Genomic DNA, 71,602 nt, shown 5'->3' on the forward strand with positions numbered 1-71,602 from the left:
AAAAAAACAACCCTGCCAACACTTTGGTCTCCGACTTCTGGCCTCCAAACTGTGAGACAATACATCTGTATTGTTAAGCTGCCCGTTTGTGGTACTTTGTTATGGCAGCCTTGGCAAACAAAGCCAGCTATCATAGTAACTCTTGTTCACGTCCAAAAAAAAAAAAATCCAGTTACATCGTTAATTTATGGTGAATGAGAGTGCCTATTTGCTCATACTCTTGTCCCCACTGGAGATTCTCTTCTTCGGTCACAGGAGTTAAATTCTAATCAAAGAGCCATGCCTTCATTATTAAGCCATGCTGAGGACTGTGGATAAGAGATCACAGAGAACTGTGATTTAATCATTAAATTACGACAACTTCAAAACTGTTTTGTGTATGTGATAGTTCTAAAGGGATCATATAATTTCATGTCTTCTTTGAATGGCAATCAAATTTAGCTCCTTGGAAGGAGTCCACTGTCCTTGTGGAGGCCACTTCAAGCTTCTGGAAGTAGGACAGCACTTTCTAAGGGAGGGTAATGAAGACAGTGGAAGCAGCTGGTGGGGTAAGAGTGGAAAAAAAAAAAAAGGCGCTTTTATGCTATGATCCCCCAGCTGTTTCTGAGAAAATAGCATCCGTGACCTATTCTGTAATGTGACTGCACCTTTTCCTCTAAGTTGAATTTACATGCTGTGTAGCAGACGAGGCCGTTCCCCTAGCTTACCATGCAGGGATCCTGCCCGTGGACTTGCACTTCTGGACAGATCCTACTATTTAATTTGTATGATAGGGACTTCCCTGGTGGCACAGTGGTTAAGAATCCGCCTGCCAATGCAGGGGACACAGGTTCGAGCCCTGGTCCAGGAAGCTCCCACATGCCACAGAGCAACTAAGCCCGTGCACCACAACTACTGAGCCCGCACTCTAGAGCCCTCGAGCCACAACTAGTGAGCCCGCGAGCCACAACTACTGAACCCCAGGCGCCTAGAGCCCGTGCTCTGCAACAAGAGAAGCCACCACAATGAGAAGCCCGCGTACTGCAATGAAGAGTAGCCCCCGCTCGCCACAACTAGAGAAAGCCCGTGCACAACAACGAAGACCCAACGCAGCCATAAATAAATAAATAAATAAACAATAATAATTTGTATGATGGTTTGAAAACATCATGCTTGGGTAAAAATACACACACACACACACACACACACACACACGTTCTTTCTAAACCTGAGAACAACTGCTTGAATAAACTAGTATACATTTTAAAATGGTGATATGCAAGTAGAGATAGAGAGACATAGAGCTAAAACTGGGATAGACTGCCAATCAGTAAGCCATTATTTGCTGAGACCCACTGTGTTTTGTGCCACACATGGATAATGTAGGATTCCTCATGATCAGGGACCTCCAGTTTAGTTAGGGAGAGATTTTTCCAAAAATGTAGAGCCCAGCAGAGGTGTATATGCCACTGCACATGGTTCAGTTGGGTGCTCTCCCTCTCAACGTCTGCAGGAATTAACTCATTGTATAATTGATGGCTTATTAATATGTTTGCCTTCCTGCATTTAGAATGTAACTTTCACCAGGACAGGGCTGGTCTTGTCTTTCAACTTTTTAACTTTAGCACTGTAGATGTGAAATAAGAGCTCGGAGAATAAATGCATGAGGTACAAAAACTGGTGGATGTAGATCATAAGTGATCAAGAATTTGAAAGGCAAGGGGATTATGAGGAGGCTGGAGCAGACAGGAGAAGCATCATGAAAGAGATGAAGCTTGAGACTTGGTCACAGTGAATGGAGTGAGGAGGAAAAGAAAGAAAAGTCATAGATCAAAGAGTTGAGGATGGTGAAACGATGGGGAAAAGAAGCCATATTTTAAATAACACTTGTAATAAATGATTCAATTGCTAAAACAATGACTGGGAGTGTTGAGCATGTAAAGGAGTGTTGATGCTTTACCTAAAAGAGGTAAAGCCACTTGGCAAGACTCCAGCCAGCTGCCGAGGACTCCACGGCCAAGTGCAGGATGTCTTTGTGAGAGAGGTACACAGAGGTGGAATGCAATTAATTATAGGGCTTCAGTAAATAGGATGAACAGAGGCCTGGTTTTGAGTTCCCATGGGAGGGTCCCACCTTGGAAGGGCTGCTCACACCTAAACTAAGGGCAAGAAGAAAAGGATTGTGCTTTGTTGGGCCTCTTTTTTTTTTTTTTAACAGGTTTTTATTTTTTTTAATATTTTTAAAAGTTTTTAAAAAGTATTTATTAATTTATTTTTCAGCCACACCACTTGGCATGTGGATCTTAGTTCCCCGACCAGGGACCAGGGATCAAACCAGTGAAGCCCCTGTCGGGCATCTTAAAGACAAAGCAGTCAGGATCTCAGAGCTGGGGTTCCTATTCTGCTGCTCTGGCAAATCCTAGCACCTCTCTGTCTCTGTGATTCCTGTTACGATATTCCTGGACGTAATATTTCCTACATTCATTCTCTAGCATTCAACAAACATTGGTGAAGCACCTCTTAGCTTTAGGTGGAACTAAAATATTCTTTAAAAAATTACCTAGTTTAAAACAATCACCCAATTTGCAACATTTTAAAATATTAAAAATTATAACTTGCTGTGTCATAATGTCAGGGGCTAACCAACAATCAGAACATCCATCCGGAAGAGAAATCACTGTCAAAATAGACATTTTATTGTGGAATAGGAGACTTGGGCTCAGTACTTCCTTTTATAAAGTGACTCATAAACAGTACAGGGGCTGGCACGTCACTGATAATCAATAAAATATTTTTTGAATGAATAAACGCAGGCAGGGACATTATCTGATTTACAGCTGTCTACCCAGCTCTTAGACCAGTGCCTGGCACATAAAAATATTTAGGGCTTCCCCGGTGGCGCAGTGGTTGAGAATCTGTCTGCCAATGCAGGGGACACGGGTTCGCGCCCTGGTCTGGGAAGATCCCACATGCCGCGGAGCAACTGGGCCCGTGAGCCACAACTACTGCGCCTGCGCGTCTGGAGCCTGTGCTCCTCAACAAGAGAGGCCGCGACAGTGAGAGGCCCGCGCACCGCGATGAAGAGTGGCCCCCGCTTGCCGCAACTAGAGAAAGCCCTCGCACAGAAACTAAGACCCAACACAGCCATAAATTTAAAAAAAAAAAAAAATTTAAAGATTGGTGGAATAATAAATAACTAATTACATTTATTTATTTATTCTGCAATCACTTATATTGTGATTACATAAAAATTTGGTGTGTAGATTCAGTGTTAAAACCTCAACTGCTACTCAAGAGGCCAGGATTTGGTTCCAAGCCAATACAGCATAAGTGTAACTTTTCTACTAGAATGTAAGCTCCATGAAATGAACTGTCTGAGTTAGTTTTCCTTAATGTTTTTAATAAAAATACATTAAATGAATAAATGCTAACTTCCAACAGTCTATTCTAGAAAGAAAAACAACAAAAAGATAACAACAAAAAACCACTGTGCAAGAAAAACCCAAGTTCTTCCTTCTGCTGTAGTAAGAAGCATCTTTCAGGATGACATCTTGAGACATTTTAGCTCAAAATTCCCAGCCTGTGAGAAGATGGTACCATCCATACAACCGGGCCAGCACCTCTGATTAATTTTTAATCCAACTTTTATGAGTTTTCTCAGTGTTAACCACAATCCAATTGGGGGTGTATAAATTTAAAACCAAAAAAAAGAAAAAAAAGACTGTCTTTCAGGAATGAAAAATAAACGTAATCTGAAATCAATATTTATGAAATTGTGATTAATTGACTGATGACCAAATGATTACAAAACGTCTGCCTGAAACATCTACTCAAATTTATTAGCTTTGACCAAAAAAATTAAAAAACAATCTGAACTGGGTCAATGAAAGAATAATGCATTCCTAATCAATTTTTAATAGCACTTAAGATTTTATATTTTTTTAAACTTGCTTTTAAATAATTTATCATAAAAACGAATCTGATTTAAACAAGGAGTAAAAGGTGTTCCATGGCTATTTGATGGTTTTCTTAGCAAAGAAATTCAATTGTAACTGACTTTTTATTACTGAACTACTTTATTAATAATAATACATCTTGCACTTACATGAAGGCATTTAGCCAACAATCTCAAAGAGTCTAAGTGAGATCTAGGATTTAGCTACAATTCTACCATTATCTGGTGGTTTACCTTATCTAGGCCTCAATTTCCTCATTTGCGAAAGGAAAGGCCTGCATAAAACCCCCTAAGATCCTTCCTAGTTCTAAAAGTTTATAATTTTAAGGATTTAGGAGGCTTTAGCCCATCCCAGGTGCTGTATGTATCTGATCAAACTCCTCAGGTCACAGGACTCCTCATGGGGCTACGAAGAAGCTGAGAAAGAAATTAAGCAGAAAGTCAACAAGCCATGTAATCTTTGTTTTCCTATTAAAGTAATGGCAGCATTATTTAATGATTTGGGCCAAATAATGTCTGTTTAGAATATGATTTGTCAAGATGCCATATCTTATTAAAATTAAAGCAAATGTGAATTAAAGCATTGCTTTGGTTATCTATTGCTGTGGGACAATTCACCCCAAATCTTAGTGACTCAAAGCAACAATAAATATTAATTATCTCTGATAGTTTTTGTACGTAGGAATTCAAAAGTGACTAAGCTGGAAAAGTCTAGCTTGGGTTCTTTCAGAAGGTTGCAGTCAAGACGTTCACTGGGGCTGTAGTCATCTGAAGGTGTGAATGGGGCCAGAGGATCTATTTCCAAGGTGGCTTAGTCACATGACCGGCAAGTTTGTGTTGGCTGTTGGCAAAAGGCTTCAGATCCTCCCCAAGTAGGCACTTCCACAATGCTGTCTGAGTGCTATTTGAGGCACTTCCACAGGGCAAGCAATCCAAGAGAGCAAAGCAGAAGCTACAGTGACTTTTATGACCTAGCCTTGGCAGTCTTACATGTCACTTCTACCATACTCTATTGGTCATACAGGGACAGCTTCATGGGCATGTAGCTGTGTAGTCACACAGGGCCCTACATTCAGAAGAGTCCTGCACTTGGTTTAAAGCTTTGATGTTGCCATGGTGATATTCTTAATCATTTTATCTTTGGACTTTCGTAAGTGAAGTCAGTAGGAACCATGGAGTACACAGGTGAGCAGAGAAGATACTTGGAGTGTGTGTCTTCACTGCTATTCCTTGCCACCCCTTTGCATATAGTGTTAGCAATGCACAGAATTCTGGTGGGAATTCAGTGAAACTCAAAGCAAGGACAACGTCAGCGTATTTTGGAAGCCTCCAGCTTCCAGAGTGTTGGGAGAATGTGCATGTATTAAGAAGTGAAATAAAGAGTTAATTTTGTGCATCACCAAAAAAGAGAAATGCCCTTCATAGGGCAGAGGGAAGAGAGAGTTCCTGGCCTTAAAGCATTTGAATTATTTAAAGCAAAGCCTGGGAATTGGCCTGGAATCAATCTGGACCTAGAGAGAGTCCTAGTCAGCCTGTATTGCTAACAATATTACTCAGGGGTGTGTGTGTGTGTGTGTGTACTTATTCACAAAGCATTAGTGAGCAGAGCAGTATGTTATGGTATGATCCTATTTGTGCTTATGCACACAATAATATATGAATGGAAATGTTTGTAAGGATATGCTCCAGAATGTTGATAGCGATTACCAGTAAGGATCGAGAGGTGAGGCATAAGCCTAGAGGAACTTTTGCTTATTATTTTATATATTTATAAATGGCTTAATTTTCAAGATGACTCTTACTATTGATATTTTTATAATTAGCAAAAGGCAATACAGTCTTCCATTTTGAAATGAAAAACAAGTAAACACAATGTGTAAAGCAGCCTGGGTCTGTAATAAAGGTAGTTTGTGGCTAAAGAAAATATTACGGTCTGTGGACTAGTCACTCAGTACCAGATACTAGATAAATCAAATACAATCCTGGGCCTCAAGAAACAGTCTGTTGTAGGGGCAAACGCATAAACAATCAACTATAATAGAATGTTATCAGCCTAGTGCAGAAAGAGCTATATGGACAGAGCGCTAGAACAGCACTGAGAAGCTGTGACAATGATAGCAAACGAGGGATGTTCGAAATAGTCTAGATTTAAACATTCTACTTAAAATGTTGGTTATGATTTTTTAAATATATTTTTGTGACTGAGTATTAACACCAATCATCAGGATGATTAACAAGAAATGAACTTTCCCTAGTAGCTTTGGAAGTCTTTTTTAAAAAAAACTGTCTTCAACATGTCTTCTTATTGCACTGTCTCCAGGGATTGGTGTGAGAGGCAGAACAGTTTCAGTCCTACATCCCCCTCAGAGGGTGGGAGTGACAGGTCCTAAAATACCACATTAGGTATAAAAAAGGTGAGAACAAGGTGAGAACAGGGAAGAACACAGTAAGATGGGGAAAAGACAAACCTTGAACGACAGTGGGTAATGACTTGGAGCTTTCGCATTCTGAAGCCTGAGATCTACACCCAGGAAGATGAAAGATGCACTTAGCAAAACATGTGAAGCCGAGACCCCATTTAATATGACTCCAAACAGCCAGGAAATAGCCAAACCAGATGACTTTTAGGCCAGTCATTCAGAAAAAAAGTGGCCATTAAACAGACAATCAATATGACTATTTTGCCCAGATCTCCTATCCCAAGCACGTGATGGTCTCCAATTCCTAAGAAATTAAGTTACTGAGCTGTTTGGAAGAATTCTCACTATCACCTGTGAGCCGATTTTGAACTGGAATTGGGCTACTTCAAGCGAATTACTAGCTGTTCCAATCTCATAATTGTCTGTTCCTTTTGTAGACGTGATACTAAACATACACTGACCTCATTCAATACACACACACACACACACACACACTTTACCAATGAGGAAGCTAAGAAGCAGAGAGGTTAAACAAATAGTCTGAAGCCAGTAGAGCCAGGAATTTGTTCAGGCAGGGATTTCTACCCTGCAGCCCAGGTCCAGACCCCTTTCTTTTAACCATGAGGCTGCTTCTTGTAATTATAATGCTCTCTCCCACAAAAAGATTAGTAGAAGTAGTTGCATTGGTTTTGTTTCTAAATCTCCCTACTCACAGATTGTATTTGTTTGCATAAATTGATCACATTGGCTCTTCCTCACTTAAAGTAAATTGCAGTTAAATTCCAAATCCGTTATACTCAAAGATTCATTTAGGAACTTTCAGAGTTTATCTTTTTTATTGGTAGGAAGTGCTAACTTATAACATCACACATTCTTCTTCAGAGTTCAGCAGCACAGTGGTACATTTCATATCCAACCAGGCGCCTGAAATGAAGGCTTTAAACACCTGTGCGAGTGCTGTCGGGGAGTGTGGATGGTTCACGCGCTTTGCAGCTTTCTCACATGTGGGTGTAAATCAGAGTCAACGGCTCCGATCCTTAAGTCTCTTTCAAATAGAAATCACAGAAGGACCAACAGTGAAAGCGTGTCTTCACGGAAGGCTGCTATTAACGTACGCAAAACGTCTCTGAAACAAACAAGGAGACAATCACTGTCGTTTTTAAGTGACATTACATCATTTAAGAATGTAAAAAGACCTGAGCGCGGCAGAAAGTTGCTTGGAAAAGTTAAAATGTAGAGATAACGTCTTTCTTCTTCCCGTTTTGACTGCACCGTGTTTTCTGTGTCGGGTTTAATCTATAGGCGGAAAACTCTTCCCTCCTCCCCACCCTCCAGGAAAGATCCTGGGATTTTAAATCGCCCTTCTGCATCTTCCTCTCCTCTCTCCACCATTACTCTTTCATTTAAACTTTCAAGATCCTCGATGCCCGTAGTAAACCTCCTTCCTTCCCATTCTCAGGAATCCTGTAGCTCCCGAACCGGGGAGAGTTTTTTTCAAATTGAAAAGCAAGGAAAGAAGGAAGGGAACAGCTCCGGCGGCCGCGCGTTGGGAAAGCGCATTTTCGTTGCCTCGACCGGCGCGGCGTGGCCCTGCTGGGCCACCGTAGCCGGCCTCGCGCGGCCTCAGTCGCGGCGAGGAGCCGCGGTCGGCGGGACTTCCGTGTTGGCGGGATTCTGAACGCTGCCATGGCTCAGACCGTGCAGAACGTTACATTGTCGCTAACTCTGCCCATCACGTGCCACATCTGCTTGGGGAAGGTAAGGGGTGATTCCGGGCACGGCTACGAATCGGGGTCGGGTGTGCAGTGGCCCGCCAGAGCCGAGGCCGGTCTCTGTGTGTGGCGGGGACGCGGCGCGAGGCGCCGGGCTGGGTGAGGACGCCGACCCGCGTTCTCCTGAGCCTGGGGAGGCCACGTCCCGGGCGACGGAGGGAGCGCGCTGCGATTCGTGGGGTCATCTCTGTGCCTTTCGGAGGAAGATGACAGCGGTCTGGGGTGTGGAGGGAGGGCGGCCTCACCCGGGCGACTCCGGCGTCGAAGGAGGCCTGGTTAGAAACGAATCCCAGCAATTTACGCCCCTGTGCATCCCCATCAAAGCCTGAAAGCACGTTTCCTGGGAGCCTCGCTACGGTTCCTTCGTCCTCTGCACAAATTAGAGTGTTTTGTTCTTGGGCCTCCAGTGCTGGTTGGAGAGTCTTTTCCATTTCCAAGATCATTTCCTTTACTTAACCCGGCGTTGAGAGTGGCCTTTGCTCTGGGTTCAGACTTTGAAGAGTAAATAGTACGTGCCCCTGAATGACGTTTAGAATGAGAGATACGGTCTTTAATTCCAAGAACGGATCAGTCACGAGGTAGAATACCGTCTTTTTGTGATGCAAGAGGTGCCTAAGGTGTTTGTGAAACCAGGTGGAGAAAGTAGTTCAGAATCAGAAACGGAGTTTTGAAGCTTCTAATGCATTTGTCTCCTCTTTCATTTCCGTTTGTGCCTCCCGTTCGGTTTAAAAGAACATTTTGTTTTACTACGTAGGTTCAGAAGGGAGACTTTTTTTTCTCACGCTGAATTGTTTTTACGTTTGTGGTGTGTTTGTGCGTGTGTGTGTGTTTACCCCCCCCCCCCCCACTGAAACTGTAGCCACAGGCTTAGGATTGAGAAATGCAATTAAGAGCAAACATTTGAGTGCCAGCCAATATGATCATCTGATCATCTGCTTTAAGTCTATGTGAATTTCCTGAGTTCAAGAAGTAGTAGGAATCCTGTCAGGCTTGCAAGAAACTGATAACTCTTGATATCCATCAGAATGAAATGCCAAGGAAATAGCAGATGTGCTGTGAGAGGATATAGATGGCTTGATCCATTCTGACTGGCGAGATCAAGGATGGCCAGTGGAGGGTGGTTATTTGAGCTGGCACTTGCTACCTCTGTCTGCATACATAGCTGAGAGGAGGGGAAGGTGTTTCAATTTGCTACAGTCTACATTTGGCTCCTGACTTGAAGTTCCCACAAGTTAAGTTCTGAGTGAATTTACTCCCAACAGTAGCCTGGTAAAGGGCTGATAAAATATCCTTCGGAAATAATTTTCACTTGGTTGTAGTTGTACACATTATATCTAGTTTCCATTAGTTCTTAGAAACTAATGTTGAAAATGTGTTTTGCCTGGTTGATTTTGCCTACCTATGCTTCCTGTGTTTAACAAAACTGATAGCTAATAGAATATAGTGCTTTGCAGATTACAGAATGCTTTTGTATACATTTAATTATTTCATTTACCGCTCTCACCAGTGCTGTGAGATAGATAGGGCTGGTTTCCCCATTTTTCAAATAAGAAAACTAGGGCTTAGAGTCTCCAGCGTTTGAACCTCTGTTACCATTTGTGTCTTCAGTAAGTTACTTCCTAAAAACTCACTAGAACTCATGCATAACAGCAGACACTTTTGGTGTCTTTTTTCTGCCATATACTGGTTAACTGTATTCTAGAATTAAATGTGATTAATTAAAGGTTAATGATTTGTAAATAGGCATTTGTTTATGTCTACTACATAGAGGCAGAAAGGCGTAGTGGTTGAGGGCCCTGAGTACTGTGTTCAGACGAAGTTCTAAGCCAGGTCTTCCACTTACTAGTTATATACGACCTTATACACATTACTTAACCTCCCTCAGAGCAGTTTCCTTATCTGTACAATGGGAATGATAATAGTATTAACATTCATCCTTGCCTTTTGGGGAGGATTAAATGAAGTAATTCATATGCAGTGCTTAGCATGAAGTTTGGCACTTAATAAATGTTAACCTTTACTGTGGGCACTGAGGCAGACCCTCAAAATGAGGAAGCCAGCCTTTCCCAGTAAATGTTCTTCCCAGTTGCTTCATGAGACCAGTACACTCACTCGATGAAGATTTACATTCCCAACAGAGTGGGACCTGTTTGTCCAGGAAATTGCCACAGTACGTCCAGAGGTTTTAGCTGGTTCCCTATTCCTGTTGCCTTTTGTATAGTTAAAGCAAATCTGATCTGCTTGTGCTACTCACCCTCCCGCACACAGCTGTATTTGTGGGGTACTGGAGATGGCATGGCCTGGAGTAGCAGCGCGTTCCTAATGTTACTTCCATCTCCCCGACACATAGCATGTCCGGCCACCTCTGAGGTCTGCCTAAGGTCCTTCCCGACTAGCCCTCTTCTGTATAATCATCCTTTTGCTGCCCTCACCATTTGTACCATATAGAATTAGCAGTCTTCATTTTTGATTTTTCCACAGAATTAGGGGCCATTATTCCTGGAGGTTTACTGTAAAAAAAAAAAAAAATTTGCATATTACTTAAGATAGGGGTGGGAGAGACCTTAAATCTGAAGAGATAAGGTAGATGCTGATTGGAATGGGGGTGGAGGTGGGGAAGAATGCGGGGGGAGCAGTAGTGGAGATAGTCCAAGTATGTAAGTGGTTAATGCTCTGTCTTTTGAATACAAATGTGCTTACAATTGAAAAGTTTAAACATTTTGCATTTCCTACCTCTGACTCTACCTCAGCCTTAAAGGTGGATTCTCTCTGCCCAATAATGTTTAGCAACCTTGCCAATATTGTAAGTAAGAGCTCTATGTGGCCTGAAGAAGTTGGGTACATCCTGTGGGACAATTTATATATAACATTTTCTTGCCTATTCCTCTTTAATTTTTTCCCATGCCTTGGGCTAATAGGCCAGCAGGCCAAAGTACAGAGATGATCTAGCCCAGGATATCTGTTCAGTGACATTTGGTACTGCCAGAATGCTACAGACCAGTTTATCTCTAGATAATTCCAGGCTTTTATCTCTTCAGTTAGGATTCAAGCTATGAAACGAAACTGTTGCAGGTAATACTTTTATTGACCGAGTCAGCATCTTGCCATGAGTGACAGCCAAATGTGGCCCACAGTTAGTTTTATCAAAGGACAAAGGTGGTTCTCAAGAGAAGTGCCAAGCAGCTAGGCTTCTAATGCTGTTTAACATTAATATATCATATCCAATTATTCCTCACTTGAGTATGAATCCAGTTTGGGGCACCACGCTTTAAGATAAATATAAATAAACTAGAGTATTTGAAATCATTTGGAAAGGAATTGAAATTGAGGTTGGAATATAGATGGAATGGAATAGTGTTGAAGTGAATGAACATGATAATGAATCATTAAATAAAGTATTTTCATTTGGAAGGGAATCAAGCTTTGGGTAGCTCCACGATATTAAGATTTGTACTTAATATAATGCAAGCTTTCTGGCTGAAATAATCAGAAATGAAATTAGCTTTCTTAGGATGTGGAGTGTCCGTCTCTTGAAATGTCCAGTAATAGCATGGACTGTTTCCCACTAGGAACACTGTGGAAAAGAACCCTTCTTTCAGGGAGAACTTCTTGCTTTGCTTTCCACCCATATAGTTGCTTTAAAATGTTGCAAAGGTAGGGCTAGAGACAAAGCCTTAGCAACTTAGCATCCTAACTCTAGGTTGACTAAATTCATTAATCAGTGTTCTTTAGGGGCTGTTGATTGGCCAGCAAGCCATCCACCTCAGTACATTGAGCCCATGTTTGAGTTCTGATTGTCTCTGTTCCCAAGAGTGGATTTAAGAGCCAGCCTTGTACATAATTGTCACAAGTAATTTGCTTTGAAAAAAAAAGTCATATGGAGTATATAAGTTTTGCATTTTCTCTTTTCTAGATTAAAATAAGCTTGAAGAATGCAGACACTTTCAGAAAAGTATAACAATGTTGTGTCTTAACATGGAGTATAATAAAAATTAACTCAAAAAAGTGTTGATATATCCTAATAATTTTCAAGGTTGGTATATAATAGCTGACATATTTACTTCACAAATAAGATTCCAGTTTATCCTTAAGGCGTTCTAGGTAGGAATAAAGGTGGGAGAGGGGAAATGTATTATCTCTCTTTTTATGTAGATAGAAGTGGGGACCCAGACCAATAGGCATTAATTATAATAACTTAGTTCTTGGGATCACACAGTTTTAAAGTTCTAGGTCGTAAATTCTGGCCCAGAGCCGAAGATTTCTTGAAACATAGCAAGAGCAATCCAGGAATTTTATTTTTAAAAGTTTCCAAATTTCTAAGGTTGAGTAGGCGGGCCCCTACTACAATCATTTCTACCTCAGCTTTGTTTTTCAGTCTTTCTAGGTCTCCACTAGTGAAACCCATAAAATTTTGACATAGGTGCCAGAAGGATATTCTTCGGAGAAGAAGGGTTAGCTCTAGTCCCTTGTAAAGGCGACAAGAGCAGAGAAGTTGATTTTAAGTGAAATTGCCAGGCCAGTTGGTAAAGTTTATCTACTGCCTTTTCCCTCCAGCCACCTCCATCAGTTCAGTACCTCTTTTCTGCAGTCCCTACTGATCCTGGTGTCTTGATCCTTTCAGGCATGTGTCCTCTATTTCTTACTCCCAGATTATTATTTACTAAACCTGCTCTAAGGAAGAAAGAACTATTTCTTAGTTGAGAGATCATTCAATTTGCACGTGTAATGGTGGTTGAATGCTGACTCTGCGACTTAGAACCTGTATCATTATTTCCTTGAGTCTCAGTTTCTACAGCTGAAAATGAATTTGATACTATCAACCCCATTAGGTTGTTATGGAAATTCATGTGAGTATCCCAGCCCAGTGGTTCTCAATGGGATGGGAGTACATTTCGTTCCACAGGGACATTTAGCAATGTCTATTTCTGATTGTCTTCGGGGGGTGCTACTCACATCTAGTGGATAGAGGCCAGGATGCTGCTAGCTAAACATCCTACAACATACAGGACAGCCTCCCACAACGAAAACTTTTTGTTCCAAAATGTCAGTAGTGTCAAAGTTGACAGACCCTGCCCTAAACCAATGTATAACTCCTATTAGGTAAGTCTAGAATGGATATTAATGGACAACACCTTTAGGCATCACTCCTCCCAGGTACGTTTGCTTTTTGTGAAAGGGGTTTTGGTGGTAAAGTCTCTTAAAACTGAAACATCTTCAGATAAAAGAAACTACATAGTAGAATTATATATTATAGGGTTAATGTTTTTTGTACCTAGGACTGCTTCCTCAGGCCCATTCCAGTGAGAAGAGCCCACTTTTCCTACCTTGCTTTGTCTTCTCTTCCTCCTCCTCACCAGCCTCATGGGGCATTACCCTAGGATATCACTTCAACATGCTTACTCCAGATGAGTTTGGAATTGTACATGCCACTTAGCTTTGCCATTGTCTTCTTGCATTTTTATTTTGTAGGATGCTTATTGTGTTATTGCCACAGATCTCATTTGAGAGTAAATTGGATATAAAGTCTAATAACATAGGCAAATTATGACTGTTTCTGTATCTTAAGAAGATCTTATTAAAGAAAATTATTTGTGTATGTGTTTTGGTGTTGTACATAGCAGGATCTGGGCAGAGGAGATGGGTGGACAGGAATTGAAGGAGGGCTAGATTCTTTGTATTTTGCTTCTGTAGGTTATGGTCAAATAAATAACAAGTAATTTGTTTTAGTAGTTCTTTCTCCTTTATAGGTTTCTGTTCTCCTAAGTAAATTTAAACCATTGTCTAGAAATCATCATCTGATAAGTACGTGGTCCAAAGAAATGAATGTCAACCGTTTCAAAATCCAACACAATGACAGTGATAATGCCAGGTATTGAACAGTGAAAATGATTCTCCTTTGGGTGACATTGCCAATGGCTGTTAGCAGACAGAGCCAAGTAGTCTGCCTGTGGTTGTTCTGTATCATTTTGGCAGATTAAATGGAAAGGTTAAACTTTCACCTTTTCAGAATTTGGCAGTGGCCATTGACCTTTTGCTTCTTGAGATGCTTTTAGCAGCATTATCTCAGCCTTTCGTTTTAATACATCAAAATTCACTTCTATTAATCTTAGAGTATACATTGTATAAGTTGTTGTAGGTGGACATAAAGATGAACAGGACAGTGCCCCTGCCCCCAGGGAGCCTGAAATCTAATAGGGAAGGCAGGATGTAAACAATTTTCCAAGTCCAGTGAACATTAAATCAATGCATAAGAAGTGCCCTTATAAGAATCAGACAAAGATCCAGTTAATTCTAAAAAGGATTAGTGAAGGCCTTACAGAAGAGGTAACCTTTGATTTCCATCTTAAAACATGGGAAGGATTTTATTTTGATTGGGGAAGTTGGGAGGCCAGCAGAACATATTAAGCTAAAAAATGAGAGCCCAGTGAACAAGGAGACTCTATTCTTATTCTTTTTAATGAACATTGGGTATATCTGTGTGGTTGAAGTATAGGTTTTGTCAAGTATTGAAATAGCAGATCAAAGATATGGCTATTTAAGAACCAGATTACGTTGTTCTTTGGATGCTGCACTTAAAAGTATGAGCAGGGAAAAAAACGTTGTTTTGCAGGAGAGCAGTGAAAGCTGCTGCCCCATATTTTAGATGGCTAGCTCTGGCATCAGTGTGAAAGGTGGACGGTAGTGAACATGTGGAAGCAAGGAAGCTTGGCAGGAGGTCATTGCAACAGACTGGGTTAAGAGAATGAGAACCTGAACTCACTGAGGTGAAGATGGAAAAGAACATTTAGAGGTAGGTTTGCCACATTTTGACTATCTTGGGATATACTTTTTTTTCCACGTTATAACATCTCTGAAATCTGGTTCTATTTTACAAGCGGTAGCATCTTGCAGTTGTAATTGGCAGCATTTTTCATTCTTTCTTTTTTCTTAGTGGTACATAAAATATGGATATATCTTAAAATCTCTGGCTTCTTAGACTGATACATGATACCAGCATTTGATGATTGATTGGATGGTGAGGATAAGTAAAAAGGGTGAGTCAGAGGCAGCTCTGAGTATTCTAGCCTGAGTGGTGAGGTGGTGGTGCCAGTCACCTAGACAAGAAGTGCAGCAGAGGGAGTGAACGTGTGGAGGCCAGGTTTGGCTTTGAACATATTATGGTTGGGGCAGCTTTAAGATGCCTACATGGAGTTGGCTCCTGGGCACGTGGATATAGTCCTTTTCTCCTTTCCCCTCCCCTCCCCAGCGTTTGCTATGTGGAAGTCTCTGTGCTTACATCTTTATGTTATTAAATCTTAAGCAACATCTGAATGAAAAGTTTACTAGGTTAAACCATAGTTTTCAGAAGAGGAAACAGATGCCACTGTAACTAAAGGGTTAACCCAAGGTCAAACAGTTCAATAAGTAGCAGAGCTGAAGTCGGCCCCAGGTTTTGTCTCTAGAAGCCTAAGCTCTGCCACTTACTAAGGTCCAGTTACAGAGGAGTCTCAGGAACTGTTACCATAGAAAAGATGTTAACACTATGTGATACATGAGATTGAGAGAGAAGATAGAACTTTGTCAGGTAAGGTGTCCCAGGACAAAACATTAGGGAAAGCAGCTGTACCACTTTCTGTACTTTGACTGTGAGTATCTGCTCCTCTTCTCATCGTACCTACTCTTCCAATATTACTTCAGCCTTTTCAAGATCCATTGGTTGACTCTGTGACTCTATCAGTTGGTTGCCATTCACGTACTCAACAGTGTTTGGCAATCCAGCTCTGTACATAACCCTAGTAAATTTACTTTCTTACCTTTCAAAACAACTGCTTTATTCTCCTATTTTCTCAAGTCGATATTCCCCCCTTCTTCTCACTTGCAGCTGGTAACCTCACCTCATATTTAATCACAAAGAATAAGCAGTTGGAACATGAGTTCCCTCATCTTTCCATCAACAGATCTTCCATCCACTTTGTATTTGTTCTTGTACCCTCGGTTTTCCCTTTTGTTAAAATGGAAGACAGATCCTCACTCCATATAAGCCAAAATCTGCCCCCTTGTGCTTTGGATCTCACTCCCCTCTTGACCTCTTAGGGACTTTGCTATATATGGCTCTAATCCCTCCCCCTCTTCCTCCATCATTAGTTAATATCCCCTTTTTACTGTGTCATTCCTGTTATCATTTCTTATGATGGCCATATTTTTATGCTCTCTTCTTTACAGCAAAATGTGAAAGAATTGCCTATTCCCTCTGGCAAGTTCCCCAATAAATTGAATTTTAAGTACTGTCCTAATAGCAATTACTTCATTCAACAAGCCTTTATTGAGTACCTACTGTGTACTAAGCTGTCTTCTAGGTACCAGGGATTCAGAAATGAATGAAACAAAAGAAGTTCTTGCTCTTATGGAGTTTCCAGTCTAAAAGGGGAGATAAATATAAATTTACAATAAATATGTAAACAAATAAGTAGAAGACTAAAACAGCTTCTCTTCCATTTTCCCTCATAAAACAGCTACACACAGTCAGAACGCCTACGTCGTTAACCCTGAGCAGGCCACCTAATATCCTCACACCTTGGTTTCCTTATTAGTAAAGTATATTTACTGTTTATCTCACAGGGTTATTGAGAGAGAGAGAGAATGCATGGAACACCCATTGTAAAATATAAGACAATATAAATGTAAAGTATTGTTATTTGTATTTGATTACACTGAGTCAAAGATTTGTGTATTCGGTGTATTTCAGTATTTCTGTCAGCATTGTTTGCTATTTAGATTGTAAACCACATGAGTGTATGTCATGTCTTTTAGGATTGTTGTAGCTTTCATGCCTCTGGTTTTGGGGACTTTCTAGTAAGAATCAGTGCTAAATTGTTGATTGCTATTGCTCTGTAATATAGTGGAATGACTTGAGGGAAGGATTTCAAGTATTGAATGTCATATGGGTGGTTGGACTAAATAATCTTTAAAGAACCTTCTAATTCTGACATTTCGTGATCCGAAAATAGAATAGTTGAAGGAAAATTGCCCCAGCCTTAGTGGAACAAAGTGCATTTTCTTTTTGGCAATAAGTGTGGTTTGGAACAAAATAAAACCATTTCATGATGTGTTCAAAGTTTCAGTCTCTATGACCAGATATCTAAGCTAGTATCTGTATTATACATGTGTAAGAAACAATGTGGTAACACAAGCAGCGTTTTTATGAATCCTAGATATTATACTTCCTCTTAAAGCACCTACTGCTGTACTCTAGAGAAGAGATTTGCTCTAAGCTAAAACTATTGAGATTCTCGTTATGACTGTTGCCCTGTACTAAAAGTAATGTTTCTTTTTTCAAAGGTACGCCAGCCTGTCATATGCATCAACAACCATGTATTTTGTTCAGTTTGTATCGATTTGTGGTTGAAGAATAATAGCCAATGTCCAGCCTGCAGAGTCCCCATCACTCCTGAAAATCCTTGCAAAGAGATTATTGGTAAGGGTCTATTTTATAAACACATAGAAATAGATTTGAAACAATCTTAAATAGTGTCTATTTGGAGGAAGACTGAAATAGACAATTTTCAGTGATGTTATTTTGCTGATATCCTACTGGATGGATTGGTCATTTGGCATAATCTGTAAGTGGAGCAACTGAGGAGCACAGAGCAATATGAGAAGTCTCAGAGCCTCCTGGAACTTTCATTCTGGTAGATGCTGTGCGTGTGGACCAAAATATTAATGGTTTAAAGCAGCAGATGCTAACAGCCAAAAACAAACAAACAGAAAGGTCCACAGAGTTTAAACAAGGAAGTTCAGCTAGGAACCTTGAGAAGGGATCCATGACGCAGGTGGCCTTTAAGATGGAGATTTAAGGATGGATAAGTTTTCAATTGGTAAAGATTAGGGAGGGCCTTTCATGCAGAGGGAATAGCATGCACTACAGTTTAGAAGTAGGAAAGTAAGGCATGTTTTTGGAAATGATCAGTAGTCTAGTTTGGGTCTGACTATTGAAATAAGACTGAAAATGTAAATTGAGACTTTATTTTTATTTTTTTTAACATCTTTATTGGCGTATAATTGCTTTACAATGGTGTGTCAATTTCTGCTTTATAACAAAGTGAATCAGTTATACATATACATATGTCCCCATATCTCTTCCCTCTTGCATCTCCCTCCCTCCCACCCTCCCTATCCCACCCCTCTAGATGGTCACAAAGCACTGAGCTGATCTCCTTGTGCTTTGAGGCTGCTTCCCACTAGCTATCTGTTATCTGTTTGGTAGTGTATCAGTGCAGAGCATCTTGAGTGACAGACTAAATCGGGGAACTGCTGTGTGGGTGAGAAGGGCGAGGTGGGCATGATGGTCTGAGCAAGGAGATGGCACAGTCCAAAATGTGCGTAAGGAGTATCACTCAGGGGATGGTATGCAGGTTGGGCTCTAGGGGAGAAACGGGACGTGAGTACATCAGGTTGGACGCTCTTGCCCAGGTGAAGGAGAATCTGAGTCTAGATTAAGGGATTAAAAAAGAACATTCAGTGCTACAGTGGTGTAGGTAAGAGGGGGGATAAAACTTGAAATAGAAGATTCTTGAAAAATAAAACATTTAAAGAGCCTTTTTAGTGTTATTTCTCTTAGATTGTTAAAATTAAATGATTTTTATTTGGTTTTGCTTTAGGAAAAATTGAAAGTGAATTCATGATAACATGAATCATAGAAAAAAACCTTTCAGAAAACTTAAGAAGTCATCGTAATAGTCCCAAGTTAGGCAAAATGGACTTAACTAAAATTTTTATAATGGAAAGGGAGGTATATATGCTAGAACAACAACCAGTGGAACTTTGGAACTAAGCGATCTGAAAGGGGAATCAGAGGTGGCTCCAAGGTTTCCTTCTTGAGTACCTGGATGAAGTCTGCTAGAGGAATATTTCTCTGCTGTGCTGGAAACTGTAGTGTCAACCTTAGCCTCTACTTTCTTACCTGCACTGACCTTTACCAGGAGTCAGGTCTTTCCTTGCGGAATATGAGTTTTGTTGATTAAAATAATTTGAATGTTTTTTCCCCAGCTTCTTTTCACATCCCTTCTCCCTCCTTTATTCATTCACATCTAAGTGATATTTCATAAATTCTCTCAAGTAAAATGGGTCATCCATCCTGCCATTTGGATAGAACATCCGGAAAAAGAATATCTGTAAATGCCTTTGCTATCATGATGCTAAGAAGTACAGAGAAGGTAACCACAGCATAAGTGAAGAGCTCTCAGGAAGAAAACATTTTGAATGTGTTTGTGTGAGTTATTATGGGCAGACAGTGCTGTGATTTATAATCCATCGTAACTGGGTTGTTAGAATCAGTGAAAAGACACATTAATATTTTCAGTTGTGTAACCACATATGTTTGAATGAATACATTGGTTATAATAATATATATCATAATATATGTATCATATATGTGATATATACAGATAATACGTATTTGATAATTATATCATGTACAGATAATATTGATAATATATTATTTATACAACTTATTGGTTAGCTGTAAATGTAATCATTGATTTTATCATTAACAGTTATCTGGTACTCAAAATTTGCAGTCATCCAAATGTGATCATTAATAAAATATAGCCTTTGCCTTCATTGAATTTAATATAATAAGATACATAGGTAAGTAAACACAACATGATATTTTTTGAAGATGTTTCTTATGGTGTTATTTATCTTTTCTCAGGATTAAAGTACAGAAGAGGCCTAGATGGCAGCCCACGTGGTTATAAGGAAAAGGGTAGAAATTAAGCTAGAGAACTATATAGAACAATAAGAAAAGAGTTCATTTTAATTGTCATTCTACCCAAATCTGAATGAAAAGTTAGCGCTTTTTTCCCCTATAGGAGGAACAAGTGAAAGTGAACCTATACTAAGCCATACAGTCAGGAAGCACCTTCGGAAAACTAGACTTGAATTACTCCACAAAGAATATGAGGTAAATAATAATTAAAATGTTAAATGATGACAGCACTGAATTCAAGGTAAAACTGAGCTATCAGTCCCTGGACTTCTTAGAGTAAGCATCTAATGAAATCTTAGTTTAAATGCCAGTTTAAAAATATCTTATTTGATAAATTCTTTTTCTTTTTCCCTTTCCTATTTCAAATAGAGGAAAGGAACAGACAGAAACATTTCCTTTTTTTCTTTCTTTTAATTTTAAATTTGTCCTCAACAGAAACATTGTTTTGTAAGTTACTCCCTCAAGGGGTGGGAGATAAAGGAAACTCCCTTGTAAAAGTCAGTCTTCCAGCAGCCATGAGGCATTGTGAATGGTCTGGCAAACAGGAACTAGAACCATCATTCTGTTTTTGTTTCTACCTATAAATTCACTGCTAATTATAAGTCTGATCAGTTCTGGTGAAGAAAATATACTTATGTCAGCTGCCAGCAAAGAGATTTTTGGTGTGAGATATGCTATTTCCTAATTCTTTTTTTTTTTTCCCCCATGTAAAACAGCGTTTTTTTTTTTTTTAATAAAAATTGTGTATATTTAAGGTGTATAACATGTTTTGATATACATATACATGGTGAAGTGATTACATCAATCAAGCTAATTAACATAGCTGTCTCCTCACATCGTTACTTTGTGTGTGGGGTGAGAGTACCTGAAATCTACTCTCTTCGCAGATTTCCAGTATACAGTACAGTATTATTAACTGTAGTCATCATGTTATACAGTAAATCTCTAGACTATTTCTATCCTGTATAACTGCAAGTTAGCACCCCTTGAACCAGCTCCCTATTTCTCCCACCTCTCCATTTCCTCCACCTTGCACGCTTGGTAACCACTGTTTAACTCTGCTTCTATGTGTTTGACTCTTTTAGATTCCACATATATGTGAGATCATGCAGTGGTTTTCTTCCTGTGAAGGTGATTTGACATGGTGATGGAATTTTTTCTAAATTAGCTTCATGTTAATGGAATACATATACTTTTGAATAAACATTAAGCCCAGTTGTCATTTTATATCGACTAAATGAGGGATATTATTGCTCTCTTCTTTTGACACAAAATATCTTTAAGTTATACTATGTAAATGGAAACTACTTCAGCTGCTTCAAAAATTTTTTGAAATAAAGTGGGACATAAATAAATGACTGAATAAATGTTCATTCATATATGTTTTCCTGTTTATATTTGTTTATTCATTAACATATTAATTCAAACAAGTAAAGCGATTTTCTCATTTTATAATGCCATTTAACTTGAAATGTATTGTAATGTAAAATAGTAAATAGCACTATCTGTGTTAGCTCTGAAACGTATTCTTATTTACCTAATATTTATCACACTTAGATACTAATCAAATTAATCCTTTAGAAGATCACTGGCATATTGAAGTTTATTTTCTAACAACAGAATTTCTGACAATCTTAGTTTAAGATGAAATATCCATTATAGATGAATAAATTGTATCACAGAAAAGAGTTCTAGCCCCAAATGTTTAGTTACTGGATTTAAGGTGGCAAGCAGTTCCACATGGGGAAAACTAATACTTGGAATAGTCTTAGCAGTAATTAAAGATCCAGAATGTAGAAGAGTTAAAAATAACTACAGGTACTATTCTGAAGTGGAATGTGAAAGGACATGGTATATGGTTTTACTCCTACTTCAAATATAGAAGCAAAAATATAGACATCAAACAAAACTATAAATCTTGATCAAAACTGTATTTTTAAATTCCCCTCAGTAAAGCAATTAAACATGCCTCAGAATTTTCTTCTGAGGAATCTGCTTCCTTGTTGAATTCATGTGCCTTTTCGTGTTTTCTGGATATCTAAAATAGAATCAAAGATTCGACGTTTAAATTTTTTTAAATCACAAACTATCATTGAATTAAAATAAAAGCAATGGAAATGCCTATTTTTATCAGAGTCAAAATACATTTTGAGAATTTCAACTATATGTGACTTTCTGTCTGCAAAGCTATTCTGACTCATAAAGAATCTATGTATCTACAGAATTTTGAGTATAAAATTTAAAAGCACATTGGCCTCACTGTAGCATATGTATGTGTTTAGTGTCTCTGTCTACCTGATGGCTATGCAATGGTTTTTCAGGATGAAATAGATTGTCTACAGAAAGAGGTAGAAGAGCTTAAGAGTAAAAATCTCAGCTTGGAGTCACAGATCAAGACTATTCTGGATCCTTTAACCTTGATGCAGGGCAACCAAAATGAAGACAAACATCCAGTTGCAGATAATCCAAGTAAAATTGACCCAGAAACTGTAGCAGAGTGGAAGAAAAAACTTAGAACAGCTAATGAAATCTATGAAAAAGTGAAAGATGATGTGGAAAAGTTGAAGGAGGTAAGTTGTGGTTGTTTTTAAAATTCTGTAGTATTTTAAGTACCTTCAAAAGTATAAGTCACCATATTATTTTGAGTCATCATTAGATGATTTGGGGGGAAAGGACAGAAATCCCTGGATGAGCATTTATAAGGAATCGGAAAACTTTTTCTCCTTAAATGTTATTAGCTGCCAAGAAATATCAGGTGGTTCCATTTGTGACTATAATTAGAGACTCTGTAGTGCCTCTATATGAGTTTGCATCTTCTTGTGCAAGAGTGACATCAATTTAAAGGATGTATTTCTATTCCTTTCGTTGTTTGGCTGAATTTTGTTTTTTAAGCTTATGTTAGTGACTGCCCTGTATGCATAAAGACAAACACCTGTCCATTTCCCTACCTATAGAATGAAAGGTTTAGACCGTATCTTTTCTAGCACTACCATTCTCTGATTTTTTAAATATTGTAAATAGTTAAAGATTTAATGACTAATTCCAAGAGAGCTGTGAGTAGCTGCTTTAGACTACTCCATGCAAAAGAATATTTGCCTTATGAGGCAGGTTCATTTTTTCCAGTTATTCTTCCATCCATACAACAAGATAAAGAAAGCATAGGTGAAAAGGGCAAACCTCTAGGATTTTCCAGTCTAGGAAAGGAGATGAGATCCATGCTGTCAGCACTAGAGGTAATAAGTGCTGTAGAGCTTTGCTGGCCAAAGGGACTAGCCTTTAGCTTGGCTTCAAGTTTATCCACAGTGGAGTCTTGTGCTGAATAGAGATGGTTTTGTGGTATCCAGGTCCACAACCACCCATTCAGCCCATCTGCATTCTCTTAAAATGCTGTTACTGTGCTGAATTACTAAATCCTGCCTCCTGAAATCATTAATGCTCCATATGATATTTTAAAGATGTGCTACCACATACTGATCTTCAGTGAGGTTAAGTAGCAGAGAAGCATCTGCAACTTAGTGTGAATACTAAGTCAAATTGCATACCCACGTGTAAAATAAATGCCATTTAGGCTCAGAAAAGGCCAAGATGAGACAAAGAAGGGAACTTAGTGCTTTTAGAGAATAAAGAAACTGCAGACATAATTACACCGAGTTTGTTACAAGTTTAGGGGAAGTGTGTAATTTCTTTGGTTTTCGGTAGCCAACATTAGCATTTTGTTTAAGAAGAGAAGAGGACATGAAAAGGAAATACAGCTGGGAAGTCACAGTATTTATCAATCAGCCATGTCCCCTTTAACTTTTCTTCTTCCTGAATGATCACTAAGTTCTATAGGGTCTCTTTTATAGTTATTGAATTGCATTTAAATTTTTGGCAATAAATGTTTCTTAGAGCATGAAGATGTGTATGAAAACTTTACTCTGGGCTTATAAGAGTGGTATAGGGAAAAAAAAAGAGTGGTATAAGAGATGTATGTAAAAGAGAACTACATAAAATACAGTTTTTCTTTGTTCTTTTAAAGGTCACATGTTAAATTCAATACCCAGAGCTACCCTGAGACCTCACAATTATCTGGGATATTTAATAAGCCCATTTTGGTTGCCCAGTGAAGGTATTAGGTAGAATTAGGCAATAAGCTGGGACATAAATAAATTTAAAAACATGGACTGCAGAGGCAAAACTTGAATGTAAAATACAAAATAATAACATAGTGTAAATCAAATATAGGAGTACTAAACATTCAGAATAAAGGACTACCTAGAACGAGTGAAATGGACTTTTTTTCTTTTTTTTTTGAATTTTTGAATTTTATCTTATTAATTTTTTTATACAGCAGGTTCTTATTAGTCATCCCTTTTATACACATCAGTGTATACATGTCAATCACAATCACCCATTTCATCACACCCCCACCACCACCCCCCGCCACATTCCCCCCTTGGTGTCCATACGTTTGTTCTCTACATCTGTGTCTCAATTTCTGCCCTGCAAACCGGTTCATCTGTACCATTTTTCTAGGTTCCACATATATGTGTTAATACACGATATTTGTTTCTCTCTTTCTGACTTACTTCACTCTGTATGACAGTCTCTAGATCCCTCCACGTCTCTACAAATGACCCAATTTCGTTCCTTTTTATGGCTGAGTAATACTCCATTGTATATATATACCACATCTTCTTTATCCATTCATCTGTCGATGGGCATTTAGGTTGCTTCCATGACCTGGCTATTGTAAATAATGCTGCATTGAACATTGAGGTGCATGTGTCCTTTTGAATTATGGTTTTCTCTGGGTTTATGCCCAGTAGTGGGATTGCTGGATCATATGGTAATTCTATTTTTAGATTTTTAAGGAACCTCTATACTGTTCTTCATAGTGGCTGTATCAATTTACATTCCCACCAACAGTGCAAGAGGGTTTCCTTTTCTCCACAACCTCTCCAGCATTTGTTGTTTGTAGATTTCTGATGATGCCCATTCTAACTGGTGTGAGGTGATACCTCATTGTAGTTTTGATTTGCATTTCTCGAATAATTAGTGACGTTGAGCAGCTTTTCATGTGCTTCTTGGCCATCTGTATGTCTTCTTTGGAGAAATGTCTATTTAGGTCTTTGGTCCATTTTTGGATTGGGTTGTTTGTTTCTTTAATATTGAGCTGCATGAGCTGTTTATATATTTTGGAGATTAATCCTTTGTCCATTGATTCATGTGCAAATATTTTCTCCCATTTTAAGGGTTGTCTTTTTGTCCTGTTTATGGTTTCCTTTGCTGTGCAAAAGCTTTTAAGTTTCATTAGGTCCCATTTGTTTACTTTTGTTTTTATTTCCATTACTCTAGGAGGTGGATCAAAAAAGATCTTGCTGTGATTTATGTCAAAGAGTGTTCTTCCTATGTTTTCCTCTAAGAGTTTTATAGTGTCCGGTCTTACATTTAGGTCTGAATCCATTTTGAGTTTATTAATGTGTATGGTGTTAGGGAGTGTTCTAATTTCATTCTTTTACATGTAGCTGTCCAGTTTTCCCAGCACCACTTATTGAAGAGACTGCCTTTTCTCCATTGTACATCCTTGCCTCCTTTGTCATAGATTAGTTGACCATAGGTGCATGGGTTTATCTCTGGGCTTTCGATCTTGTTCCATTGATCTATGTTTTTGTTTTTGTGCCAGTACCGTATTGTCTTGATTACTGTAGCGTTGTAGTATAGTCTGAAGTCAAGGAGTCTGATTCCTCCAGCTCCGTTTTTTTCCCTCGAGACTGCTTTGGCTATTCGGGGTCTTTTGTGTCTCCATACAAATTTTAAGATCTTTTGTTCTAGTTCCGTAAAAAATGCCATTGGTAATTTGATAGGGATTGCATTGAATCTGTAGGTTGCTTTGGATAGTATAGTCATTTTCACAGTATTGATTCTTCCAATGCAAGAACATGGTATATCTCTCCATCTGTGGGTATCATCTTTAATTTCTTTCATCAGTGTCTTATAGTTTTCTGCATACAGGTCTTTTGTCTCCCTAGGTAGGTTTATTCCTAGGTATTTTATTCTTTTTGTTGCAATGGTAAATGAGAGTGTTTCCTTAATTTCTCTTTCAGATTTTTCATCATTAGTGTATAGGAATGCAGGAGATTTCTGTGCATTAACTTTGTGTCCTGCTACTTTACAAATTCATTGATTAGTTCTAGTAGTTTTCTGGTGACATCTTTAGGGTTCTCTATGTATAGTATTATGTCACCTGCAAACAGTGACAGTTTTACTTCTTTTCCAATTTGTATTCCTTTTATTTCTTTTTCTTCTCTGATTGCCGTGGCTAGGACTTCCAAAGCTATGTTGAATAATAGTGGTGAGAGTGGACATCCTTGTCTTGTTCCTGATCTTAGAGGAAATGCTTTCAGTTTTTCACCATTGAGAATGGTGTTTGCTGTGGTTTTGTCGTGTGTGGCCTTTATTATGTTGAGGTAGGTTCCCTCTATGGCCACTTTCTGGAGGGTTTTTATCATAAATGGGTGTTGAATTTTGTCAAAAGCTTTTTCTGCATCTATTGAGATGATCATATGGTTTTTATTCTTCAGTTTGTTAATATGGTGTATCACATAGATTGATTTGTGTATATTGAAGAATCCTTGCATCCCTGGGATAAATCCCACCTGATCATGGTGTATGATCCTTTTAATGTGTTGTTGGATTCTGTTTGCTAGTATTTTGTTGAGGATTTTTGCATCTGTATTCATCAGTGGTATTGGTTTGTAATTTTCTCTTTTTGTAGTATCTTTGTCTGGTTTTGGTATCAGGGTGATGGTGGCCTCATAGAATGAGTTTGGGAGTGTTCCTTCCTCTGTAATTTTTTGGAAGAGTTTGAGAAGGATGAGTGTTAGCTCTTCTCTAAATGTTTGATAGAATTCACCTGTGAAGGCATCTGGTCCTGGACTTTTGTTTGTTGGAAGATTTTTTTTTTTTTTTTTTTTGTTGGAAGATTTTTTTTTTTTTTTAATTAATTAATTTATTTTTGGCTGTGTTGGGTCTTCGTTTCTGTGCGAGGGCTTTCTCTAGTTGTGGCAAGTGGGGGCCACTCTTCATCGCGCTGCGCAGGCCTCTCACCATCGCGGCCTCTCCCGCTGCGGAGCACAGGCTCCAGACGCGCAGGCTCAGCAACTGTGGCTCACGGGCCCAGCCGCTCCGCGGCACGTGGGATCTTCCCAGGCCAGGGCCCGAACCCGCGTCTCCTGCACTAGCAGGCAGGTTCTCAACCACTGCGCCACCAGGGAAGCCCCTGTTGGAAGATTTTTAATCACAGTTTCAATGACATTCCTTGTGATTGGTCTGTTCATATTTTCTATTTCTTCCTGGTTAAGGCTTGGAAGGTTATACCTTTCTAAGGATTTGTCCATTTCTTCCAGGTTGTCCATTTTATTGGCATAGAGTTGCTTGTAGTAGTCTCCTAGGATGCTTTGTATTTCTGCGGTATCTGTTGTAACTTCTCCTTTTTCATTTCTAATTTGATTGATTTGAGTCCTCTCCCTCTTTTTCTTGATGAGTCTGGCTAATGGTTTATCAATTTTGTTTATCTTCTCAAAGAACCAGCTTTTAATTGTATTGATCCTTGCTATTGTTTTCTTTGTTTCTATTTCATTTATTTCTGCTCTGATCTTTATGATTTCTTTCCTTCTGCTAACTTTGGGTTTTGTTTGTTCTTCTTTCTCTAGTTCCTTTAATTGTAAGGTTAGATTGATTATTTGAGATTTTTCTTGTTTCTTGAGGTAGGCTTGTATAGCTATAAACTTCCCTCTTAGAACTGCTTTTGCCACATCCCATAGGTTTTGGATCATCGTGTTTTCATTGTCATTTGTCTCTAGGTATTTTTTGATTTCCTCTTTGATTTCTTCAGTGATCGCTTGGTTATTTAGTAACATATTGTTTAGCCTCCATGTGTTTGTGTTTTTTACGTTTTTTTCCCTGTAATTCATTTCTAATCTCAAAGCGTTGTGGTCAGAAAAGATGCTTGATATGATTTCAGTTTTCTTAAATTTACTGAGGTTTGATTTGTGACCCAAGATGTGATCTATCCTGGAGAATGTTCCGTGCATACTTGAGAAGAAAGTGTAATCTGCTGTTTTTGGATGGAATGTCCTCTAAATATCAATTAAATCTATCTGGTCTGTTGTGTCATTTAAAGCTTGTGTATCCTTATTAATTTTCTGTTTGGATGATCTGTCCATTGGTGTAAGTGAGGTGTTTAAGTCCCCCACTATTATTGTGTTACTGTCGATTTCCTCTTTTATAGCTGTTACATTTGCCTTATGTATTGAGGTGCTCCTATGTTGGGTGCATATATATTTATAATTGTTATATCTTCTTCTTGGATTGCTCCCTTGATCATTATGTAGTGTCCTTCCTTGTCTCTTGTAACATTCTTTATTTTAAAGTCTATTTTATCTGATATGAGTATTGCTACTCCAGCTTTCTTTTGATTTCCATTTGCTTGGCATATCTTTTTCCATCCCCTCCCTTTCAGTCTGTATGTGTCCCTAGGTCTGAAGTGGGTCTCTTGTAGACAGCATATATATGGGTCTTGTTTTTGAATCCATTCAGCAAGCCTGTGTCTTTTGGTTGGGGCATTTAATCCATTCACGTTTAAGGTAATTATCGATATGTATGTTCCTATGACCATTTTCTTAATTCTTTTGGGTTTGTTTTTGTAGGTCCTTTTCTTCTCTTGTGTTTCCCACTTAGAGAAGTTCCTTTAGCATTTGTTGTAGAGCTGGTTTGGTGGTGCTGAATTCTCTTAGCTTTTGCTTGTCTGTAAAGCTTTTGATTTCTCCATCGAATCTGAATGAGATCCTTGCCAAGTAGAGTAATCTTGGTTGTAGGTTCTTCCCTTTCATCACTTTAAGTATATCATGCCACTCCTTTCTGGGTTGTAGAGTTTCTGCTGAGAAATCAGCTGTTAACCTTATGGGAGTTCCCTTGTATGTTATTTGTCATTTTTCCCTTGCTGCTTTCAATAATTTTTCTTTGTCTTTAGTTTTTGCCAATTTGATTACTATGTGTCTCGGCGTGTTTCTCCTTGGGTTTATCCTGTATGGGACTCTGCGCTTCCTGGACTTGGGTGGCTATTTCCTTTCCCATGTTAGGGAAGTTTTCGACTATAATCTCTTCAAATATTTTCTCGGGTCCTTTCTCTCTCTCTTCTCCTTCTGGGACCCCTATAATGGGAATGTTGTTGCATTTAATGTTGTCCCAGAGGTCTCTTAGGCTGTCTTCATTTCTTTCCATTCTTTTTTCTTTATTCTGTTCCGCAGCAGTGAATTCCACCATTCTGTCTTCCAGGTCACTTATCCGTTCTTCTGCCTCAGTTATTCTGCTATTGATTCCTTCTAGTGTAGTTTTCATTTCAGTTATTGTATTGTTCATCTCTGTTTGTTTGTTCTTTAATTCTTCTAGATCTTTGTTGAACATTTCTTGCATCTTCTCGATCTTTGCCTCCATTCTTTTTCCGAGGTCCTGGATCATCTTCACTATCATTATTCTGAATTCTTTTTCTGGAAGGTTGCCTATCTCCACTTCATTTAGTTGTTTTTCTGGGGTTTTATCTTGTTCCTTCATCTGGTACATAGCCCTCTGCCTTTTCATCTTGTCTTTCTTTCTGTGAATGTGCTTTTTGTTCATAGGCTGCAGGATTGTAGTTCTTCTTGCTTCTGCTGTCTGCCCTCTGGTGGATGAGTCTATCTAAGAGGCTTGTGCATGTTTCCTGATGGGAAGGACTGGTGGTGGGTAGAGCTGACTGTTGCTCTGGTGGGCAGAGCTCATAAAACTTTAATCCGCTTGTCTGCTGATAGGTGGGGCTGAGTCCCCTCCCTGTTGGTTGTTTTGCCTGAGGCGACCCAGCACTGGAGCCTACCTGGGCTGTTTGGTAGGGCTAATGGTGGACTCTGGGAGGGCTCACGCCAAGGAGTACTTCCCGGAACTTCTGCTGCCAGTGTCCTTGTCCTCACGGTGAGCCCCAGCTACCCCCCACCTCTGCAGGAGACCCTCCAACACTAGCAGGTAGGTCTGGTTCAGTCTCCTATGGGGTCACTGCTCCTTCCCCTGCTTCCCGATGCACACACTACTTTGTGTGTGCCCTCCAAGAGTGGAGTCTCTGCTTCCCCCTGTCCTGTCAAAGTCCTGCAGTCAAATCCCACTAGCCTTCAAAGTCTGATTCTCTAGGAATTCCTCTTCCTGTTGCCAGACCCCCAGGTTCAGAAGCCTGACGTGGGGCTCAGAACCTTCACTCCAGTGGGTGGACTTCTGTGGTATAAGTGTTCTCCAGTTTGTGAGTCACCCACCCAGCAGTTATGGGATTTGATTTTACTGGGATTGCGCCCCTCCTACCATCTCATTGTGGCTTCTCCTTTGTCTTTGGATGTGGGGTATCTTTTTTGGTGAGTTCCAGTGTCTTCCTGTCAATAATTGTTCAGCAGTTAGTTGTAATTCCAGTGTTCTCGCAAAAGGGAGTGAGAGAATGTCCTTCTACTCCGCCATCTTGAACCAGTCCTGGACTTTTTTTCTAATGTTTCCAGGGCTAAGTGAGTTTTGAACAATTATGAAGCCAGTGTTGAGAATGCAAAAAATAATAGTTAGCTGAAGTCTTCATTACTCTTTTAGGTGCAACAAATAGGCAGAACTCTCCCCTTTGTAACTTTACCCACCTGATTCTCCTGAACTTGAAACTGTCTCTAATAGTTGAGGAACTAGCCAGCCCATAAAGAGAATCTTAGAGAGCCACAGGACTGGTGAGAGACCTTGACAGAGGGGATGGGGAAAAGAAATCAAATGAGGTTCTAATTTAAGCCTGTCATTCATCATCAAAAAGCATTCACTAAGTGCCTCCTCTTATGAGGGCCTAATTCATTGTTTGTGTGTATGAGGAAGTAAATTACTTTTCCTGTGTCTTCAGAGGGGCAGTAATGGTATTTATCAATCACTTAAAGAATTAACCCTCCACAATCCTGGTTGGTTTGCACCCACGAAGATAAGCAGGTGCTCGAGCTCAAAAGGAACCTAGATGAGTCTAAGTGAGAGAGTTAGGCTTGTTGCCCAGAAGAGTGTCCTCTGTCCTGCTTCTCTTGTCATCCTCTTAGGGCATTTGTGTGTTGATGGGCAAATAATATAGTCAAAAGTTCTAGAAATTATTGGTCAGATTTTTAAAATCTGTTTTCAAGTTTTCTTGGTTTAAACCTGTTTGTTGACAAATGTTCTTGTGACCCCTTCACTTTGAATGTTAGTGTTCTAGTCAGACAATGAATTTCTCTTGCCAGGTTGGTAAGATTGGTTCCTAGTCTAGGAAGTCTTATTTTTTGTTGGAATTGAAAAACACAATGACTAGGGGGTTTAAATGAAGTAGCTTTTAAGAAGACTACAGTAGACACACTACTTTTTGGGCTGTCAAGATTCAATATTGAGCGTCTAGAGTTTCTAGCAATTAATGTTTTGTCAGGCAGTTTTTAGGTATCATAGAACTCAAAAAAGAAAATCATACTTGGGATTTTTTTTTTTAAATCAAAAGAGAATCCATAGAATTTATTAGAAAACATTGATTCAATTCTAAGAGTCCCAGAAGTTGTGAGCCAGAGCATTTGAGAAAGCCATTTTGAAGAAAGCAAGCTATGTTATCACTAAAAACTATTTTTAAATAGCAACCAAAAATCAATCTCATAGCTCAAGATTCTTAGCATTAGTTTTGTGAATAATTGCATGTGGTATAATGTTATCATGCTTAGAGTATTTAGTTATGTGAAAAAGGAAAAGAAAAAAACATATTTGCCATTAGTTTAGTCCCTTAATGACTCTAAGCTGACTAACATAGTTCCGTTTATTTCCCTGGATAGGGGATTTGCAGAGTGCTTGGGGAATATGGATTAAAAATGCTTGGTTGTGTTCACAGTTTCACAAGTCATTCTCAACAGTGATTTTAAGTTTCTGAAGACATGTTCTAGTATTCAGTTTTCTGATATTGTTGCTCTAAAAAATACAGATGGCTCATGTCATTATTTTTACAAGGCACTTTTGTTTTAACTTGTGCTTAATTATTTTCAACACTTTTTTTTTTTTTCTAAGGCAAATAAAAAATTGAAATTGGAAAATGGTGGCCTGGTGAGGGAGAATTTACGACTGAAAGCTGAAGTTGATAACAGATCACCCCAGAAGTATGTATTTTGCTAACAGAGCAATGTTTCAGGTTATGTCAATGTTTTAGAATAAGCTGCTGTTATAGTTTGTGTTTGTCATTTGACTCTTTTCATTGAAGCATGTAAGTTTAAATAGAATGTCTTACCTCTAAACATCAAGTGTATACTTATGTTACTAGTAAAATCTTAGTCTCAGTTAAGGCTAGTGTTGAAGAAAAGATTTCCCTCTTATCCTTTTTCCTTATCTGATTAGCAAGAGGATTGTTTTATGTGACCTAAGATAGGTGAGCCTTCACTTGGTTTTACATGTAACTGTTTAGTGGTCCTAACAGAGTAGGGAGAGTAACATAATGCCCTTTAGACGTTTTCTGAAATAATCATAGTTAAAATTCATATAGTGCTTTCTCTTTGCCAGGTACAACAACCTGTGATGTAGAACTATTATTATTCTCCATTTACAGATGATGAAATGGAGGCATAGAGATCAAATTAATTTTTCTAAATCTGCACTGCTAGTAAGTGGTGGAAATAGGATTTGAACCAATGTAGTCCAGCCCCGGAATCTGTGTTCTGTTACATTACATTGAAAACTATTACACTACCCATTACACTAAAAAGCCTATCTGAAATAGAATTTTAAGGCATCATTTGTTGAATTTTGGACTGATTTGAACTATACAATTAAATGAATTCATTCTTTTATGATGGGATAGTTTTCACTCCGTTCCAGAAGGTAAGCAGTTGGAACTATTGACCCACTTAACAGTTAGTTTAAAATGATAAGAAACCATTGAGAGTTAAGACTTGAAGATTGAGAAAAGATGGGAGACAGTGCTTAAGGTTGTTATTCTTCTAGGAAAAAAAATGACAAGTGAAAAGAGAATATGGCCCCCATCCCTCTGAGGAGTGGCATATCAGAACTCCACACTTTCTTCCCATCCAACCATTAGACTTCATTTTTTCCTGATGGAAAAAGACAAAGACAGACATAAACAAACAGTGGAAATTTATCCTACCAGAGGTAGTTCTCTGCTTGTCATTTGAAAAGGAGAAAATATTGCCTTCAGTAAAACAAGTGTAGTATCAGGAAATGGTAGAAATAAACCATAATTACTCAAAGCAGAGATAACTAACCAATAGAGAAAGAAGCATAGCTTTTACTTTTAAATAGTTCCTTCCCCTGTGCTCTCCAACCTCATTTTTCTTTCACTTCAGATAATGTCCTACTTTGATGAACTAGTGAAATAAACTTAAGAAGTGTTGCCATTATTATGTGGCGGTTTGAATCTCTGCTCTTCTCATTTATTGGCAGCTCGCCTTGCCGGTCATAGTAATGCTTGTCCATTAGCCATTTCCCACGGCAGGCTAAATGGAACGAAAGCCATTTTGTTTGTAGCTTTTATTTCTTGAAAAGTTGCCCACCAGATCTCAGATTTAATACTAGCCACCAGGATGTGTGTTTTTAAATAGCCATGACTCCTGCCTGATAAACAATTGAAGAATCTTAGCTAAAGAAACCTCACCGCTGTCTATTCTAACAAGCAACCACACTTCTGAATCCCATATAACTTTGGGATTTGCTATCTTTAACTTCCATTCCTTCCCTTCAGGGGAAGGGAACAGTTTCACTTAAAAAATGGTTTGAACTGACCCCTATTCCTGATCAATTTGCAATGCATTGAGGTATTAAAAGCATGGCTTTTGATTTATAGCCTTGTTTACTCTGCATCACCAAACCCTAGTGGGATTCAGAGAGAAGCTGACCACAGCTGAAAATACCCAGATCTGGTTCACCTGAAGAGAGCTCCTATTCGTATTGAAAAGAATGTGAAATTTCAAGAGTTTAAAAGTAAATGCAAGCAAATAAAAACCATCTATTCCATTTCATTCCCTTGATTAGGAAGTGCCTTGACAAATTATTTTTCTCTTGTCTACTTGGTTAGGTGTCAAGATATACTTTTTATACACATGACCTTAGTTTCTGATGTATCTTTCAGGTTGTGCAGACATATTCTACAAATCATGCAGAAGAGAGAGCTTTAAAATTTAGATACTAGAGAGGAAAAAAATTAGGAAGGTATATTTGTTAGCTTGGACTGCCATAACAAAATACTATAGACAGGGTGGCTTAAACATTGGGTATTTATTTTCTTGCAGTTCTGGAGGCTAGAAATCCCAGATCAAGGTTCAGCAATTTCGGTTTCTGGCAAGGGCTCTCTTTTTGGCTTGCAGACAGCTGCCTTCTCACTATGTCTTCACATGTCAGAGAGAGAGAGAGCGCGCACACTCTGGTCTCTCTTCTTCTTCTTATGAGGATGCCAGTCCTGTTGGATTAGGGCCTCATCTTTATGGTCTCATTTAACCTGAATTACCTCCTGAAGACCCTGTCTCTGAATATAGTCACATTGGTGTTTAGGGCTTCAACAAATGAATTTGGTGGGGAAGTTGGGAACACAATTCAGTCCATAGCAGAAGGTATTTCTTTTTAGGACACTCAAGCAAATATCATGCTATTGCCCCAAAACTAGACTAACATCTGGTGTCAACAAGGGGGACTTAGACATTTACCTTGGTCTCAAGTAGATAGTATTGTATAAAAGTAATATATTTTATAATTTTTAAAAACAGTGCTATAATCTTTAAAATGAAATCTGGATTATCATTTATCTCCTCTGCTATTGTTTTTCTAGTCTATATTTTACCCTCCATTATATCCAGTCTTAAAGTGTACCTGGATATTTTTCCTTTCTCAACTTTAACTTAAAAGCCCTCTTGAGCAGTGTGGCAGGTATCCTACTTATCATACTCTTCTAGGTTTCAATAATATCCATTCTATTCCTTGTCAAAAATTCATTGTCTCGATATCTAAACTGGTGGTCCAGAAAAATGTGATCTTTTTCTTTGACTTGATGTAGCCAAAGACTTCCTGAATTTGTCTGTCTTTTAATTTGTTTCACCTGGAGAAAGCCGTCTGTTTGCCCTTTCAGTTTTCTCTAACATGGACTCCTAAGAGAATCAGATTTGATATTCAGAACTCGAGGTGGTGGTAATGTCCTTTAGTTTACAAGACTGTTATGCAAAGAAAACTTACTCTCCCAACCAACCCAGAAATACTAAAAGTTTATTTACTTGACAGTATCCTAGGTGCTTTGAACTATACAAAATAAATACTCTTTCTGACCCCTAAAGTAGGTTAGGTTCCCTTGCTGTAATTTCTCTTACTACCTTGTACTTTCCCTTTTTAGCACATATCCCAATTACTAATAATTAATGTTTTGTGTAATTATTTGTTTCATGTTCTTCTGTTTGAGTGAGGACTATAGTTTTATTCGCTGTTGTAGCCCTGCATTTTATAGCATTTTGGCTAATATTCTGATCCTAGATATATTTGTTGAGTAAATGAATAAAAACGTAGCTCCCAAGACTATGAGAAAACAGACAGACAAATCCAGAATATGGTATAGTCAATTGGAAAAATGACCAGATTTCTTCATTAAATCATTGGCAAAATGGGAGGGGAAGCCTGATTTACAATAAAAGAGGACTAAGAGATATAATAACCAAATGCAGTACCTGGATTTTGTTTGGATATTGATTAATAACAAATGTCAGAAGACATTTTTGAGCCAATTGAATATATTTGAATACGAACTAGGTATTAGACGATACCAAGGAATTACTGTTAATTTTGTTTAGGTCTTATGGTTCCTTATCAAAATGTCCATGTTTTCTTTAGAAATGCATACTAAAATATGAACTATAGTATATTTTAACAAAAAAAGGGATATATATACATATATGTGTGAAATGAGGTAAAATCTTGATAATTCTTGAATGTGGGTGATGAGTATATGGAATTATTACTGTTCTCTGATTAAAACCAACAAAACATAATCCTTGCCTCCAGGAAGTTCATAATCTAATGAAGACAAGAGAAAAAATACATGGAACAATTAAATACTAAATAGTTACTAAGTCAAATAGCAGAGACAGCAATATGAGTTCAGAGAATGGCCAGTTGGTTGGAGTGACGAGAGTCTTTATCTAAGGGGCAGGACTTGAGCCCAGCTTTGAACGATGGAGATTTCAGTGAAGAGGAAGGCATTCTGAGCAAGAGGAAACAGCTTGAGCGGTTAGGAGTATTAAGAGGTCCCTTCAGCTCTAGTTCCTTGTCTCCAGAGCAGCCACAAGTCATGCTCAAGAAACTCGGTGGCTTCCTTCTCAAACTCAGCAGAGCAGAGGTCCTCTGTGTAATTTGCACATCTCTCCATTGTGACCGTCATCATCCCACTTAAAGAGCTGGTTAGCACGATTCCACTACATCTAGTACTCCACTACATTCTGCTCTAAGCAGAAAGGCCTGTTCTCAGTCTCCTGTTTAATGGGGAATGCCAAGTGTCACACCTCCACATGATAAGAAACAAGAATAAGAAGCTGAAGGGAGGACTTTAGAATTGCATTTCTCTATTCCTAAACTGTGCCAGGAAGTGTGATATATTTGTCCATGATAGAGAGAGGAGTTCCTTAGTGATTTTTTCGCTCGAAGGGGTATGAAGAATTGATTTGTAAAGCATTTGAGAGTCCCATGCCCTCTCTCTGAGATCTCTCTGTTCAGTTGTGACATTTTTTTGCTCTAGTCATGCTAGGCAGAGTTTGTGCCACGTTGCCGCCTATTATGAGGCTTTAGCAGAGCAGATGTCCATGCCCTTAGCTTCTAACTTACCTTAAAGCGTAGGGTATAAAGCTCCATATACAAAATTCCATAGGTCATTTAAATCAAACCTGGTTATAATTGGATTAATGGCTTTCCTTTCTATAAATATGTGTTTGGGAATGTCATTGTATCTTTAGTGAGATCTGTGGGTTTGATAGTATGGTAGTGTTAAGCATCATTTTTACTGCCCAGCAGCCCCAAGGCTTATCATTATGGACCAGTCTTCACCCATGCCTCAGCTCCTTCTGGGGGAAGATAAAGGCTCCAGATACTCTCTAGATGGTGAGCATTATTTCCTGTTATTAGTACATGAAAAAAGTGCTCTGAGGAGGAAAGAACAGACTTCATAAGTCATAACCTGCACGTTCTTCCCTTGTTGTATTTGTGTTCCTTGAGCCTTCTTATCAACTCCCATGGCTTTAATAATCATCTACTTATATGTCAGAGATTACAAAATAAAATCTAAATCTTTGGCCTTGCCTTTTCTCCTAAACTGTAGATTAGTGTTTCCATCTATCTATTTTATACTTTCACTCAAGATCCTATACCTTAAATTCACCACAAAGCACGGTAGTTAAATAAATGCTTAGTTCTGGAGACAACAGTACCTGGATTCAAGTTTCCCTGCTTCCACTCTGTCTCTCTTTTCCCTACCCAGTTCATTTTCACCATGCTAAAAATTGCTTTTTATAAAGTATAAATCACACTATTAAATCTCCTATCTGAAACTATCCAGTGCTTTCCTAAAATAAAATCCAGACTCTTCACCAACTAGTCTATGCTTGCTTATTCCACTTCATCTCATTCTTATTCCCCCAGCTAATCCTGCTCTAGCCATACTGGTCTTCTCCTGTTTCTAAAACATGCTGAACTTTTTCCCTCTGCTTAGAATGTTTTGCTTCCGCATCGTTATGTGGCCGTCTCCTTTTGTCATCAGAGTCAGAGAGGCTTTTCCTGACCATCCAATCTAAAGCAGCCCTCTGAGGTTGTCCTTGTGACCTTACTCTTGTGGAGTTTAGAATGGAGAAGACAGAACAAGAGGTCAAGCAACTAAACAAACATGGTAATTTCAGTGATAAAGGCTAAGACAGTAATACTGTAACATTGGTTGTGCATTAAGTATGGGCTCTGTTATAAGTACGTCTCAAGTTTTAACTCATTTAAACCTCACCGGAACCTGTAAGATTGGTACTACTACTGACCACATTTCACAAAAGATAAAAACTGAGATACAAAAAGTTTAAATATCTTCCCCCAAATCACAGTGCTAGTAAGTAGACAAAGCCAGAGTTCAGTTCTAGAGAGTCTGGCTCTGGAGCCTGTGCTCATAATCACATGCTATATTGCTTCGCCATGCCATGATTTTATCACTACAGTTAAGAAAACATAGGCAGAACGCTCTATGACGTAAATCACAGCAAGATCCTTTTTGACCCACCTCCTAGAGAAATGGAAATAAAAACAAAAATAAACAAATGGGACCTAATGAAACTTAAAAGCTTTTGCACAGCAAAGGAAACCATAAGCAAGACAAAAAGACAACCCTCAGAATGGGAGAAAATATTTGCAGATAAAGCAGCTGACAAAGGATTAATCTCCAAAATATACAGGCAGCTCATGCAGCTCAATATCAAAAAAGCAAACAACCCAATCCAAAAATGGGCAGAAGACCTAAATAGACATTTCTCCAAAGAAGATATACAGATTGCCAACAAACACATGAAAGGATGCTCAACATCACTGATCATTAGAGAAATGCAAATCAAAACTACAATGAGGTATCACCTCACACCAGTCAGAATGGCCATCATCAAACAATCTACAAACAATAAATGCTGGAGAGGGTGTGGAGAAAAGGGAACCCTCTTGCCCTATTGGTGGGAATGTAAATTGATACAGCCACTATGGAGAACAGTATGGAGGTTCCTTAAAAAACTAAAAATAGAACTACCCAGCAATCCCACTACTGGGCATATACCCTGAGAAAACCATAATTCAAAAAGAGTCATGTACCACAATGTTCATTGCAGCTCTATTTACAATAGCCAGGATATGGAAGCAACCTAAGTGTCTATTGACAGATGAATGGATGAAGAAGATGTGGCACATATATACAATGGAATATTACTCAGCCATAAAAAGAAACGAAATTGAGTTATTTGTAGTGAGGTGGATGGACCTAGAGACTGTCATACAGAGTGAAGTAAGTCAGAAAGAGAAAAACAAATATTGTATGCTAACACATATATATGGAATCTAAAAAAAAGAAAAAAATGGTTCTGAAGAACCTAGGGGCAGGACAGGAATAAAGACACAGACGTAGAGAATGGACTTGAGGACACAGGGAGGGGGAAGGGTAAGCTGGGATGAAGTGAGAGAGTAGCATGGACATATATACACTACCAAATGTAAAATAGATAGCTAGTGGGAAGCAGCCGCATAGCACAGCGAGATCAGCTCGGTGCTTTGTGTCCACCTAGAGGGGTGGGATAGGGAGGGTGGGAGGGAGACGCAAGAGGGAGGGGATATGGGGATATATGTATACGTATAGCTGATTCACTTTGTTATACAGCAGAAACTAACACACCATTGTAAAGCAATTATACTCCAATAAAGATGTTAAAAAAAAAAAGAGTAAGGAAGTAGAAGGTGCAGAAGCAAAGGGCTGCTTCCTCCCTCCCTCCCTTCTCTTTCTTTAATGTTTAACAGTGGCTTTATGAGGTGAATGCTTGAAAGTATTCAACATTAAATTCAATGTACTTCACATTAATGTTTGCAAATACATTGTTAGCAATTCTTAAGTATTTCGAATCAACTAACTTGAAGTGCAGAAGGCTTGTTCTCAAATAACTCTTCTGAGGTGACATGAAAACTGAAAGCAGACGATGACTTGAGTCCAGCCTTGCTGCCTATGTCCTTCACTTGCAAAACCCCAGCACCTGAGAGGCACTTGATAAATACTTGCTGAATAATTAAATAAGTAGAGAAATAACATTCGATAAATTACTTGACCTGTTGGGACCATTGCTTTCTTTATATAAAATGTGGATAATGTACTGCTTTGAGGATTAAAGGAAATAATTGTATGTCCTTGGCACAGCATGTAGCACAAAGAACCGGTAGAGGTTTGTGTCTAAATAACTGTATCCCACACAAAAGATTGTTTATCCTCTTGCTTTGTTCCTATCCTCCTTCATGGCTTTACTACTTGTCCAGTTGCCTGAGATAAAAACTTCAGTCTTCCTGTGTTTCTCCACCCCTTGTCCTCACCCCACACCTAACTGTTCAGTATATTCTATCCTACCTATTAAATGCCTCGGTAACGCATCTTCTTGTTCCCACTAGTTTAGATCCACATGATTTCGTGCTTAGCCGATTTTAACAATCTTCCGACTGATTGCTCTTCTTTTCCTCTCTCAACCCTGGAGCATCTGCTTTATTGTTGCCTGAATTCTAAAATATAACTTTGATCATCTCACTGCCTTGCTTAATAACCTTTGGTGATTTCCCATTGCTCACAAATTGAAGCCCAAATTTCTTAGTATAGTATGGGAGCCTCTTTACTCATATGACTTCAGCTTAGCCTTCTTAGCACCTCTCCAGCCTTCTTCTTATACACTGCTGTGGCCATGCTGAATTTCTCCCTGGGCCGAGATTTGCCATGTTATGACATGTACCTTTGCTGATGTCTTTTCCTTTGCCTTCCCTGGTCCTCCCCATTAGCCTCTCTGTTTTTATTCTACCTGGTTAATCCCTACCCATCCTTTGAGATCGAGCCCAGTTGTCAGTTTATCTATGAGACTCTCCGAGATTTCCAAGATGGTTCTTTTATCATACTGTTTTAAGGATTACATCGTATTCTGACCGGCTCTGACTGTCATGCTCAGTTAATCTACCAGCTCCTTGGAATGAATACATTTTTTTTTTTTTTGGCCGTACCACACGGCTTGCGGGATCTTATTTCCCCAACCAGGGATCAAACCCATGCCCCCTGTGATGGAAGCGCAGAGTTCTAACCACTGGACCGCCAGGGAATGCCCAAGACATGTTTGTTTTTTTTTTAATGAACTCAGTGTGTATCTGTATAAAGTGTGAGTGTTTGTGTGTGTGTGTGTGTGTATTTTTCCTCTGGGACATGGCAGAAGGAAGGAGTCCTTACACTCTAATACTTTATACTGCTGCTTGGAGGGAACTGACCAGGGAATTAAGATCTTGAGCTTTCTTGAAGCTTAAGGTATATAGGGTTTAAGAGGGCAGCAAGTCAGAGATTCCTGGCATTCTCCAAATGAGGAGAGCAGGGGGATTTCCTGAAGTTTTCCAAAATTGTACTAGAGACTGAGAGAGAGGAAGAGGAAAAGAGGAGGCAGTGCCAGGGCTTGCCCGGCTCCAGGACGATGTTTCTGGTCTGAGTCGCCTTACCTGAACCAAGTGTCCTGCCCTTCCCTGTCTCCATGCTGGCGGTGAGCTGTGCCCCTCGCGGGTTCACAGGTCTGCGTCTCAGGCTGTGCCAGTACTACACCTGGCTTTCAGCTTCCTCAGCAGCACCTCTGCTCTTGCTAGCCTTGGCTGTTCTCTCGTCTTGACCTTTTCCGGCCTTTTTTGTTTCTCACGGTTCTGCTCTGACAAATGCCATGATTCCTGGTATTTGACCCCAGCCTGATCCGTTGACTGATTCTGCTGTGCCCTTCGGTTTTCCCGGAAGGGGAACTTGTAGACTGTCAGGGGAGCCTGATGATACCCTGGGGCCAGACTGTGACAGCCGGGTGTGCTCAGGCCCCTCAGCTGCCTGAGGGGCCCTTCTCTGGGTATTCAGCTAATTGGGGGTGGACAGTTACTTACTGCACTTTTCTGTCAACTTGCCTTTATTGTATTGATAAGATATTTTAGGAGCCTGTAGTGCATGCTAATGACTAAGCGGTAAGGTTGTCAGAAAGATTATGAACTGCGTGAGAACAAGGATAATGTCTTCTACTTTGTTTTCCTTCCTCATCACCTCTCAGCATACATTAGTCCTCTATAACTATCATCTGAGCAATAATTACAGAGTGGCTGGATCACGGTTTTTTGTTTTGTGTTGTTCTTCATACTGAGAGAGAGAGATTGATTTAACTATAGTGAAAAATGTATAGATACTATTAGTTCAGAGATTTTTAAGTATGCTTTTGTTCACCCAACAACAGTTGCATTCTTTTATACTATTGAGATTTTATTGTTGTTGTTAAGGTTAGTATATTTGGGGAAAAGGTATAAATCCTTTATTCCTCTGAGAACGTTAAAAAGATACAAAATAGCATGTCTAGCATGTCTCAAGGTTCTCTCCTTCCATGAAAGATTAGGATCGCCATTTATGTCATGTCAACTTTGAGGCTGATCTTTTAGGGCAGAAAATTAGGGCATTTCTGCATGGAATTGAAATGAGATATATTTATCAAATAGAATGGAATTTATTCCACAGTAAAAAGAGTAGTCCATCTTCAGGCAGTGAATATAGATGTGGGTTAGCCCTTTTTAGAGACTTATCACAAAAAAGAACCTGTTCCTCTTCAATTTACATATGCTGCCCAGCACTTGGGTATTTTCTATTAAGAATTTCTAGGTATCACAGCAAGAATTTTCAGCACAATTTTTAAATACAAATGCATGGTTAGTTCAATAAAATAAACACACACAAAAAACCTTTCTTTAAAATTGTGTTAATACGAGCTTTTTTTTTTTTTGGCTGTGTTGAGTCTTTGTTGCTGCGTGCGGGCTTTCTCTAGTTGTGAGCGGGAGCTACTCTTCGTTGCGGTGCACAGGCTTCTCATTGCTGTAGCTTCTCTTGTTGTGGAGCACGGGCTCTAGGCATGCAGGCTTCAGTAGTTGCAGCATGCGGGCTCAGTAGTTGTGGCACACGGGCCCTAGAGTGCACGGGCTTCAGTAGTTGTGGCGTGTGGGCTCAGTAGTTGTGGTGAACGGGCTTAGTTGCTCCGTGGTATGTGGGATCTTCCCGGACCAGGACTCAAACCCGTGTCCCCTGCATTGGCAGGCGGATTCTTAACCAATGTGCCACCAGGGAAGTCCCTGAGCTATTACTTTTAAACTCTGTTCTCCGTTTGAAAGCTTGCCAATCAGACTCTACCTTAATTTTTAAACAGGACTTTTGGGAGGTGGAGGAAGAAGGAATGGCTGCAAGGGCCTAAATTCTTTGTCTAGTTCCACTGTTCATGTGACCTTTGTCTTTAGGGGGAAATTGTGGCTTTTTTTTTATTCTTCCAAATATTGGAGCACTTTCTGTTTTGTGATAAATATAACAATATAAGATGCAATATAACATAGCTTGTGGTTTTTATTCCTATTAGAACCCTAGATAAGTAAGTACCTATGTGATATTTAGGTCCTAAAATTATATATTTAAAATTTTACTCATTTCACATTGGTAGCTTTGTTTCCTTGTAGTTGAAGATGCCTGCTGATTGTGCATGAGGTAGACAAGAAGATCATGTATGCTTTTTTTTTTTTTTTAATTAATTAATTAATTTATTTATTTATTTTTGGCTGTGTTGGGTCTTCGTTTCTGTGTGAGGGCTTTCTCTAGTTGCGGCAAGCGGGGGCCACTCTTCATCGCGGTGCGCGGGCCTCTCACTATCGTGGCCTCTCTTGTTGTGGAGCACAGGCTCCAGACGCGCAGGCTCAGTAGTTGTGGCTCACGGGCCTAGTTGCTCCGCGGCATGTGGGATCCTCCCAGACCAGGGCTCGAACCCGTGTCCCCTGCATTAGCAGGCAGATTCTCAACCAGTGCGCCACCAGGGAAGCCATGTATGCTTTTTATACATAGCACAATTAAAGATGGAGCTTCCAGTTTATGGTTCTGGTTCCGATGTAGTATTCATATCTCTGGTTAAAATAGTCACCCTTTTTGGGTCGGCATTTGCCAGGTTGATCTGTCTGTGCTATAGTTTCCTGCAAGGCCATTTTAATAAATGATCTTTGGAAGTTTGAAAATACTCTTGAACTTATATCTAGAACATAATAGGTGTTTGATAAATATTTATTGGCTTTGTGCATACATATCTGAATGTATTCCTACATCTTGTTATTTCCTCTCCATATTTCTAATAGCAAATGTATGTATTAATAAATACTACAACAATTCTAGTCCCTTTGACCATATATACAGACTTGGCACTCAGTAGACATGCTTGCATTTTGTACTATGTCATAGTATAAATAGGTGCTGACATTACTTAAGAAGGGATCTCATGTTCAAGCATCTCATATGGCTTCATACATGGTGTTTGGACTCAGACAGACTTGGCTTCTTGCTGCTTCCTTTCTGCATAACCTGGAAGAAGAGACAACCTTTATAAGCGTCTCATTTTTCATCTTTAAAATAAGAATAATAGATCTGGCTTCATTAAGTTAACATGACAATTAAATTAGGTAAGTTAATATGTATCAAGCACACAGCAATGTCCTTGACACAAGTAAACTTTCAGGGAGTTGTGGCTGCTGCTGTTAGTGTCACCAGCGTTGGCGTTAGTGGTCACTTACCGCATTGTGGGGGACTTATCTGTTACATTGACTGTTGGTCATTTCCATCCGCAGAGTTCACTTGCCTTTATTTATTTATTCATTCGGATGTTGGGCCAGGGACTAGAAACATTGTCTTGAGTCTCCAGGAGGGAAGAGGTTTTCCTGTTCTCTTTTGGTTCGCCTCATGTTGTTTCATACAGTTTTGTGGACTCAACTAGTGTGACAGGGATTGGCCGTAGACAGTACTTTTATGATTAACAAATTCTCTAGGAATGTAACATTTTCATAACTGTTTCATTTTAAACAGAGAAAACTCTCTTGAAGAAACACTGGCAAGTCATCAGGTTCAGCAGTGGATGAAAATGTATAGGGCACTTTCCAAAGCTTCTCTAGTAGTTTAAGGACAGAATGCTCTCCCCCATCCTCCTGATACTCACACAAGGATGAGAATAGATATGAGTAACGCACAGACAGCTCACTGGGAGCAGGTGAGAGAAAGGCCCCCTCCACCAAATACAGTTCTGGGCTGCCGGCAGTGCTGTCCTCCCTGTATTCTTTCCGTGGAATACGCCTCCTCCCCATCCTGTACACATATGCGTACAGCAGAGCACAGCGCTGGACCTCCCGCTTTCCTTCCCAGTCCCACCCAAACTCAGATCCTAAAGAGCTCATATTACAAACTACTCACTTAAGTTCTGTGTCATCAAAAACTTAAGGAATCTTTAACCCGCACATTATGCTGTAGGAGAAAATACTTAGGAAAGGGAAAGGAACAATAGAAAAAATTTTCCCCTAAAACTTTTATCTCTCTTCCATGTTTTAAGTAAAGAAGATACTTTCCTAGTATCTCCATAAGTCAGGGAATGAGAAGATATGCAACTGCAGCTATATAGCCAGGCAACTCTGCAATAAAATTTACTGTATGCCTGGGTCATTCTTTTCTTAGATAAATGTAACAGTTCTTTTAAAAACAATTGTTGAGACTCACTTAAGTTTACTTGGTTTTCCCACATACCAAGCATTACTTTAGTACAGGTAATCCTCACTTTGCATGGTTGTATAGAATCATAAAAATGACCATTCAACCTAAAACCATGCAAAGCACTCTCAATAATCAGTGAGAAAAATCAAATTGTTCTATAAACTTTAATAATTTTTACCAAAACATTAAATCTCTTACTGTCAGTTAGAAATGTATATGAAGATGAAAAAATAGTAAAACTGATACTTATTTAGTACATTAATATTTTAATAGTACAACTTAAAACATTAGAAACATTGAGAATTGAAATGTTTTCTTTCTTTATAAAAAACTTACGGAGAATAATTTGAATAGTACTTGCCTTCTTAGTGTATAGCTTATGATATGAAGGCAGCAACTTTTCTAACGCTTCAACAACTACTCCTAAGTTTGCATCAGCTTTACATTTAATCCTTTTGTGCTTTCAATATTGTGAAATAGCTCCATGTTGCTTTAATGTGAAGTTTTTTGCCAGCCTGTCACTTCCTCTAGACATCTTTATCCTTTTCATCACAGCCACTTCTTTCATTTATGTCAACAAGTTCGCCTTTCCCAAGTTCCTCTGGCTTACCTAGGGTCTCTCAAATAGTGACAATTTCAAGATTCCCACAGTCAGCTATTCTTCTCTACATTTACATTTGATTCTAACTTCACTACTGGCATTAATCACTTTTCCATTTCTTTGCTGTACCTCATCTTTGTTGGCTAGTTGTCTTTTGATTATCCATTTTTGTAAAATGTCATGTGGCAGCACAACTGTATGTTTTATTGTCTGCGTGTGAAGTGAAGAACAGGTGCACAGTCACTTTCAGACTTTGAGAGAAGTGACCTGATTGGTCATGGTTCATGATGCACGGTCTGTTGTTTATATAGTGTTTTGTGAACTGAAAAGCTGGCAGTGAAGTTTTACTTTATGCAGCTACTCACAGTTAATATAATGTGGTAAATTTGAACCATGTTGTTCAGTGACTGGTGGTATTTAACTAAACTGCGGTAACTGAAATTTGTGCATATCGAAACCATCAAGGACCTCGATACTGAAGACCTATCAGATAGGCTGGATCACAAAAGCTGGTCCAGATCCAAAGATTGCTTTCACTTTGTTTCACTCTTACCTCAGGTAGTAAGTTAGGAAAAGATATAAAATCAAAGGTACATGGAAGGCAGAGGGGCTCACTTCCCCAGAGCCCCTCTTGTTCCTCAAGAAGGTGTTTCTGAAGTTTGGTGGTCTCAGCAACCCACTGGGCTTTGCTGCATTAATCCCTTTTGTTGGGGCTGCCGTTGAGAACTAGAGGGGCAAAGTAAATTACTCAAGTTTCCCAGCTAGTTAATGGCTGCATAGCACTAGAGGTTAATTCTTTTGATACTTGGTTCTGGCATTTATTCTTTTACCACATTTGCTTTCTTCTGACACCCTTCAAACACGTCCTGTTCCTCCTATGTGATGAGCTATGAGAAAATGTGGTCTTGGGAACTTTTCATTATTAGAGATGCCCTTACTCTAGTTATAATATACCTCAGAGGTCAAACCAATAGGACTTTTCATTTCTCTTACTTCTAGTAGGGACAGGACCAATCTTGTACCTATGTAGCTTTTTGAACAGGGGAGCTCTCAGCCAGAATGTGTACATCAGTTAACGTTGCAAGATGAAAAATCCTTTAAGCTTCTCCTTAGATTTTAGCAAAACACACTTCTGATATCAGATGCAGCCCCCAAACTGCTTTATGTTTTCTCTGACATAATGAAGCCCTTGGCCATCACTGCTGCTTTGAAAATCAAAGCCTTCTGGTCTCTAATGGAATGTTTATAAAAATACTCCATTTTGAAATTTGCACAGGAAAAGGAAGTATGGTAAATGATATTAGAAATCCCTCTGGCTTGCCTTGGCATTGATTCATTTAATGTTATGTAGTCTGGAAATATCTGGAATTAGTGTGAATAAGAGGGAATTAATACCCAAAGTTAAATAAGCTCTTATCCTCATTGTTTTCATCCGTGGAAGTATAGCATCAGGTGTGCATCTCTAATTGTTATTTCTATATGATCAAGTAAATTGTCTCTAATATTGGTATCTAGGGTAAGCTAAAAATATGTCAGAAGTCTCATCTGTTTGCATTCTCTTGCTAAGGTGAAAGTGGAAAGTTTTTTTGGATGGAGTAGAGTGTAGAACAGCAAGCCTGTACAATAAAAAGAACTATACTGTGTATGTATGTCATTCTCTGTTGCTTTCCTTGGTGTCAGTGAAAAAAAGAAAATAAAGCAGTCAAACGTATGAAACGTTTAGTTTAGTAATATAGTGACTTATAATACTTACATGTGAAAGAGGCCCAAGGACCTTTGGATTATCCTGTGGTGTTGGCTCTGTCTTGATGTAAGGCATTGATGTATCTTAAAGTAAGAAAATAACATCTATTCAAAAAGTATTTAATGAGAAACTACTGTGTACTGAGAATTGTTCTAGGGAGCTAACCATAATTCCTGCTTTCCTGGAGCTTATACTCTAATGGGGGTAGAGAGAGACAGAAAACAGATAAGCTACCTGGACTGATCAATTAATTGATCAGTTCATTGGGTTTCACTATATATTTCTTTTAGTTTGCCCACCAGCACAGTTCCCTTATTAGAATGGTAAAAAGGTCTGACTATTCGAAGTGTTACAGACTTGCAGAGTATTCAAATAGAACTTAGGGGAATTGAGGGCTTTGACCTTTTAGAAAACAGCCGGCCCCATCAGTGACTCCTCCTTGCTTGTCCCTCTCACATGGGCTTAGTTGCTGGCCTCTGCTGTTAGTTCTCATGGCGCTTCAGCTTTCTCTCTGAAGTCATACAAGAAGTATGCTTGGGCTATCACTTTGACTTCAGCTCAGAACGTTTGTTAACTAACTTCTTTTAAAAACATACTAATAAACAAATTAGGGGCAAATATAGCATCATAAAATGACGTTATGTCTGAAATTCCAGACTAAAATCTAGAATAAGAAGCTGCTAATATTTTGGGAAACATTCCTTATTTGTCACTACTGCTTATGTAGGCCTTTGAGTTCCCAAGGACATCCTTTGGTAACAGCTGACTTACTATCTAGTAACATTATTTGATTTTAAACCATTTGATTTTATTTTTCGTCTGAGGATAGTTTTATTATAAAAATTGCACTTAAGAAAAAGCAAATTTCGTCTTGGCAAGCAAATTTAAGGCTGTCACTTTTGCTGTTTGCATTAAATAAACATGCTACGTAGTTTTTCCATTTAAAAATATGGGGTTATTTGATTATGCCAGAGTAGTTACAGTCAAGAACCCACAAATATTTATTTTTCACTTTTTTTTACTTTTTGGCCACACTGCACGGTATGTGGGGTCTTAGTTCCCTGACCAGGGACTGAACCCGAACCCCCTGCATTGGAAGTGGGTGAGTCTTAACCACTGGACTGCCAGGGAAGTCCCAAGAACTCACAGATATTTTTGCTGAATGAACTTAAAAGATCTTTGTCCACCTTTTAAAATTCTCTTGCAGAAACTACCACTCTGTCAAATACTACATTTACAAAACAAAACATTTTTCTTTGGTGAAAAAAGAAAAGCTCCCATCATTCATTTAACCAAATACTCATAGCAGTAAACTTTGTCTTTAAAACAAGGAGGCTTGTTACTGAAGTTGCTTTTGTTTTTGTTATACCTCTGGTGTTTGCTTTGATTTTTAGAGGTTGAAGGGAGTGTGCTCTTCCTGGGAGATCAGTTAATTGCAGTGAGTAGGTCAGTATTTGGCAACACATCTTTTAAGGCCCTTTCTAACCCTGAGATTTTATGAATCTACATTTACCTTTGTCCCTGCTTTTATCCCTTAGTGACAAGAGCAGGGATCATGTAGGGGAGAGCTGGAGAGTGAACTGGGCTACAGTTTAGGAGGAGGTGATGGGCGTTGAGTGAGAGTCATACAACATATAGTTGTTGACACAAAGAGGTACAGTTACTGTTGGCTCCTTCTCCGTTTTAATTTTTTAATACTTAGTACATTTTCTTAATTGTAATTATTCTTTTGTAATTAGGGGAAAAAGAAAGAAAAAGATAAACCCATAGATTAAAACAATTTTTAGAAGTCACCTTCTCAAGTACCTTGCTCAAAACAGACAATCCCTGAATTCTTCAAGATGGGCCTATATTTAAGTCATCAAAAAGATGATTAAGAAAAAGCTTTTTAAGAGAACTTTTGTGGAGAGAAGTTATTTTTCATGGGGTTAGAATGTAAGACTTATGTTTATTGACTCATAAGAAGCAGTTTCCTGAAAGATGAAATTTCCTTTGGTAGTCAGATCAGATAGAATTTAAGATAGATACTTTATGTCCCTTGGAGCTGGGACAGTCTTATTGATCCTTTTATCGTCAGCTCCAAATATACCACGAGCCATACTAGGTGCTCAAAAATTGTTTTCTTAGCTGAACACCAGTACCCATTCTTAAGGGAATAGTGGAAACAAGATAATCCCAAGTGAGAGGAGTGAATTTTTGTTGTGTTCTTTTTCATTTATTCTTCAAAATGTTCCTTTTCAGAAAATGTGAAAATGTTTTTATGTGTAATATATTGGAAGCACAAGCATTGACTTTGTATCTCAAAGTTGGAAGAAATGAAATTGATGTCCCACACAGTTGTGAAATGCCAAAAATAAATAGAGCTGAAATGAATTAAAGCCCAGTATTCAGAAAGGCCAAGTAAAAACTTCAGATCAAGGGTAGCTATAATTGAAAGGGTCCAAATAAGTGTTTAAACCCACTCCTGCTGGAACTGCTAAGATTTCTGAATTTCAAATTGGCATTTTATGTTTGACAAGGTGACATTGTGTAAGGAATGTATTGTAAAACAGTGCTGTACGATAGGAAAATGATTGAATGTAAATATTTCAAGATGTGGACCACTGTTCAAATGTTATCATAAATCTTTGCCATTGTTTTAGGGTATAACTCTTCATGCATATATGAGCTGAACTGATAGCGCCAGCTCTTAGGAGGGAAATTATCAGCGAGTTTCTGCCTCGCTGCTACTACTAGTATGATTTGACCACAGAAGTATCCTATTAGGTCTTTGTCATTATTATCATATGCTCATTAGTACATAAATGGGGAAACCCTCTTTTGAAGGTACTACATCTGTCATTGTTCTTATCCTGTTCATTGAGTGGTCTGAAATGTCACTGTTTTGTGAAATTAGAATGGGCGGAGACAATTTGCACTCTTAAACTTCGAAAAGGAAAGAAAAAATCTTGAACTATAAGGGTAACGATCCTTCCATTCTTTGCAGGTTTGGAAGGTTTACAGTAGCTGCTCTTCAGTCCAAAGTAGAACAGTATGAACGTGAAACCAATCGCCTCAAGAAAGCCCTGGAACGAAGTGACAAATATATAGAGGAACTAGAATCTCAAATTACACAGCTAAAAAATTCAAGTGATGAGAAGGAAGCTATGAATTCCATTTGCCAGAGAGCACTTTCTACAGATGGCAAGGGGAGCAAAGGCACCGAGGAGGATATGGCATCCAAGAATCAAGGTGACGGTGCCAGAAAGCAGCTTGGCTCATCAGCCTTGAATTCACACCTGGCAAAACCTTCTAGCAGTTCTGTCAGACAGGAAAGCACCAGCAAAACAGAACCAAATTGTTCTGAGAACAAAGACTTATATCACAAACGGGTAGAAATAATGTTAGATGTGACAGATACAAGTATGGATACTTATTTGGAAAGAGAATGGGGTAATAAGCCAAGTGATTGTGTATCCTACAAAGATGAAGAACTCTATGATCTTCCAGCTCCCTGTACTCCTTTGTCCCTTAGTTGCCTTCAGCTCAATACGCCAGAAAATCGAGAGAGCTCTGTGGTCAAAGCAGGAGGTTCCAGAAAGCACTCAAACCATCTCAGAAAATTGGTGTTTGATGATTTTTGTGATTCTCCGAATGTTTGTAATAAAGATTCTTCAGAAGATGATAGAAGTGAAAGTGAAAAGAAATCAGAATGTTTTACTTCCCCAAAGACAGGGTTTTGGGATTGTTGTTCCACGAGCTATGCCCCCAGCTTGGATTTTGAAAGCTCAGAAGAGAACACGATAGCAAATTGTGTTGGAGAAATTTCTTCAAAATTGAGTGAGAAATCAGGCTCATGTTTATCCAAGAGGTTGAATTCTCTCCGCTCCTTTGAAATGAATCGGACAAGAACATCCAGCGAAGCATCAATGGACGCAGCTTACCTTGACAAAATCTCGGAGTTGGATTCAATGATGTCAGAGTCAGACAACAGCAAGAGCCCTTGTAATAACGGTTTTAAGTCATTGGATTTGGATGGCTTAGCAAAGTCATCTCAATGCAGTGAATTCCTTGAGGAACCAGATAAGCTGGAGGAAAGAACTAAACCAAACCTTTCTAAAGGTTCTCTAACTACTGATCAGTTAGAAAATGGAAATGAATGGAAACCCAATTCTTTTTTTCTCCTCTCTCCATCTGACCAGGAAATGAATGAAGATTTTTCACTCCATCCCAGTTCTAACCCAGGAACCAATGAAATCAAACCCCCAAGCTCTTTGTTTCAGACTGAGTTTTCCCAGGGTGTTTTGTTAAGCAGTTCACACAGGCTATTTGAAGATCAAAGGTTTGGGTCATCTTTGTTTAAGATGTCCTCAGAGATGCATGGTCTTCACAACCACCTTCAGTCTCCTTGGTCTGCTTCCTTTGTGCCCGAAAAGAGGAATAAAAATGTGAATCAATCAACAAAAAGAAAAATCCAGAGCAGCCTTTCCAATGCCAGCCCATCAAAAGCAACTAAAAGTTGACTCATTAGAAAGGTGTCATTTATGTTTTTGTCCTGAGAGGAATCTAAGATTTTAAATTTACTTTTTCCCCTCATAAAAGCTCTATACCATTTTGAATTGATAATCTTTCGTCAGGTGTCAAGTCAGAATGGTGGATTAGCCTGTACCCAGGATACTTTTGTTCACTTTGAAGAGTTTAGTCTTTTTCATTTTCATTGGGGATCTTTTTGACCAGAAAAGGTAGGGTGAGAGTTTCCTTTTAATGAATATTATACGTATCTGGTTTGGGTATATTTTGTTTTCTTGAATCTTGATTTAACTCTTCAGGTACAATGGTCTATTAGTAAGCATCAGTTATCTTCAGAACTTGGATTTTTTAAATAAAACTTTTGGTGTTGTCCACATACTGCTCATAAGACACTTGAGTTTCTTTAAAGCTTTTCCTAGGGTGGAAATTATTTTGCCTGTCCCTTTTTATTTATGTTTAGTGATAGCCTAACTTTTATTCAAGGCCATGATGGGGAAATAGCACTCGAACCTTAGTCCAATACTCATCTACTTTTTTTTTTAGGTTTTATGTATATGTTTGCATTTTTAACATTGTGTTCTGTCCAGTTTTTGTGAAAATGTGTTGCTAGTATGAAAGAATACATTTTCTGTATGAAAATACTTGTTTTATGTCAGGTAGCTTTCATTCGCTCATCTTTTTGTGTGTGTTGAAAATCAGAAATTGAGCCTACTTTAGCAAGAAGTCATGGAACAGTTGTGTTTGGAGGAACCTAAACATGGTAGCTTCATCGTTTCAGATATACAGGTGCAGAAGCACTCATTGCCAAGTTCTTGATCCACTTATGTCCCAGGGGAACTTTCTTTGGAGTGGTAAAGTTCTTGTTTGCATGTTACTGTTCTTCATGGAAACTGTATGCATGGTAGCATTCTTGCTTGCACTGTTTTCCTTACTTAAGAAAAAGAAGTTTCAGTTGGCTAAAAGATTATCTTTTATGTAGGCCCTAAAAAACTTTTTCATGAAGAGTGTAAAGGGGGTGAAATAGGTGAGCTAAGCACAATTTTTAATTTAGACTCTGAAAAGGTATATTATTCTGAACATGTTTGGTATGCCCATATAGGCCTCTAAAAATGGTTTGTATGTTAATGACTTGTTTATCTAATGTGCACTGAACATTTTACATTAATACTGTACTGTTTTACAGTAATACTGCATGCTTTTCTATGTGAATTGAATAAAGGATGTCATAAGCACTGTAATCCTTGATGTTGTCTCATGTTGAATTAGCCTATAAAGACCAGTAAAACTTACCATTTTTTATTGATCTTTTAATATAGGGGTTGGTGGACTATGGCCTGTGGTCCAAATTCTGGCCTGTACCTGTTTTTGTGAAAGGCCTGTAAACCAAAAATGGTTTATAGATTTTTAATGGCTTTTAAAAATCCAAAGAATATTTCACAACACAGGAAAATGATATGAAATTCAAATTTCAGTGCTTTTAAATAAAGTCTTATTAGAACACGGCTGCACTTACTTGTTTACATTTTATCTAGGACTGCTTTTGCACTGAAACAGCAGAGTTGAATAGTCTTAACAGAGACCATATGGCCCACAAAGCCTAAAGTATTTACTGTTTGGCCTTTTACAGAAAAATTTGCTGACCTCTGTTATAATAGACTCAGGATTCAACAAAACCATAAAAGTATAAAAAGTCACTTTTATGATTTGGAGAATCATGACCTCTACTTTTAGAAGTAATAAGAGCCTCCTCCCCCCAAAAAGGCTTAATATAAAGCGTAATTTTTGTTCTATCATATTTTTTCCAATAAGTATTTATGCATTACTTTGTATTTCTGATAATGTTTAAGCTAATGGATACTTTCAGAGATATTGCAGTTTAAATATCTTTGACAATGTGGATATGCATTTGAAATTCTATTAAATGTAGAAATATAACATTTTTCTGAATAGAGTAAATTTGGGGGTAAACCTCACTCTAATTCTGTCTGTAACTTTTTTTTTTACCATGAGTGTGTTAGTTTTTAGTACAAACTGACACTGTACCATGGAAATGCAGAGTGTGTAACCTGATTTACTAGTGCCTAACCGGGTGAGGGTGTCTCTATTGGGCCACAGTATTTCCTAGCTGCTTCCGAAACACTGCTCCATTCTCTCCAAAACAATATTTCATACATTAAATTTTTAAAAAACTGTAACATTCCTCAGTTGAAGGAAATAATCTGTGCAGGATCTGATTTTAATGACACATTCTCATTTGTACTCCTAATCTCTTTACCATAATCTGAAATGTCATGACAAATATGGTGGTCTCATTTTAAAATATATCTATTATATATACACACCCTAAAGCAAGACAAATACTTTTTATTGAAACCAAGTACTTTGCTAACCTCTATCTCATGTAATCTTCTTTTCAAACTCTGTGAGCCAAGAATTAATTTTCCCCAGTTTACAAGTAAGTGAATTGAGAATTAGTTGTCACACAGCTAGAATGGGTTTAGAACCCTGTCTTGGAGCTGGGCCTCTGACTCCAGACCTTGTACTCTTCCTCCCTCATGCATGGGATGCATGGGGGTTCACATTTATAGGCCAAAGGATGAATGGGTTTGAAGTTTCCAAGGATTCTTTTCAAAGTAGTATTTTGGAAGTATTAGCATGTTTCTTTTCAAGTAGCATTTAATTCCTGACTGTGTCCTCGATCTAAGTCTACCACTAAGTGGAAGCTCAGTGATGGGAGTTGTGTGTGTGCCACTTTTAAGTTTATAAAGATTCACATTAACTCTGACATTTAGATGAATTTCAAAATAGCACTAAGGCTATGTTAGAAAAAGATGCGCTAGTGATAAAGGGAAAAGACACATCAGTTCATGTCTTTATAAAAACAGTATCTTCTGACTGCTCATCTTTTTAAAATGCTGTGGCTAAGAGAATGTGACATGATGTTAGATATTATTTTGACATGACCTTTAGTGTTTATCTTTTAATTTTTAAAATCTTCATCCCATCCAAAATGACAAGTCTTTTTCCTGTTCTAATGGATCAACTGAGACTTAAACTGAAAATGTCAGACTTGAAGATATATAGTCCCTTAATTTCAAATCTGCTCTGTTTTCTTATAAGTTCGTTTGTATTTACGCTGGTTTGAAACCTCTAAAGGTACCCCTGAACAAGGGAAGAACTTCAGTCTTGATTCTTAAGATGTTTCAGGAACCTGTTTCTATATACTTGAATGGTTTTCAATTCAAAGTGTAATACATGCACTAGACTCTTTCCCCCCTCACTTTTGTACCTGTGAATGATATTTGTAGAGAACAGTTTAGTTTCATGGAGTGTGGCCTATTTAGAAGGGTTTTCCAAGGCCTCATAAGAAGGTCTTTCATTCCTATTCTCGGGAGTCCTACAACAGTCTTTGCCTATCATGATGTAACCCGATCCTTCTAATAATACTTGGCAGAGAGAAAACCTTTTAAGCAGTGATCTCAGAGTGCATAGCGAACATTTATTGCCTAATTCTCGGAACCCCACTCTGAGGGAGGAAGCTGCAGCTTTCTTTTAAGAACCCATCTGAAGCTTAGGCTTGGATGATCTTCAGTTTGACATGACAGAGGCAGCCTAGAATAAGTTTGATTGACGCTCCATTTCTTGAAACAAGGTAGATTTCTAGGTCTGCTGTGTCTTAACAGGGAGCAGACCCCCTCTAATAAATGTTAGTTGCATTAACCAAGTGTGTAGAAGTGTGCGCCTAGTGTGACACATAATTTGGGGATGTGAACATCCAGTACCCTAGGGCAAAGATTTGACTGAGGCATTTACTGAGACTTTCTGTGAGGAAGGAGGACCTAGTTCTGGACCATTTTAATTCTTATAACACTGGTGAGTAGAAACGTGTCTGTATTCGGCATAGCGTGGAGCAGAAAGGAAACCAGGCTGCTTCACGGAAGTGCTGTTTGTATTGGGTCTTTAAGGATGAATAAGAGTTTGATGCGGAAGAGGACATCTCTTCTGCGCCTATGTCCGCTCTCCTGCAAGGGGGTGCCTATTCATCAGATGTCTCAGAAGAGGTGCTGAAGGAACCATTCCCCAACATCAGGGCTCCTGATGAAAAGGTTTCCCGACTGCCCCAGCCTGAGCTGGCAAGTGTGGCTTTGGTCCGCCTCCTCTCTCTGAGCATCCCCTGAGACTCTAGGCTCAGCCGCGCCGCCAGGACCGGCGGCCTGCTGGCGAGACTGTGATTCCCAGAAGGCTAGAAGGCTCAGGAGGTGGCAGGGCTGGCCCATCATCTGTCCATTAAGCCGAGGCTTGGCGCTCCGAGGACCGGAAGGCGCGACCTCGCTTCACTCACTGGGTCATCTTTGTGCTGGCGGTGGGGAGGTGAGGTCTGGCCCGCCCGCCTCGGCTACAGTCCCGCTTTCCTTCCTCCGATTCCGGCGAACCCCTCCTTCCCGGATTCTCGAAGCCAGTGCCGCTGCCCCTTCTCCCGGGAGGACAGATCTGCCGGTGCCCCTCTGGTCGGAGTTTCCCGCGCTCTTGAGGGCGCTCTCAGCTGCTCCCGCCAGGGCCCCGCCCAAAGAAAGGACCAGCTCTGCGGTTTCCTTTCCTTTTATTACTACTCGCGAAACCTGGCGATTAAGACGCGAAACCAACAAAGAGTTTTCTTTCCACCTTAACCTTGCACACAATCCTTTAACAAATTAATTAATCCTAATGAATTAACACTTCATTTATTTAAACGCGCTACAGTCCATGAATTAAATTTTCATGCAGTGATTAAAGGCTGTTAAAATATGCATGATTTCGTTAAAATTTTATAATAAATCAGGGCAATGTGTTACATGACAAGGCAACTATTTCCCAGTCCCTCGCAAGGGGCTTTGATTTGTGCAGGCGGCGGGGAGGAGGGGCGGCTGGCGGCGGCGCCTGCGAGCTTCGGAGCCGGGCGACAGGACCCAGCTCCGCACCTCGGCGTGTGGACTCGAGGCTTCGCGCTGTCCTCGGGGTGTCTGGGCCCTCCTGGGGATCCCGCTCCTGCAGGCCGAGCCGAGCCTGCGGAGGGCGACGGGCGCTCGCCTCTCGGTTCCCGGAACTGCGCTCGCGGGGGCCTGGGGGTCCTCTGCGGTCCTTTTGCGCCAGCGGAGCTGCCTCCCACCAACGCGCGCGGGTGGCCGAGTGGGAGCGGCGGGCCCACGGCTCTCCGGGGAGAGGAAGGCGACACAACTCCCATCTCGTCGCGTGGGGTCAGGGGGCGGGCGTGTCTGTTGCAGAGTTGGTTTGTTCGTTGTTGTTCTTAACCAGGAGACCTCGAAGCCCCTTCTCTGACCGGCGCGTTCTCCCTTTTTGGAAAGGACCTGGGCGGGGCGGGAGCAGCTCTGCTTCCCTTGGGACCTAAACCACAGGGGCCCGTGGCCAAGCGTTAGCGGTCCAGCATTGTCACTTGGACAGTGAAACTTGTTCTGGCAACTAGCGGGCGAGGGAGGCCGTGCGCCTGTTAGGACGGAGACGTAGTCCTACATCATCCCTAGGGCTTTCACAAGGTAGGTGGGTTTAAGTCCACCAAGGGGTTAGGGTGGAGATTTTATATAGATATATATTCACCTAGATCTCTACAGATGTAACGCCAAGAGAGATAATGACCGGCAGTGAACTTTACTGCCGCATCATTCGGATCCCAAGTGTGTGTTATCAGGGACATCTCGGAGTGGGGTGCTCGACATCCAGGAAAACGTTCCCAACGGAAGTGGCATTTGAATTAAACGGCTAGAAGAACGAAAACACTGGGTTTTCCAGCGGCTTACTCGAGAACCTCCTCCGCAGGTCCCAGCTGGGAGCCTCACAGGAGCTGATCACCACCGGCCTCAATAACTCACCCACCCCGGCCTTTGGGACCGAGGGAGACAAGCGGCCGCGGGTGCGGGCAGAGCGGGGTAGAAAGGAAGGACAGTGGCCTGTGGGAAATCTCCCAGCTCTCGCCAACGACAGCGTGGCTGTGAACTCGCGCCTTGGGCTGAGCGGAGGCACAGGGCAGGGCGACCTCCCAGGACGGCCTTGCGGGCTGGGCGGGCCAGGAGCCCAGTGCCCACATCGCGGGAGGGACGGGGCCGCAATGCGCAAGGGTCAGTGCTTAGAGAGACCCAGGATCAAAGCTGCCCAGGTTTGACGCTGGCAAGGCCGCCAGGAGGGGAAGCAAGGCACTAGTCCCTCCTCTGTCCCACCCTTCGGACAGACGGTGTCTGAGCGGAAGGGAGCCGGACCTCCCAAGTGCCGCCCCTCTTCCGAGAACCGACACCCCTCCCCCCGCCCCCCTCCCAATTCTAGGCCTCCTAGTCCTCTGCTGGCCAGTTCATTCCCACCGCTTAAAACAACCCAAGCGGCCTCGGAAGCCGGCCGACTCTACGCTCTGGCGACTTCCCCCGCGCAGGGCGCTGGCTGCGCGGTGAACGGGCCGAGTTTCTGGGCGGCAGCCGGGAGGAAACGCGGCGCCCCGCATCTGCGACGAGCAGAGCTCCGTCTTGGGCCGCCCGGGTTTGCAGGTTGTTCCAGATCCCCGCGTTTGGGCAAGAACGTGAGGCCCGATCCCCTTCTCTTGTACTCGCGCAATCTCCACTCACTTAAGTGCACATTTCTCAGGACCACCGCTCCCCCTCTCCCCCGCCCCCCGGCGTCCCTGAATGCGGATAAATAAATCAGGTTCAAGCCCAGAGGTGGGGCTGGGGAGAGGGAGGCGTGCAGGTAGGGGCTGCTGAGTCCAGAGCTAACTTTCCCCGCGCCGCTTCGGAAGGAGAAAGGCTGCCCAGCCAGTGGCAGCTGTGGAGGGGGCGGGGTGCTTAAAGGCGAGCAGCATTCAGCCCCAGCCGGTCCCGCCCTTGCGCTGCGCCTCTCCCGCGGGTCTTCACTGCAGCCTACCAACGTCTGCTCCCTAAGCCCGGGAAAGAGGCGCTGCGAAAGGAAATGTGAAGCGGGGCCTGCCAACGAAGGAGGAGAAAATTAATTAATGAGGGAAAGAAATGTGTTTCTGATCCAGATGATAGACTCCCTATCCCTGGGGGCGGAAATTCCTTGGAAATCAATAGCTGTGCATTCATTATCTCCCTCTTGATAAAATGCAAAGCTATGAGATCGGGTGAGGAGGGAATCTGTGTTGGTCATTAAACAGGAAGGAAAAGAAAAAAAGAAAAAAACAAACCCCAACCTGCCCAGGATTCTATGCCAAGGCTCAGACCCCACGTGGGCATCACTAGCTCTGGCAGGGGCCATCTAGTTACTGCACTTGCCAAACCCAGAAAACAAAGCAGTGACATTGATGGACTGAGCCCCAGTCCACCACCCTTCCCTTTCACTGCCCTGGGGAGAGTAGGGAAACGCTTGATAAGGTCCAAGGAACTACCGGCAGATCTACCACCGTGTCCCACTTTCTAGCCTGGGGCTGAGGCCCAGCAGGGATGTGACAGGATAATTCTCCAAGCAGCATCCCCTACCCCACCCGGTATTTCTATACAATTCCCTCTCACCGCACCTGTCACACCTGTACCACAAAAACACCCCCCTTCACCTGTAGCTACCCCACTCTCATAGACTGCCACCGCCCGAAGGCAGATGCCTGTATTTTATACCTCATTTTATCTCCAGTGTCTTGCCCTGGCCCAGACTGGTGCTCAGCAAGCATTTGAGGAAGGAAGGTAGGGTAGAAAGTAAATGAGGGAAGGATGAGATAAATGACTTTGGAAAAATTGCTGGCTGGAATCAAGATAGACAGCTCCGCGTGGGGACAGCATGCCCTTCTGTTCCAATCTGCATCTCCTTTTCAGGGAGAGAGGAGACCCCTTCGGTGATCTTCCTGCTTTCCCCCCACTCCCCATTGGTCCTGGCTTGCTAAACTCTCTTTTTCTCCCGGCCCTCGCCGTCTGCCTTCTCTTCCTTCCTACACACGTGTATTGTTCTATGGGGTATTTTCACTCTGTGACAAGCACCCTTCCTAAGTGCCAGGGTGGACACAGATGTGCCCTAAATGGGCTTCCAATCCATTAGTGGGGTGAGGGGGGGAAGTGAGATGGGAATTGTACCCAGGGCCCTATTTCTAGCCCTGGGGGAAAGTGAGACATTCTGAGCAAAGGTCTGAGCTCACCCTAAGCTGGGCAGGGACCCTGGTTGTCCAAAAAGAAGTGAACTAGGAGAGGAGTCTGGACAAGGAGGTGAAGTCTTGACCTCAGGCCAGGGACCTCCCCGCTGGGTTAACTGGCGCTCTCTCAGTGTTGGAGGGTAAACCGAGATGAGCTTCGGGTACTCAGGGGCTCACCTCTCTCTCTCAGAGTCCATGTGGCCCCAAAACTGTGCTATTTGCGTTTGTTTCCCCTACACTCTTTGGGGTCCCTAAAAGCCAGCGTTTCCCTGGGAGGAGGGGGAGACAGGATCTAGGCGCTCATCCTCTGCGGGGCCCTTCCTTCCCCCCCACCCCGACCCCCCTCTCCCCTAACGCAGGCGAGCTCAGGGAACCGCCGCGGTGGGTGTCAGGAAGGATTAAGTTAAGCCTGGACACCCGGTGCGAAGACTACCGTAGGACTCATTCGCTCCCTCCAGCGATGTCCTGCTCGTGGTTCATTCCCTGTAGAGATAAAGTTGCACTTAGCACTCCCAAGGAACCGCATAATGGATGGAAACGAGGCTCCTTCTCACACTAGCAAGTGAACATCCTTCTTACTCCCCTCTCGGGCTGCAAGGGGGTAGGGGGAGGGGGAAAGGTAGAGAGAAAAGAAAAGACAGAAAGAAAAAAGAAAAAAGAAAAAGCCGTGGTGACGCCTCTGGGATCTTCTTGGAATTTGAGTAGGGAGCGTGTCCGCTAAATACGCACGCGTTTATCCAAAGAAAAGATCCAAGCGAACGCAAATTTAGGTTTATAGAAATGAGATCTAATCTTTGGCGGAAATACAGACCTCCTTGCTGTGGGAGAGGCCAGAAAGATTATTTATCTGATCTCTACCTCCCATAAGCAGCCCCTTGCCGTTCTCCAGCTCTCTCGCTGCAGATGTGATAACATCTGGGCTGTTATCACCCCGGGCAAGGGCTGAGTCTCTGGGGACTCGGGCACCTGAACTATCCGGTAGGCCCTTGATCTGCCTGCCACATAAGGGCCACATAGCAGGTTGGCTAATTGATTTATTCTTCTTACGTTTTGATTTCACAATAATAATAATAAAAAAAGCTGGACCAGAGTTGGGCCCCGTTCTTTTAAGTTGGTTTGAATTAATATTTTAATCACGCTTTCCTATAAATTGGCTTGATTCTGTTCCCTACTGAAGAAAAAAAAAATGTGTGTGTATATATATACACATCTATACATCTGTATGTATATCTGTATCTGGCGGGCGGGGGGGCGGGTGGTCGGCAAACAAGCCAAAACGATGGAAGGGAAAATAAAGTTCTCTTCAACATCTTATTCCCTTTTCTCTGAAGCTATTTCCTTTTCCTGGAGTTTCCAACATAAAGTGTGTGTGTGTGTGTGTGTGTGTGTGTGTGTGTACGCTGAAGAGAGGTAAGGATCCCAGCTACACCCTGTTAACTATTTTTCCTTTTGATTACAAGAAGCCTCAGATCACCCGGAGCTCGTTTGAAATGTGGGTTTGTACACGGTTAAAGGAGACAAACAATAAGAGAAATGCACAACTTCATTTCAACAACCAGCCGTTCCCTAATAGAAAGCACACGCTCCTTGTGGCTCCTAAGTGGCTGTCACTGTCGGTGCCTGACACACTTATAGTCGCAACAACAACAACAACAACAAAGTATGCGGAGGAAATTAAATCATATGGAAATCAATAGCATCTGACTGCTTCAAACAAACGTCTGTCACCGCGATTATTCATTCTGCAGGAACCTATTTATAAACCATGAAAGAAACAGGTTCTTGCCGCAAAAGACAGCACCTTCTGCATTTCTGTGTTATTTATACTGCATACAGAAGAATGCGCGGGCATAATTTAACATACAAATGCCCAGCTGTATACATTATATAACAGCTTGTTAGACGTCCCGGAGAGGAGGTGTGCCTAAGTAATGCGCATATATTCAGGGCTTGCGATCAGGGTGAGGGTGTGGGGGAGGGAGGGAAACCACCCAGGGGCTGGCGAGCATCTTGTCTTTCTTCCCCTAAAAGATGCCTACCCTCAGACAATAGCTGGCCCTTTTGATCTTTCCAGACCCGCGATGGGAAAGGTGAGAAGTGCAGTGCGCATGTCCGGGTAGCTACAGGTGCATCACCTGCGCTGTCCTTGCTGGTGGTCACTATAAGAGCGGCTCCCACGCGCGGGTCGCAGCCGGGAGAGCGCGCGCGCGCGCGCGCAGACGCACGGCGCCGCCGAGAGGGAGAGCGCGCGTCAGATAGACGGAGACAGCTGATGCCTGTCAGCGCGGCGGGCCTGCGAGCTCTCGCGAGAGCTCCCCGGACCGGCCGCGAGAATTGGGGCTCAGGTGTAAGAGGAGTGCATCCCGTCGGCGCACGGGGCTAGAGCTCTCGGAGAAGTGGGATCGCGAGGCCGGTGCGCGGCGGTCTGCGCGGTCAAAGGAGCGCCGGGCGGCAGCGGCGGCAGCAGAAGCAGCAGCGGCCCCCGGCGCGTCCGCCGCCTCCGCGCCGCCAGCCGCCGCGGCTGCAGCCTCCGAAGGGAGGCCGGGGGAGCCGGCGTGCGCACTTTCCCGCGGACTTTCGGAGTGTTTGTGGATTTACATGCCAAGCCATCAAGATGATGTCCATGAACAGCAAGCAGCCTCACTTTGCCATGCATCCCACCCTCCCTGAGCACAAGTACCCATCGCTGCACTCCAGCTCCGAGGCCATCCGGCGGGCCTGCCTGCCCACGCCGCCGGTAAGCGACCCATGCCCGCGGACCCGGCCCGCGCGCCCGCCCCCTCCCCGTCTCCGAGACGCTGCATGTCGGGTGCTGATGTGTGTACAGGTCCCGGTGCGGGGATTTGCGGGCAGGGAGTTTTAGAAGAGTCCCGCTGCGAGGCAGGCTTTGTACAGTGGCGCTTAGTGTCGTGTTCCCGTCGCCTCTGCCTCCGGGTCGGGCGCCGGCGATCGGAGCGGGGAGCGCTGGGGCCATGAGTCTCGACTTCCCTCCACTCTTTCCTGTTAATTTCATGCCTTGGAAAGGCGGTCTCTGTGCGTGTTTGGGTGCGTGACACGGGTCCCCAGCTGCGAGTTACATCTGCACTTCTTCTTCTTTCCCCTTCCTTTTCCGTCTCCCACGCCCGTCCCCGGAATGTGTTCCTGTGTCCCCCTCTCCTCCGCATCTGCCCCTCTCCTCACACTCCTGTCCCTTCTCATCTGACCCCCTGTCTCGTCCCCAATGTGTCCCTATTCTGTCTTTCCCGGTATCCACTATCCCCACCCTCGTCGTTATTATTTTGCTTGCTTTGTGTTTGCCTTTTGCTTGTCGTGCTTTCCGGCTTGTGTGTGGTGGTTCTGTGTTTTTGCTTTCTTTGGTTTTGTGGTTTGTTTTTTTTTTTTTTGGTTTGGTTTGTGTCGCCTGCAGCTGCAGAGCAACCTCTTCGCCAGCCTAGACGAAACGCTGCTGGCGCGGGCCGAGGCGCTGGCGGCGGTGGACATCGCCGTGTCCCAGGGCAAGAGCCACCCGTTCAAGCCGGATGCCACATACCACACGATGAACAGCGTGCCATGCACGTCCACGTCCACCGTGCCGCTGGCGCATCACCACCACCACCACCATCACCACCAGGCGCTCGAGCCCGGTGACCTGCTGGACCACATCTCGTCGCCCTCGCTCGCGCTCATGGCCGGCGCGGGCGGCGCGGGCGCGGCGGGCGGCGGCGGCGGCGCCCACGACGGCCCGGGGGGCGGAGGCGGCCCGGGGGGCGGCGGCGGCCCAGGCGGTGGCGGCCCCGGGGGCGGCGGCGGCCCGGGCGGCGGCGGCCCGGGGGGCGGCGGCGGGGGCCCGGGCGGCGGGCTGCTGGGCGGCTCGGCGCATCCGCATCCGCACATGCACGGCCTGGGCCACCTGTCGCACCCGGCGGCGGCGGCCGCCATGAACATGCCGTCGGGGCTGCCGCACCCCGGGCTGGTGGCGGCGGCGGCGCACCACGGCGCGGCAGCGGCGGCGGCGGCGGCGGCGGCGGCCGGGCAGGTGGCGGCGGCGTCGGCGGCGGCGGCAGTGGTGGGCGCGGCGGGCCTGGCGTCCATCTGCGACTCGGACACGGACCCGCGCGAGCTCGAGGCGTTCGCCGAGCGCTTCAAGCAGCGGCGCATCAAGCTGGGTGTGACGCAGGCCGACGTGGGCTCGGCGCTGGCCAACCTCAAGATCCCGGGCGTGGGCTCGCTCAGCCAGAGCACCATCTGCAGGTTCGAGTCGCTCACGCTCTCGCACAACAACATGATCGCGCTCAAGCCCATCCTGCAGGCGTGGCTGGAGGAAGCCGAGGGCGCGCAGCGCGAGAAAATGAACAAGCCCGAGCTCTTCAACGGTGGCGAGAAGAAGCGCAAGCGGACTTCCATCGCCGCGCCCGAGAAGCGCTCGCTCGAGGCCTACTTCGCCGTACAGCCCCGGCCCTCGTCCGAGAAGATCGCCGCCATCGCCGAGAAACTGGACCTCAAAAAGAACGTGGTGCGGGTGTGGTTTTGCAACCAGAGACAGAAGCAGAAGCGGATGAAATTCTCCGCCACTTACTGAGGGGGATGGGAGGTACCGGGCGGGGCAGAGCGGGGAGCCGAAGGGGCATTTCGGGGGGCTTTCCCCGGGCCTGTTTCCACCCGGATTTAGAGTGTCCGTTGTCCTGCTTGCATCTGGGGAGTCCCTCCTTGAGCGCTCGCCTCCACCTCCTCTCTGCTCTCCATGCCCTTACCCTCCCCAGCCTAGAGGACTGGGGTGCCGGGTGTGGACACCGGAGAGAAGGGCGGGGGGAGAAGAGGGAGCATTTGTGAGAGTGGGGAGTCGGGGGAAGGAAAGCGGAGACTGGAGGAGGGGTTGTGAGGAGCAGGATGGCTCTGGGGGTGAGGGTGGGGGGAGACTCGGGAAGGGTAGGGAAATTGACTGTTTTTGACCAGAGACACTTAACAAAATCTCCTGGGGACCAAGGAGCTATGTACAAAAAAACCTACCAACCACCAAAAACTAGACAAATAAAGACAAACGAAAACAAAACAGAACAAAAGCAAAGAAAAAAATGCTTTAGAAATTTAACTCCGGAGAGTCGTGTTCTGCAGCTTCAGTCCCCCCTCCCCTCCCCCCACAAGGAAGAGAAAAAAGGGCACCACATTATTACCATCGCCCAGCCCCCCACACAGGAACTGAGTCAAAGACCGAACACCAGACGAACCGGAAGGTGAAATTCTGGGTAGCAAAGCTAGTTGTTCTGTTTGCGTGTTTAATTTAATCTTTCCTCTAAGTCTCACCTACACCCCATCCAAGTCCTCTTTGATTTATTTTCTCTTTTCCAATGAGACTCCGATGGCTGCTCTCCATTGCCAGAAAGTGAGTAGGGGCACAGCTGAAAGGGGCGGTGGGTGGCTACTTGTTTAGGTGAAGTCCAAGTTTTCCAGTGACCCAGCCTATGCTCCTGTGGCCTGATAGGTCAGATGGGGGTCTTTAGGGAGAGAGAGGCATAGTCTTTGGGCTGACTAAAAAGCAGAATTTAGAGCCTCCGAAATAAATATTTTATTCTAGGAAAACAGAACAATTTTAACCAGTTTTTTACTCTTTCCATTTTTGCTCTTATATCTAATATCTAGAAAACAGACCATTTCAAAATAAGCTTTCCCCCCCCCCACTCATAGAACTTGCTTGCCCTTTCATTTATTTTTCTGAGTGGCTTATTTTAAACTATCTACTTTTTTTCCCCTGTTGATTCAAATAGATTGATGGGGTGGCAGACAGTAGGAGAGATACGCTGTCCCATTTTCTCCACAGAACAGGACCCATCTTGCTCTTCTAGGTCCCCTTTCTTCTCTCTTGGAGAACATGAAATCATTGAAATATTGAGAAGTTTCTGCTTTCACTTGGAGCAGGACTTGGCTGTGAGAAAATCAACTAAATCCCAGATGAGAGGAAGACAGGTTTAAAGCCCTCCATTTATTTCAAAAGGGTCTGCATGTTGGGAGCGGGGGGGAAGCAGAACAACTGTTTCATTATTATTATTATTAAATTATTATTATTATTATCCAAAAGTAATTTATTGCTGGGGATAAATGTTGGGTAGCAAGACCTTTAATTTGCACTATCAGTCTCCCAAATAGAAAATCATGTATAGTATTTCATAGTAATAATCAAGGTACTTTATGAACTACTGATGGATTAAAAAAGAGAGAGAGAAAAAAAAATTGAAGGTGGTTAGGTAAAATGCCTGCTTGGTGCACAAGACACTCTTTTGATCTCGGGTGGAGATGGTTTATTACCATTCTTTAATAAGAACTAAAAAATTGGAAACAGAACAGATGAGAAAAGAAAAAACCTGCCATTTAACAAGACTGAAATCATGCATGATCTGAAAGGTGCAGAAAGAAACACAACTAGGTCTCACTCTGGTTAGGCATTATTTATTTAATTACATTGTATATCATTGTTTGCAGCGCAAACATTCTATGCATTTGAAACAGCACTAAACTGGGCTAGCTTTCTGATAGACCGTTTTGTGGATAGTGTGATATCACAGTCTACTGCCTGTTTTCACCGAAAACACAACATTCTTGTCATATTCTTGTATTTAGAGGAAAAGGAAAAAAGGAAGATTACTGTAAATATTTTCTTTAATGCACACACTCACACAGCGGTTACGAACTGCCAGTGTTAACACTGAAATGCCTCACGGATTGATCTACCTGCCCATGTATGTCTGCTGAGCTTTTTCCTTGGTTATGTCTTTGCTCTATTATCTTTCCCTCCTCCCCACTTCTATCAGAACCACTTCTGTGCGCCAAAATACAACAGGGGGATATGTCCCAGTACACTTACAAATAAAACATAACTGAAAGAAGAGCAGTTTTATGATCTGGGTGCATTTTTCTGTTTATACTGGGCCAAAGTCCTGGTAGAGCCGGTCAACAAATGAGACTCAATTCAACCAAAAATACAGGGAAGGGGAGGATGTTGAAAGGGAGGTGAAAAGAGGGGAAAGGATGAGAATGATGTATTTTTCTGCTGAATCAGAATTCACTTTCAGATAACTCATGTGAAAGCGGTGCTCTGAATAAAATGAATTCTCTATTAGTTGCCTGTGTTTATCAAAGTTTTCTTTTTTTTAACTGCAGAAACCCTTCAAGCACAGCCCTCGCTTCAGAGTGGTGGAAGGTAATAAATAACCACGCACTCTCAAAATGCTTAAATCAAGGTTCGGTGCAGAGGCATCTGGAGGTTTGTATGTGGTGTTCTAGCCTAAAAACGTTTCTAAGAAAATGTTGTAACTAAATGACTTTTATTTGGAGGTTAACAAAAACCATCCACTGATCTGTCCAGCCATGGTGTCAAATGCGTCTGTTCATTTGGAACTTTAGTGTGCCACCTACTGCTCCAGAGGGACCAGAGATTCTCTGTTGGTGACCCGGGACTAGATCAGATGCCAAATGTAAAAAGTTTCTTAATAGCTGGGATTATATCTTCTGAAGTCATCCTACTTTAGCCAAATCTTTTTAATTTCACCGGCAAATCTGTGAAACAAAATGCTTGATGTTCAAAAAAGAAGAGTACATTTAAAAAGCTGTGATTTTAAACAATTGTTAATGTTTAAAAAAAAGCACTAGAGGTATTTTTAAAATAGATCTCTTCCATCAAAATCGATTTGTTTCTGTTGTTATTAACTTGAAATGTCATCAAAGTTTTAAATAAAATACATTTGTTTAAAAAAAATACCCACGTTATTTTATAGAAAAGTATGACCGGATTTCATTGTTGGAGAACCAGGAATGAACAAATAAACAGATTTACAAAGGCTGTTTTTTAAAAAAAATCTGCCCCGAACGGAAATGTTGCAGGCAAATATATTTGTATTATATAATGATGACTAATGTATGTAATAAGAACCTAAGCATTTGTTTTGTATTAAATCCTTACCAAATAAAGAGAAGACAATATTATGTTAATAAAACAGATTATGAAAGTACATGCTTTGCAGAGTTTCCTATTTTACGTAGTAGGAAGCTGTGCAAAACAGGAAATGCCTTGCTATCTAGTGACTGAATCTGTGTACTGCCTGAAGGAATATTAAGACTATTCTAAGATACCTTTAACTGTCAATTCATGAACAAACAAACAAATAAACAAGCTAACAAACGTCCTCCTGGAGAGAGTGCTAAGGCTTGCTACTCAGTGGTAGTTAACCTTTCAAAGTTTTCTGGTTCTGAAGAACGGAACTTCAAGTGAATTCTGGCAGTAGTCAGTGGGTGGAAATAGCGTGGCTTCGGTCCTTTTAAATAATCTCAAAATAAGTTGGAGTGGGAAAATTGTGTTCTGTTTGCATTTCAGCTTCTCCGGAAATGCAGGCGGTGGTGGAGTAGGAAAGGCAAAAGAAAAGTAAGCATAAAATGCATCTACCACGTTTAAGCCACCCATTCGTTTTAAATTTTCTCTTTTCCCCAGTCCTAGCTCCGGGTCCCGCTACTTCTGTAGGTCTAGGAAATGATGTCCTCAAGACGCTTCAACTAACTTCTTAATAGATTTTTGTTTAATGCGTGTTCTGAAATTGCTCTCAACTTCGATTACACCCTCATAAATAAACCGTAGGCACCCACTGCCGTGATTGTATCGACTTTTAATTTCTTGTGGTATTAAGATGACTTCGGTCCGGTTCCTACACTTGGCCGCGCCAAGAGAGGACAGGGCGCCCTGGGCCGAGGACTCACCTGGCCAGCTCCCGCCCTCAGCCCCTTGCCCCGTCTCCCCGGTCTTTCCGCCAAACTTGCCTGAAGCATCCGTACCCCATCTTTCACTTGGATGGGCTTTCATAGTCGAATCCGTGAGGTAGGAATTGTGACTTCTGACCTGGCTGAAAGCAGCGTTCCCCACCCCATTCGAATGGCCTTGGTGGCCGGCGAGGTGATAAAGCTGAGGACCACAATTGTTCTCTGGTGTGGTTTTGCTGATGGGTGTTACTGCCGCTGCAGTCTTAGCCCCAGTCCTCGCGAGCGGTTCCAGAGGAGAACGCAAGCTTAATTGATTTTTAAAAAATAGCAGCCGAATTCTAAATCTCACGGGGGGCCTCTTTCCCACCTGCGAGATAAGCCTTGTCGCAATAATTACGTTATTTAATATTTGATCAAACCCTTGTGCCACCGCGGCGGGAGGGGCCGGGCCGCCTCACGCCCTCCGGGGGCAGCGGGCAAGCGGCTTGGCCCGAGCCGGACCGGTCACGTGCGGCGGGGCCGCGCAGCCGCCCCGCTCGGGTTGGCTTGCCCTTTGTATAATTCATGGCCTGAGGATTCTGGAAATTAATAAAATGAATGATAACAAGAAGCTAATTAAAAACTTTCGTAATTGTTGTCAAGTCAGCCTGGTGAAGAGATTGGGCAGCCCTCCCTCTCCCCCTCCCCGAAATCCGGTGGCTCCGTAGGGCGGGGCGCGGGCCCGGAAGGGCCTTGAAACTGGAGCGGCCGAACACTCCTCCGGATCCCGGAGTGATTTCAGAGGCGGCCTCGTCGTGCGGCTCCCTCCCCTCCAGTCTCGCAGGCTAGACTTCGGACTTAGGAGCGGGTGCCGTTTCAAACCACAGGTAGAGCTGACTGGGTCAGAATCTGCAGTCAGGAGGGGAACCGCCCTCCCCCGACCCAGGCAAGGTTCCTGACCCCCTGGAAACACCCACCCAACCCTGGCAGCCCGCGCGGGGAAATCCCAGCGCCCTAGGCGTGCGAGCCGCGGCCCAGCGACCAGGTACGCTGGCTCTGTGACCCTCCGCCGCCTGCCGCGACTCGCGGCCCGGAAGCTTCCAGCTGCCGGGGGCCTCAGCTCCTCTCGGACGGTGGGACAGCTACCGCCTACCGGCCCTGGCCGGGGCTTAGCCAGGCCGTGGATGACCGGAGCGGTCAAACGCCCGAGTGCCCAGCGTCCGGCGCGCGTGCGCAGGCGTGACCGGCGGGGTACGGACCGCTGGGAGCGCCGCGCGGACGGGGCGCGCTCCGAGTGCGCACGGTGCGCGCCGAGCTCGCGCATGCGCGTTGTGTGTGCGGCGTCACCTCCGAGAATTGAGCTGGAGTTCCGCGGCTGGTAATTAAGCGCTCCCGAATGTTCTTTCCCACCCTGTAAGGGCTTCTGAGGGCGTCCTGCGAGAAAAGGGTATGGACCAGTATCTCGCAGAGGTTAAAAATACTCCCCTCCCCACAGTTTGCCCACGTCAACAGACGTCCTAAACACCACAAAACTTACAAAACTGGTTGACATTTTTTGGCAAGAAAATGGGAGCAATAAGGTCTCGGCTTTTGTTTTGTTGTTAGGGTGCACACCAGCAAAGCCCTGCTACGAATTTGACCTTATACCTGGCGCGGGAGGAAGGCTGGCCGCTGAGCGTTAGTCCCGGGGAATTCCGTAGAGTCCTGGATCGCAAAACGGAGGATGAAAATCTCGGTTTCGAGAGAAGCTGGCAAAGCTCAAGCCAGGGGACCAGTGTCCTGCTCCTGCAGCCCCTGGGGTGGGGCTAGGAGCGCCCGTCTCCCATCCCTTGCCCCAAGCCCGAGGGCCCCGGAGGTCGCTTCTTTCCGATTTAGAAAGCGAAGAGATTGGGAAAAAAGAAGAAAATAAAGAAGCGTGGAGAGAAGTGGCAAAAGGAGGGATGGAGAAGGAAGAGAGGCAGACTCCTTGCATTGATTAGGTAAAGCAAATTACAAACCAAAGTTTCGTAACTCTTGACGCCTGGCTTCAGTGAAGCATAATGCACACAAACTTTTGTAGGCATGGATCAGAATAAAACAAAGTGTTGACAATTTCCAGCCGCGGAAATTCTCTTACACCTGTCTTTCCCTCCCCCCGCCCCGCCCCCGCCAAGTGTTGACAATAAACATTTAATGAAGGCTGGGACCTGGCTGTCTCCAGCCAGTGTCTGAATACTTTAAGCAGACCATTGGCACGGCTTCTTCCACTTCAAACATCGCGCGCTACACTCTAACATTAATATATATATATATATATATATATATATATATATATATATATATATATATATATATATATATACAAAGTGTGAGACAAATAGTATGTTTATACTTAATATCTTAAGTGGTGTGCAGTAGTTCTGATACCCCCTGTACATATTAACAGAAACCAACGCATTGTAGAGTACTCGCGCTTAAAAAACTGTTAAATACAGTTAATGCAATATTAATCGCCCTTTGGTAATATAAAATGCAATATTTTCAGGCAGCTATCGAGCTTTTCTAGAAGAAGAGCTGATGAAAAGAGTCACAGCTGAATAGTGGAGAGAGAAAGCCCGGTATTTATTGCTTTTGTTTGGCTTTTGGCTACAGAGACAGGAACCTTCTAATGGGGTAAGGACATTTATTTTATCTGCAATCTATTGCTGCTAGAGCAGGGGC

The 71,602-nt window shown here is 41.8% G+C and overlaps 2 protein-coding genes across 4 annotated transcripts; both read left to right on the forward strand.

Annotated features, from left to right (window-relative positions):
- The first annotated feature begins 7,975 nt into the window (after positions 1 to 7,975).
- OBI1 (ORC ubiquitin ligase 1) lies at positions 7,976 to 53,420 on the forward strand. Of its 3 annotated transcripts, XM_007186242.2 has the most exons (6): positions 7,976 to 8,112; positions 17,445 to 17,580; positions 19,976 to 20,067; positions 22,194 to 22,442; positions 31,960 to 32,048; positions 50,570 to 53,419. In XM_007186242.2, the coding sequence occupies exons 1-6, from the start codon at positions 8,041 to 8,043 to the stop codon at positions 52,083 to 52,085; spliced, it is 2,154 nt and encodes a 717-aa protein (XP_007186304.2). In that variant the 5' UTR covers positions 7,976 to 8,040; the 3' UTR covers positions 52,086 to 53,419. The 3 variants fall into 3 exon arrangements, with proteins under 3 accessions (XP_007186304.2, XP_057389193.1, XP_057389195.1); XM_057533210.1 differs by lacking the exons at positions 7,976 to 8,112; positions 17,445 to 17,580 and adding an exon at positions 20,958 to 21,003 and having other exon boundaries at positions 50,570 to 53,420; XM_057533212.1 differs by lacking the exons at positions 7,976 to 8,112; positions 17,445 to 17,580; positions 19,976 to 20,067 and adding an exon at positions 20,958 to 21,016.
- Positions 53,421 to 62,591: 9,171 nt separating this feature from the next.
- On the forward strand, positions 62,592 to 64,763 carry POU4F1 (POU class 4 homeobox 1). Its single transcript, XM_057533142.1, has 2 exons — positions 62,592 to 62,942; positions 63,612 to 64,763. The coding sequence occupies exons 1-2, from the start codon at positions 62,820 to 62,822 to the stop codon at positions 64,761 to 64,763; spliced, it is 1,275 nt and encodes a 424-aa protein (XP_057389125.1). The 5' UTR covers positions 62,592 to 62,819.
- Positions 64,764 to 71,602: the final 6,839 nt, after the last annotated feature.

This window comes from Balaenoptera acutorostrata, chromosome 18 (assembly GCF_949987535.1).
Source record: "Balaenoptera acutorostrata chromosome 18, mBalAcu1.1, whole genome shotgun sequence".
In the NCBI taxonomy this organism is placed as follows: Eukaryota; Metazoa; Chordata; class Mammalia; order Artiodactyla; family Balaenopteridae; genus Balaenoptera; species Balaenoptera acutorostrata.

What these genes read in the sequence shown, in the direction of transcription:
- OBI1 (XM_007186242.2), top strand. Translation starts at nt 8,041, where the DNA reads ATGGCTCAGACCGTGCAGAACGTTACATTGTCGCTAACTCTGCCCATC. An exon ending in TACTCCACAAAGAATATGAG is followed by an intron (nt 20,068 to 22,193) that starts GTAAATAATAAT and finishes ATGGTTTTTCAG; the next exon opens with GATGAAATAGATTGTCTACA. An exon ending in GATAACAGATCACCCCAGAA is followed by an intron (nt 32,049 to 50,569) that starts GTATGTATTTTG and finishes CATTCTTTGCAG; the next exon opens with GTTTGGAAGGTTTACAGTAG.
- POU4F1 (XM_057533142.1), top strand. Translation starts at nt 62,820, where the DNA reads ATGATGTCCATGAACAGCAAGCAGCCTCACTTTGCCATGCATCCCACC. An exon ending in CCTGCCTGCCCACGCCGCCG is followed by an intron (nt 62,943 to 63,611) that starts GTAAGCGACCCA and finishes TGTCGCCTGCAG; the next exon opens with CTGCAGAGCAACCTCTTCGC.